The following is a 54925-nucleotide window of genomic DNA, read 5'->3' as shown; positions in this document are numbered from 1 at the left end:
GCCAATTTTCAGTCCACCTCACTGGCTGCTCATCTAGACCATATTTCATCAGCTTGTCTGTGAGGATGTTATGGAAGACAGTATTGAAAGGTATCCTCTCTCTGATAGAGCCTTTGAATTCTCTTGAGTATTCTGCCAGCCTGTACTTTCAACTTGAGGGATTTCCTGAGCCTGATGTGGTTTGTCTATTTAATAAACCTCTATCAGTCTCTTGTTCAGTGTTTGTTCAGTCTTCCATGGACTTCAGATAAACTCTTTGCATTCATAACATCTTTCCCAAGGAGATCTACGCATCTAACGCCCATTGCATGAAGGACCATCATTTTGTTTATTTATTTTGAATCTGGCTCCTACTAGCTATGTTTGGTAGCCTCTAGCTTTTGTACTTGAAGAGATGAACAATCAGTCTGTGCCTGCTCTCTCTGTGATTTTGTAGACTATCATTTCTCTCTTGAGAAATGATATTTCTCTTAACCAACTCAGAATTGCTTTGTGGTCTTTGTAATCACTGAGATGGTGCTTATGCTGTAGAATAACAATGTCCTGTGTTGAAATTAAGCATTTTTCCTTTCAGCTATATCAGATAAAGTAGGCGAAGAAGTACATCTTTAAAACAATTTAAAAATTCAATACTAGATACCATATCCTGGAGTGGGATCCAGTGCAGGGTCTGAAGAACTAGGCTGATAATGACCCCTTCAAACAGGAAGTCACCCAGAGATAACCAAGGGGAAATGATGGGGTTGGAAATGGGATTGAAAAATTGCTGCTTTGAGAGGTTTCTGCCCACAGAATGCACAGCCTGGAATCACCCCCTGAGAGCAAAAGTGAAAAAGATGATGAACAACACCCTCCCTCTTTTTAAGGCATAACTGCCTATATTTGTAGCTTTTATAAAACATAACTATCAGGGCTTGGAGTGCATCAACACACTGTGCAATCTTTTGCCCTACCAGGGGTCTGGCTGCCTGTATTCAAGGCCAGCTCTGACATGGTGCAGTTGTAGCCTGGGACTGGACTGCTGTGAAAAGAGCTGGAGGAGAAAGAGCTGTGAGAAGCTTCACTGGGGCCTCTCACCCTTGGTTCTTGCCTGAGCTACACTGTAGGTATGTCTGCACTCAGTCATGCACCTTACTGATCCTGACCCGGACCCTGACTCACGTACCAGGCTTCCTGACTTGACCTTAGATCTGCCTCATCCCTACAGATTTGTCTGGCAGTCACTTGACTGTCGCTGACCATGGCGACTGTCACCAGGCCTGTTCTGCTCTTCTTGTTGTGGTGCCATGGGACAGCACCCTTGTCAGTGAGATAATTGCTCCCACCTGCCTTGCTGTCACTCTCAGCTCCCAGTTCATCTTCACGTGCTGAGTAGCCCACTCTAGCTGCCCTCTGCCAATAACAACATAAAGCGTTCATGCAGGAGGCCAGAGGACAGTGTTTAGACACCTATCTTTCATCATCTGGGAGTGGGTCTTACCAGGAAGACCACTCAGCCAGGACATAGGACTATGACTCTCTGAACTAGTGATCAAGTACTTATCTGTGAATGGCGGCACTGGAGATTCTAATCTTTGTAGGAAGCCCTTTATTTATGGATTTTACATTGAATGGTCACTGGATGAAATATTCGTGGGATCAGAACTTAAGAACTGCACCCTGAACAGTTCACCTTAGCCATTATGGTGATGCCATGTACTCTCTGGTCCTGTGAACCTTGTAATCCCTTTTGCACAGTTCCAGCAAAAGTCGTTGAGTATATTCCTCCTTCCCTCAACTGCTTCTTTTGGTTAGAGGAATGCAGCTCCTTCACTTCCCCTGTGAGGGCTATGGCCAGTGGCTCCCAAGCTTTCTGAATGGCTGTCAGCCCTCTGTATCTTTTGCTGACTACCATGCACTGTCCTCACCAAGCTTTTCAATGAAGACATCCAGGTTATACTGACATCGTCTGTAAAGTCTGCAAGTCCGTAAAGGTTCTAAGCAAAACGCTTAGAGTAGCCCCTACCAAGTGGCCTGTGAGCGCTGAACTGCCTCTGGTGAACTAGTGCACTAGGAACTAGGATACTAGGACTGGTATCTTCACTATGCTAAAAGAAAGCAAGTTCATCTACATTTGGTGAGGAGTTTGAACCCATCTGAGTGTGTTAGGTGTGTTCCTGTGAAACCCTGCCCAGCAGAACCCATCAGGGCACTTACCTGGAGCCATGGTTGATCTCAATTCTGATACGAGCCAGGAGTGAAGGCAGGCGCTGCCCCCAGCTCAGCAGCTCACAGCCTGCGCCGCCCGGAAGAACTTCAAATCAGAGTATGTCTCAGACACGTCGGCACCTCAGTTAGGTGAGCAGCTGAGCAGAGCATGCATTTGGGACGTTGATGCTGTAATTCTCAGCCCTATTGTAGGCACCTGAAAGTCCTGTTATAGGGCTAATCTTTAGCCATAATATTAGTAAGAGTCAAACATTGCCCTTGGACTTAGCTTCATAGAGAAAAATAAAATAAAACTGGACACCTACCAGACTGTCTAATTCAATGCTCTTTCACTCCTTCTAGGCATGATATAGGGCATAAATGGGTACATTATGGGTACATAATGGGTACATATAGGTACATATACTTCACACAGTTCATTTTCCAAGTAACTCTGGACTATCCACAAAAAATGTATTTATCTAATATTTAATCTAGTCTGATTGTCATATTTAAGTCAAATATTTTGTATCTATAAAATGTTTTGGACACTGTTGAACAAGCTACCACATTTATGTGCCCAGACATTTTTCGAAACTGATGGCCTAAACTTTCTGTTTCAAAAATTTGTTTTATTTCCCAGGAATACTTTATTTTTTTTAAAAAAAGATAAATAATAACTCACCTGAATAGTAAGCCTATTCAAATATTTGTAGACCATATTTCAACAAACATCCTCCTTTCTTAGATGTTAGACAATAGCTTAGCCAGCACGTAATGAAATCATATTTATTTTTTATACTTCCTTTTGTTATTTTTGCCCCTACTTTCTTTTGTTGGTGTTTTTAGAAGTATCTCTAGTATATCTACCTTTTTTTGGTATGAGAAAACTCATTTCAAATGGTATATACCAAAAATATAGACAAAATGATGGCTGTCTCTCTCACATATATTCATCCGGTTGTTGTTTGGCTACAGATGCTATTAGCCACCCTTGTTACAGACAGTACATATACATAATTAAATATAATGGCCTAGATTATCAGCTAGTGTAAACTGCCATAGCTCTGCTGAAGTGAATTACGTAGGTGGGGATACACACTTCTATGTATAAGCACACAGCAATACATATATGATACAGCATCATTCTGTATAAGAATGTTTGGTAGATGATGCAGTGCTTTCTCAATACCATCTTACCTGCTTCACCTGCTAATACATTCTTTGGCATAACTGTTTTCAAGGTAGTTGTTTTCTGAAAACTGGTTGTATCCAGATTTAATCCCATTTTTTTTTACATACTTTTCCTTAGTCCAAAGACACTAAATTATTTTGATGTACTCGTTTGCGTTTGCAACTGCTCCACTGCAAAAATGCCACTTACAAAAACCTTGAACAGATTCTTATAGTACCTTTTTATTCAATATGCCATAGAATATGATAGCCTTTATTTACAGACTTGAATAATTTTTGAAAACCCCATGTCATTTTTCATATCCATGCTGTTTGAATGAACCTGAGGGTTTGTCTTTACATCCTATTGTCTTCACATTGGAACTGTTCAGAGACAAACTCCATGGACTCTGCTGCTGAGAATGTAGAAAAGATCTTTCTGAAAATTAGGACGAACAATCCCTCCCTGTTATCTAGATAAAACCATATCAAATGCAGTTTGCCGGGGTTAAAGGAATTTAGTTACCTAAAGAAAGCTAGGCCTTATCTAACTATGCACTTACCGCTCTGTAATATGACTACTGCACCTAATTATACCTCTGTTCAAATTATTATAAAGCACTATATAACATATGATTAACTGCAAATCAGTGGGACTTACTGTTATGGAAGGATTTGTTAGTGGGTACAGTTCACCCTGATCCAAAATGTTCTGAAACTATATTCTCTTCACTATCATAAGATAAAACAGAATTAATTCTTCGCTATATTATCATTTCAAAAAATGACTGTTGTCACTTCCTTTAAAATGGCTCATCTCACCTTCGCCATCCTCCCCTATTGCGCACGATTCCAAACTTAAAATAATTTTTCAGTTCCTTTATCTTTCTCCTCCTACCTTCTAACAAACACTTTTTTTCTCTTTCTGGAGCTCATTAAAAATCTTTTCTATCGGAGAAAGGGTTTCCACCTTCCAAAATTACTTCCAATGAATGCTCTACAATGTAGAGGGCTGAAGAGTAGACAGTATCTGTCGCTAGTCCTGGAAGTGTCATGCCAAAAAAGGATAAATACAATATAAAGAGCTTTTGAACCTTTATGTGAAAGATATGCTAGAGTTAGAAGTGTTCTTTGTCAATGCTGTAACAAGTGTGTGTTTGCCCAGATCAAGTTAATTTTGGACAGTGTTGTTTTGGGAGTTTCCTTTCATAGTCTGTTACCTGTCCACCTACAAGCACAAACACCTATGATTATCTATCAAACTTTACTACTGGCAAATTTGTCTGAAAGGAATACAAAAGGATATGCTTGTACATTGACAAGCTTAGGCTCCAGTTTTGTCAAGATTTCCTATATATTTCATTTTGAAATAACTGATTAGAATGAAGTTAAGTGCATGCGTGTATAAAACTGAAGGACTGGGACTTCCACGCTAACAAATATTAGCTAAATATTTGATTTTTTTCTTCTGTGAATACGTGCAACAGTTTACTAATAACAGCACTTTGCAGAATAATTCAGCATTCAAAACTGGTGCCACAGATGTTGATTTCAAGAATGTTTAGAAAGTGACTTTTGAATGTAAGGAGATATGGAAAAGGAACATCTTTGTGCAGAGAATGCAAATTGATAAATTCTGATTAAAGAAAAGCAAAGACATATTTCATAAAAATTATAGTAGAAAAAAACACATTGCTACATGGAAAAGTAACTTGTTTACAAATAAAGTGAAAATGTAATTTAATTTTAATTTTCCTTTTTCTTCTTTTTTCTTCGCAGGTCAATAACACGATCTTATTATCGCAATTCTGTGGGTGGCTTACTAGTGTTTGACATCACAAATCGGCGATCTTTTGAACATGTGAAAGACTGGCTAGAAGAAGCAAAAATGCATGTACAGCCCTTTCAGATCGTGTTTCTGTTAGTAGGACATAAATGCGACTTAGTATCACAGCGGGAAGTTACAAGAGAAGAAGCTGAAAAACTCTCATCTGACTGTGGTATGAAATACATAGAAACTTCAGCAAAAGATGCCACAAATGTTGAAGAGTCCTTTACAATTCTTACCCGAGACATCTATGAACTTGTAAAAAAAGGAGAAATCACAATCCAAGATGGATGGGAAGGTGTTAAGAGTGGCTTTGTTCCAAATGTTGTACATTCATCAGAGGAAGCTGTAAAGCCCAGAAGACAGTGCATCTGTTAAATCTGTAGCACGCCAAAGAGCACATCAGGTGTTCAGAAAATGATGCCAATCTAATTAACAGAAAAATAATTTTGAAACAATGTTAGATTGTGATGTAGCTGAATCATAGAATGGTAATTTGGTTTTTGTATCCTTCTGTCTAATTCACAACTTCATAAAAATTTAAGTGCTTTTTTTTTTTACAGAGTACAATAACTTTGTGTGGTCTTCAAGAAAAGAAATTATAAATTGCTGAAGAAGATAATCCTATAGCAAGATACTGAGAAAGTGCAATAATCATCATGACAACATCTTATACTGGGCTTTGTATTTGAGTACAGTTTAAAATCCAGCTTTGATAGGTGAGGATCAGATGAGCTCATTACTTTAGTTCATCCTGCCTTAGTTTTGGAGAAGAAAATACTTTACCTTATAGTTTTTTAATGAGATTCTTTACTCAAGTGCAGGTTTGCTAATGACCACTAAGGTTTAGAACACTGTAGAATTTCATAATAAAGATAACTGAAGAAAGCAAGCAGAAAGATTACTCCAAAACGTTTTTGATATGACTATGAATACAAGCCTTACTAAAGAAAAAGAATGTTTTAGAAAAGACAATTTATTTGTATATGAAAATGGGGAATAGAAGCAATGAAATTTATTATTAACTATTTTCTGAATTGCCAATGAAACTAACTGTAACATCACATATGATCCAGCTGTTATTTGACTTGTATACAAAACAGATTTCCGAAATGCTAGAGGTACATTCTGGAGGCCATATCCTCAGCTGGGTAACTGTCATAGCCACACTGATGCCTGAGGAATTATGTTAATTCACACAAACCAATTTCATATTAGCTTTAAAAAATAAATCTACTTCTAATTAGAAGTTAAAAAAGAATAAAAAGTGCTGCAACCCATGGGGTTGAATTTGAAGAGAACAAAGATCAGTTTATCCTAAGCCAGCAAATGTTAAACAGTTGTCGAAAAATGAAGGTTTTAAAACCAAACTGTTATGAACAGAGTGTTAGGAAAGGAGAGAATTTCTAAAATAATATTGGGCTACAGAAAAGCAAAGTTGGAGAACTCCTAAGAAAGCAACAAATAACAGCTTTTAAAAACAATAACAATAGGAGAAATTTGTGATCAGGTAGCATTTTACTGAGCTTGAGGTCATCTTCCTACACCTCTGAATATAACATACACTAGCTTTATGCAAAATATGTCCTATATGTCTAGCACTTAAATGCCAAATAACTCTCTCTCTATTTTATCTCAGTAGTATAACAAGATGGCTTGATCTCCAGAGTTGATAAGCATCTACAGTTTATCTGGACACACTCCTAACCTCCAAACATCAAGCTAGTTTTCTTCATGTAAAGATGTATTGTCATGTTACAGTTCTCCATGTTCAATACCAGGCAAACAGGTCTGTCTAATATAACTTTTTTCTTCAAGAAACATGACTGGTTTTCCTTTGGATTGTTTTTAGGTCCTTTTGCCATCCTTTTGTAAATAGCCCATGGTATAAAGACAAGTTGTTTGGTTCCAGTTATTTTATTGATTTAGGGCCACTGAAGTTATTGACTTCAAAGGGAACTGAAAGGTGAGTTCTTCAACAGCCTGAGTCTCATTTGCAGTGAGGCATAGTTATACTGTCATAGGATAGAGGCCTTAATATAAACAGGAATCCAGCCTTAATTTATTACGAGTTAAAACAGTTAGTTAATTCTAGTCTCAGCATGCCACAAACTAATTGTTCTGAGCCTGATTCTCTACTAAACTACACATTTTAGTCATTTACACCAATGCCATTTTGATTTGAGGGTATTTTAGGCCCTCTTTATGTAAATGTAAATTACTGCAGGCACCAAAAGGTAGCGCAGAATCAGGTTGTGTGCATTTGACACTGTACCCTGTGCACTAGGCCTATGTTGTGTGTCTCAAAAGATCTTCTCTTAGTTGTTTAAGAGGACAGAATGGACCAATGAATAAATCAGCAGCTGGGGAGTCAATAGACCCAAAGTCTACCACTGGTTCACTGTGTCTTTCTGCACAAGGTATTTAAGTTTTCTGTGCCTCACTTTCTGCATCTCCAAAATAGAGATGAGCATTGTTCCTCAAATTCCCAAAGATCTCTAAGACCCAATTTGATTGTATGATTTTTGGTCTGGACTCCTTTCTGAGTGTACTATTTGTTGCAGAGTGTTTAGCACAATGGGATGTGGATACTGGTTTCTTCCACTGTGCAAAAAAAAAAAGTTACAAAGATGGAAACAGCTTTATAAGTACCAGGTATTGCTATTACTCTAAGTCTACATTTCATTACACATTTCATTATTTTCAGGCTGCAATATTTTATTTTAAACTTTTCTTCCTGAATACTCTGGAGCCAATGAGCTTTTCACTCTGTATGAAAAAACTGGAGGGGATGGGAGGGAAGGGAAGGGAGTGGGAGAAGAGGGAGGGGAAGTATACACAGAGAAATAAACAATCATCAGAACAGAGCCTTAATGATCTCTGCTGTGAATGCTGTATCTGTAGTCTCACATTTATTACGATGGGAGTAGAGCTTTTAACCAGATTCAAATGTGTAAGGATCTGGTATTGTCAATGCAACTAGGAAAGAAATTCACTGCTTTTTTAAGTACTGTGCACATAGATGTCTTATTTGTAATTCCTAAAAATGTAGATTAACATGTGCATTCTAACATTGTCTATCTTGATGATATATTAAAACAATACCATACCTTCTCACTGCACACTTGCAGTTAATAGAAATGTCTGATAAATAGATGATTTGCTGAAATCTACCATTTTGCTTCTAGATGTTTTGCAGTACAGTATATAAGTAGCAGCTTGAGTAGGCTGTAGATTTGATGGCTTAATGCATCTATATTCTTTTTTTCTTTTCCCAAGGAAGGGCAAAACTTGTCGCTTACTATTGACACCAGAATAAAATCTCCAGAAATTAGAGAAATCTAATTTGAAAAAATTAAGAAGTAGAAGTGATTTTTTAAAACTTGCAAATTAACATTTGGTAAATCCCAGTTAGGAAAAGGAAAAACCTGTTAAAACCAGTAAACTGTTTGTATTTGGATTCATATGCCCAGTGAATGAATGGATATAAAATACTGTTTTGGGCGCCTCAAATGTTTCAACTGTCAATGCTTTTTTTAAGTTTGATAAAGAGGAAAAATATCTTGTTCTGCTCATTTAAATATTTTACACATTAATTCATCAGATATTTTGGCTCACTTATAATTGCATCTGTCCTATGTAAGGAGCAGAACATAGCTACACACACTAGGAGCCAATCAGAGAAAAAATCTTGAGGAAGCATACATTCACACTAGTCATTTATGTTTTCAGTATAGAATAGACTTACCAGCCTAACTTCAAGCTATATGACTCACATCTTGGTAACTGTCCCATGCTTACAGAGGGTTGACTGAGCACCCAAATACACTACAGTTCCTCTGTGCTGAGATTGCTTCTGGCACAGCTAAGTTATTACTGATCCCCCAAGTTGCATAACTTAAGCAAAGGTGGATAGATCCATAATACTCACAGATATTTCAGTCACAGTATTTCAGGTCCTTCATGGCGATCTACTTCCTAGATCTCTTTTTACATAATCAACATCATTTGGGAGAGTAATTTTCTCCTAGCTGTAGACCCAACCACAGGAGGCATCAGCTCCTCCAAGTCTCCAGCCTTGCCCTTCACCCAGAACTGGCAGAGCAATCGGAGCAGCTTCATCCAGCCTTGGAGACAAGGAAGGAGGCCTTAGGGGCCCATTCTCTACATGGGCATGGAAAGGCGTGACCAGCTACCGCAAACATCCTGAACTGTTTAAAAGACCATTAAAATATCAGAACACAATTGTCGATAGACAGGATTTGCATTGCTTGTTTCCCAGAGTCCAAACTTACTTTTAAGTAAGTTAATGGAATTATAATTCTAAAAGAGGCGTCTGTAAAATAGAAATCTCTCTCAAAAGCCTAACAGATATGACTGCACGACAAACTAAAAAGTTTATAAATATTCTAGAAAAAGTTCAACTATTTGTCTAACGGTCCTTTGTTACAGTACTTAACCCTATGCAGTAGCACTTAAGATATCTAGGTATCTTAAGGATAATAATAACAAGATCAAATGTATTCAAAAATAGAAGAATTTGGCTGAAAAATTCATCTGCCTGATCCTTAAAGAGAAAAAACTTCAAAACCACATCTCATAAGTGTATGTAGACTTATTTCCCAGTCTATTTCTAGTAACAATTCAAGGCCTAGGTTTAGTTTTAAGTTGTGTGAGACTTTTGCTGAAAACTGACTGGATACATATGGTGTCTTTTTAGTCAGCAATACTTCCTCAGCTGTGAAGCGAATGCAGCTATGGAAAAATCTGAATTTTACTTCTGAGCATGGCAAATGTATTTATCATGTTTCAGAGAGTGTGCAGATCTGCTGAAGGCGATGTGATTGAAGAAGTGCCAGCAGAGCATAGTATAAAGACTATGAAGTTGTACAAGTTCCTGAAGACAATTTGACTTGCATAAGACTTAATTAGTGGGAGTGTAGCATATGTGTGAAGAAAACTAGGTTGACGCTAAGAACCCAAAAATATTTTACTAAGCAGCACTTTCGATAGGGAACAGGCGGCTCTGTGAGCACAGAGAGACACAGGGCAGTTGTTTCCCTTGGCGTGTTTTGCCGCTCTCACAAGCAACTGGTGAAATACTGCATTGAAACAGCGAACACAAGACTAAGATGTGTCCCGGGAAAGGAGTTGCTAGCACAAATCCCAGACTATGATAATGCACCAAAACAAGTATAATACACTCGCTGTAGGCTTCTAGCCCCGAGGGAGACAGGGAAAGTGAACACCACTGTAGCAGCTGAATGGCCTCTCCTCCTGACGCTAGGCTAGGCAGAAATGGGGACTGGTAGGCTCTTTATGTAGGGGCAGGTAAACTTTAATTGAAACTCACAACTGAGGAACCTAAAATACAGATCGAGACTCAGAGCTGCTAAACTGGATCGCCATCTTTGAAAGTATTTCATTTATTTACTTTTCAGAGAAAGTCACATTTTAGCTACCTCTCAGTACCGAGACACTGCTGGTCTGTGGGAGAAGAGCTGCAATAGCAGCTGATACCAGGCCTTCAGCTGTGTCCTGGGGCTAGGGGAGATCGGACTGAGAATCAGCCTGATGACCCCCACAGGCTGCTAGGGGCTCACTTTGCAGCTGAAAACTTCCTACAGCAACTTAAAAATCAGAAGTAGCATGAAGAAAATGCATGCATAGCCAATAAAATCAATGCTTAAGTAAACAAGCTGAAGTTACAGCTATAGTTTAATTACTGTGTTTCCTAATTGCCGTGGCTTCCAGCCTGCTTGTGAAGATACTGATTTTTCCTGCTCCATGCCCATGTGAGCCCGTGGCAACTTCCCCAGCTGCACCGGAGGGACGGACACAGTTTCCCGTATCCACAAACCAGGCAGAAGAGACATCGGTAGGCTGGGAAAGGAGTGCACAAGTCACAGCTGGAAAGGAAGATGCAGACACCTCTGCTATCCCTGCAGAGCCCAGAGACAGAAATGAGAGGAAACGTTGGCAGAGCCCTCATGATGCTACCGAAACCTCCGTAGCTGCTGCGGGATTGGAGGACAAAGGGAAAGTGCCAAAGACCTGGAGTCGGCACAGAGACATGGGTTAACGACTCCACAGCTACGGTTGCTCCCTAAGGATCTGTTAATTCCGTGGGACAACGCCAGAGAGGAATAGTTGGGTATTTACATGGGCTTTGCAGACACCTCTTCCCCTTTTTCCTTCTCCCCATGCATGTTTTCTTTACAGGAAGGGACTGCCAGGAGCTTTATTTGGTTCTAAGGTGTCTAAGTCATCGAGGTGCTAGTTTAAAATACTGGCAGTTGTTGTAAAGTATTAAGATACTAAGAGTGAGGAGAGGAATTATGGAAAATATTTTAGTCATAATCTTAGTAATAAAAAGCTTGCAGAGCTGTCACTGCTCTGCAGCACTCCAGAACTCTCAGTTTTGGTTACAGTTTTCAATGCCAAGCAAATTGTTTAAATATTTAGTCATATTTTATATTAATTTGCTATTTAAAAATAATTATTGCTTATTATTAAGGGGGAAAAGGCATCCTCCATGCAGATCATTTTTCTCATTTCCCTGGTGCATAGCCAGGGCTGTATGCAATAAAGGAGCGTAGCTTGCTGCTAAGTTTAGAAGTTCCAGTTAGTCAAACCACTGAAATTCACAGTAACGTCGCTCATTTTATTGGGATTTTTTCTCTGCCCAGCACTCTGGGGCAAAACAGAGTCTGATTCTCCAAGAACTTTTAAAACAAGTAACATACAAAGCTGGCTGAGCATGAAAAATAGTTGCATATGTGAACAAGGTAACAGTGTCAGAAAAACAGCATATGAAATAATAATTTTTCATGTTATATCTTCTTTCACTCCACCATGCTTCACAAACACAGTATGATATAACCCCTTCAGTACACAGGGTGAGTGGAATAGTACATTTTTAGCTGTCCAAGAAAGTCTAGGAGAGGGAAAAGCAGAGCAGATTTAATTCCCTGCTGCAGTTCTCTGCAGCTCTGTGGCTGGGCACCAAACAAGGGCCACGGTTTGTGCCACGAAGGCTGTGTGCTCCTGAGCATCCCGGCGCACTGGAAATCCTCCCCCAGCTTCTGCCTGCGAATGCTCACCCTGCACCACTCCCCGACAGCCTCAGCACAACTCAGGGCAAGAAGTGCAAAATTTTCCACCAAGCGAATTGCGAGGGAATAGCGTTGTTGTCTAAAAATATATCAGAGAAGAGTAAATGTCAGGGAGAGAGAAGCGTTATTTAAACTAAAGGACAATGCTGGCATAAGAACAAACAGGTCACCCTGAGATGCACAGGATAGGTGGTTCTGGTGCTACAAAGACACCAAAATCTTTAGCAGTTGTAAGTGAAAGGAACAATAATCTCTAATCCCCCACACAGACATTTTTTCCAAAATGCTATTGTTATTAACTGGAAGGGTGACATGAAGTGCAGATAGTAAGCACCAGAAATAAAATTGTTTGCTTTCTTCTTAAAATAGAAACAAACATTCAGAAGAAGAAGTTTCATGTGAAAAGTTTGGTCATTAGAGCAGATGTCAGCCAGATAAGTGTGTGTATATCCTTGCCTTGTTAAAAGGATTATCTTCAGAGACTTTCATGGCATAGTTCATCTAGAGGGTGGTAACTATGCAGTGCAGTGATGAACCAGGCTTTCCCACTGAAGAAAAGAACGTAAAGATTTAGTGCCCCCACTGAATCTATCTAGCTTGATTGCAGAGGTGTCTAAGACTGACTAATCACCCACCAAATGTCTTTTTCCATCATGGACTAAGTAAAAATTAGAAGAAACTATACACATCTTATTCATAATATATGTGCCTTGGGGTGTTAGCTGAGAACATGACAGGGCATATTTATATCTGATGCAACTCACTCAAGGTCAACAGATTCGCCCCTGGAATCAATTCACTCCAAAAGATCTAGGATATATATATATATATGCACAGTATCCATTTCACTGATCATCTAAACCTTACTGAGATGGCATTTGCAAATCATTGTGAACCCATGGACAGCTCTGAGATTAAGTGTTTTTCACTTTGTCTTTTACAATCTATGAAAAACATATAAAACTGTAGTCCAGTGTAGCACCATATACTAATTAATTAATATTTTCATTAGTGTCAGAATTTAGTATTAATCCATTTGCAATAGAATTAAAGCAAATTATACAAAATTATGTAACTTTTTGTACTTTCAGTGTGCCCTGAAGTGGTGCTAAAATTCCACAAAACTTTGAGGCTCATAGATATCTTTACTTTCCAGGAAAAATAATGCACAGATCTTTAGAAGAATCCTATAGTTACTGTGTAAGCCATGCAAAATGAAATGCATGTTATTTTTAATATCAGTAAAATGGACTACTGTTTTCTTGTCTCGTGGCTTCCGAGCTGTTCAAATCCCCCGTATTCCTCAGCTGTCACTACTCACAGCTATTGCATCAGATCCTATCTAGAGAGGAGGCACGAATGCTTGTACTCAGGACTTTCCTGGCAGATTGTTTCAGGCCGACTGTGTAACTTACAGCAACGGTTACAGGATTTCTGAGGATACTTAGACTGGAAAGGACCATGGTGGGCACTCAGATCCTGCTGTGTCATGTGTTCTGCTACATTCTTGCGGTAGGTGTGCACAAAAAGTGCGGATACTTACAGAGAGCGATGCCTCAGTGAGGTGGATTAAAAGGGTAGTGGGGGAGGAAACTCTCCAGCCCGTGCCCAGGCCCATGGTCGAGCCCATGCCCATGCCAGCCCCAGGCCTGGGCCACATCACTGAGCGCTCATGCTGCAGTGGGAGTTTTCATCAAGGCAGGCAATCCAGTCTATCTAGATATCTTCCTAAGGTCAAACTTAGATGTGAAGTTTTCCTTAAAGAAACTTTCTTTTTTAAAAACTTTCTTCTTTTAAAAAATAAACAGGGCTGAAGGTCTAGAGAGGATACAGTGAAAGACATCTTCGCCTAGCTATCTCACAGATGGAACAAATGAGAACATGGAGCAATGTTATGGAATAAGTCATTTTAAAACATAGCAGTATATAATAGCCCAGCTTTATTTAGCTTAAATGCTGGCTATGCAAAATTTGCAAGAATTATAACATTTGAATGGTTTGCACCGTGGTTTTGTACTCTAAGCTTTACATCAAAGAGAACTGAGATGAAGTTCCTCTCTACAAATAGTTTATCTTCCAGGTAAATGATGTCTAGTGTCCCTTCTCAAAAGCTGTCTAAAAACACCACTAAATTGTGGCATTAACAGCAAGCATATATTAAAAAATTAATAGATGCAATAGAAATTGAAAGGAAAAAAATCTCAAATTGGGAATATTCTCATTTTAAAAAAAAAGTTTGGGGAAAAGAGGATAAATCAGTTTATGGAGTAGTGGCTCCCAGGAATGACAGTCCATAGAATATTTGCCTGCATCTTCATTTCTCCAGTTCACAGGCTTTACATACCCACAAATCAGTATCTGGCCTATGCAACAGAGTGGCTGATGCACACACATATATCCCATTGCACTCACCCTGCCAGGGGCTGGTAGCTGCAGCACTTTAAAGGCCTCATCTCTTTGCTCAGTGAATGTGAATCGAAGTGGCAAGGACAGCCCTCTTATACTGAGCGATGGGACAGGAGACCTGCAGGCACAGGGAATTCAACGGCTTTCCCAGCATAGGGTGAGATAACTCCACCAAGAGTTATCACAGATCCATACACATTTACCTGCCCAGAGCCTAGACAGCTGCCGGAGACGCTGGGATCCAGGAGACTTCTGCATAATGAAAGGGGCAACACACAGAAACTTTCAAAATATGATCAGAACCTTTAGAAGCTGAACTTGTGTGGAAAGAGTTCACACATGGCCATATCCCAAAGTCCTTGAGATTTTTCCCTGAATAAGAAATTCAGATATTTCATGCATGTTTGCTTTTGAGCGAGCCCTGCTAGCCAGGGGAGACTCAGCTGAGATGCTAGCACACTAAAACTAGTACAAAGTACAGCACAGCAGTGGCAATGCTTAGCTAAGACAACACTGTTATACTTGATATAAAGTTGATCTGGACTCCCAGCTCACTAGCTCACTGGGTTCTAGTAGTTTTTCACACCTTCTCTCAACTTCAGCCTCTTTTCCACCACAAAGAACGTGTTTTTCTGAGGCACTGTGGGAAGAGATTTGAGAGGTAGCCAGGGTTAGAGCTGAGTGAATGAGTTCACTGGGTCAAAAACAATTCATACAACAAATAACAAAACTGGACTCCTCCACAAGGAATCTTCGAGCCAAAAAATTAACCAGATTAAAAAGAGATTGGACAGTGATAAGAATAACTAGGATTCTTAGCAAATGTATTGATATTTAATTTGGTAAAGGATAGTGGATCTTGTGTCCAGGGTTTAAGCAACAAATATTAGGGACCAAAGAGAGACCTAAGTAGGTCCCAAATCTCTGAATTACAAGGTATGACATCTTCCTGCAGCCACCTGACACTGCGCCCCATTATAGAGAATTCCAGACAATATTGACCTTAGTTTGGGCTTCATCCAACATGACGTCGTTACCCAGTCATGACCCAAGAGCTGAACCCACCAGGAAAATGAGGAAGTGGGGGCTGATTAACGCAGGGGCGAGATTTGTTCGTTGAGCTTGGTCTCAAACCATTTGGTTATAGTAGATACCATTTGGTTATAGTGGATGCAGCATCAGCTTTGTCTGTTCTTAGGAAGATGTTCAGGCCAGCTTTCGGAGAAGAACATTTGTTACCCCATAGGCTACACGCTCAGTAGCACCTATGCATAGTTATTAGATATCATCCTGACCTAGGTTTCTTTGCTTGTTAAAAAAGAGAGGACTTTCATATGTGGAAGGTTCTTTTTTTATCTGATTTCAGCTGAATTTTTATGGAAAATGTTTTTTTTTGTAGAGTGAGATTATTAAATAGAAGGGAATGAGAACAGATATTTGTATGTTGATCCTAATACCTCTTCCTCTTTGGATACTGGTTACTGTTTTCATCAGCAACCAAGAACAGCCAGTTCTTCACTTAAAGGCTCAAAAAGAGCTAGCCATGGAGATCCAAGCTGTTTGCTGAGTAATTGTGAGTGTTTGGAAAGGATGAAGCAATGGTCATTCTTCTCAAGCATCATGTCAAAGCTGAGACATTCATGAGACATAATCTAAAAATATTATGGTGATGGAAGAGAAATTCTTCTCTCACCTCCCCCCCCCAAAATAACAATGTGGACGAAATAATGTTTTTAGATATATTTATGTGTTTCACTGTGTGAGAACTGAATAATAAAAGCTATGTTGGAAATGTAAATGTATATCAAACCCTATCATTTTCTATTTTTAAATTAGAGGGTTTAGAAAAAAATGGGCAAATTTGGACACAAGTAGAGGTGGTATGGTTTTAAAATTGCATGCGTATTTTACACTGTATTTAAACACTAAATCTTCATAGCTACAACGTGAGGACACTGAATCGCTAGTTATATTGTCTTCTATAAATCATCCATTTTCAATTGGCAGGAAAAAGACCTGAAAACTGATTTCTCTTTTCTCTAATTTGATGTATAAGGACTTAAAATCCTCCATATTGTAAAATATATACAGAAAGTATGGTATATGATACAATGCAATCTGCATTGTATAGTTATATACTATATATACAACCATGTAACTGTATGCATTATATATAAAATGAATATTGTGTAATTGTATATGATATACATATAGTATAGACTATATAATATATATGTAGCAACAAAGGAAAAATTTAAAGTTTACCCGAAGAATTCAAAAGCTGGAAAGTTTGTAAAAGTAGGTAACTAATCAATACCTCCTTAATACTTCTTGGTTAAGGGAAGACCTTAATAAGGTTAACAAGATATTAAGTTAATAAGGCTGCTGGCCCTATCTAGTCAACGATATCAAACTTTCCATGGAGTTCAGAATTTTGGAATATTTTCTCATAGCTTTTCTATTGAGCTAACACTTTAGGATCTCTGTTTTATAACATGAATTTCTCTTCAAATCATGCCCTTCGTCTTACGCCACAGAGAAGATTAAGAGAGCACTGTTGTCACCATTTGCAAATTAGGTGTTGACTCATTTAGCGATCAAAGCTGTAACTGTTAAAAGCTAAGAGAGAGGCTTAGGGCTTGATGTCTCTGGCCATATCTGAAACACCTTTTGTTCAGCATATACTTCTCATTAACCCCAGCCGCTGTGGTGAGTACTTAGTATTTTGTCAGAAATACCGCTGGCCCTCCAGATGGACAACCATGATCTGTGTTTTTCCTGATGGCTGAGAAAAAACGGTTTAAATGACTTGCCTTGAGAGTCTCAGACAGACCATGTCCCCAGAGTGGCATTCAGCTGAGGTCGGGCCAAGTCCGTCTCTTCCCATAGTTCCCTCTCTCATTCCCTGTGTCCCTTCCAACTTTAACAAATCAGGTAGAGAAGAGACAAAACCTCATTCTTACACAGAGATGATTAATTCCTTGCATACTGTGAATCTGTGCAAAGACTGTATTGGAAGTGCAATGGAAAATGGTGTGGTCAAACCAAGTAACATGCTGAAGAAGGGGCCAAATTAAAGTAGAATGGATGACACTAATTCTGAGGTTTCCTAACCTGTGAGAAAAGCTTGTTGGATTTTTTTCTGAGACACTTTTTAGATGAAAGCAAAATGTTTTAATAAAAAAATTAAATTCATTTTTGTGTAAATAAAAACTGAAAATGTGTCCCAATCTCCCTTCCAAAAGGTACCTGAAAACAAACATTTCTTACTAAATAGGGAACTTGTGTTTCAGTCACAGGAGTCAAAGGAGTGAACACTTACAGAGAGATTTAAACGTAGGGAAGTGGCACTGCTTTGTAAAATACGGGTTTGTGCCTGTGACTGTGCAGCGCTTTCGGCAGTAGCAACCCAAGGGCACGCGGGGGGACGACGATACATGGCTCAAGCCCTGTTTCCGCGGGACGGCGCGCACTGGTGCGAGCCCAGCCCGGGCCTTCGCCCATCGCAGCCCACGCTCCGCGGCCTCCTCGAGTAAGAGGTGTGTTTATTTTCCTGCATATAAGCCACATTCTTCAGCGCCTCTGTTTACAGAGCTCTAAAATCCCGGCGCTGTGCCAGGGAGGAAATAACAGGGCCCGTTTCCCTAGGAAGCAGGGGGGTGCGGAAAGGTCGGGATGCCCCCGAGGGGCCTGTGGGGTGCCGGCCGCAGGGCGAGGGCCCGGGCTGGGGGCGAGGGCCCGGGGCCGCGGCCCCCGCGGAGGACGGCGGGGCGAGCCAGGCGCGGGGGCGGCGGGGCGGCTCGCAGGCCGCGCTAGGCCGCGGCAGGCCGCGGCAGGCCGCGGCGGCGGCGGCTGGCGGCGGCGGGGCGCTAGGGGGCGCCGTCGCCGGAGCCGGCGGCCGGGCGTGCGCGCTTGGCGGCGGGCCGGCTCCTCGGCGCCGCATCATGTGGGCCGGCCCCTTCCATGGAGCCGGGGCCGCTGCCGAGCGTCTCCTGGGCGGACGCCGCCATGAGGCTCTGAGGGGCGGCTGCGCGCGGGGGAGCGAGCCGGCCGCGCGGCGCAGCGCCCCGAGCCTCGCGCCGCCTCGCCGCGGGCGGGGGAGCCCAGCGCTGCGGGCGGCGCCGCCGCTGCCGCCGCCGCGGGTCCGGCCGGGCGGGCGGCCCGGGGCCATGTAAAGCGGCAGCGGCGTGGGGGAGCCGAGCCGCCGCCGCCGGCCGCGAGGCCCCGCGGGGGGAACATGGCGACGTCTAATCTCCTAAAGGTGAGGGCGGGCCGCGGCCGCCGCTGCTGCCCGCGGGGGAAGGCGGCGGCGCGGGCCGGGCGCCCGGGGCTGCCCCGCTTCGCCGCCCGCGGGGCCTGCGGGGGCCGGGCGGCGCGGCCGGGCGGGACAGGCCGCGGCGGCCGGGGGCTCGGGACGGGGCCGCTCGCCGCGGCGACCCCGCGGCCTCTTGGCTCCCGCGAGGCCTCCCCCCCCGCCCCGGCCTTCCCAAACGCGCCGTCGGGAAGTGCCGTGCTGATCGGGCAGGACGCGGTGTTGCCCCTTTGGTTTAGGTCCTAAAGCCCTCCACGTAGAGAAAATTAGTTTTAAGTTGAGCCAAGAGTTGAAAAACGCCTTTACAGGGAGCAGGTGCTGTTACTTGGGTGCCTTTTCTCTTAACTGGGATTTTTCTGCAAAGAGAGGCTCCCCCAGGCCTTTCAGTCACGTTAAGCAGCTTGGCTGCTCGCTGAGGTGTTTCCAGGCGCTTGCCCCGCATTTGACAGATGTCCATCGTCCCAAGCTGCGGCAAATTTTAGGAGAAGTTTTCACTGTGGCAGTCTGGTGTTCCAGTTCAGGACTGTCTGTCCAAATTTCGGTGGCACGTGTGTGGATCGGGCTGTGTGCGGCCTTTGAGGCTGTGCCAGCACATGGAGAATGGGCCTGCTCTAAGCAGCTGTTACCAGTGCCTCCAGTGAGCCTTTCTAGATCCTGAGTGTAGTTACGGCGAAAGGCCTGTGAAAGGTTGCTACGTTTAACTTTATCAGCTAACAACTGAACACTATATATAATATATAGTCTGTGTTCAACACCGTGTATTTTATTCAAATATGATTCTGGAAAAGTGCTGCTTACATTTTAGCAAGCTGACCTATTTTGGGTGTGTTGGTTTGGCCTGAAGCTGCTGATTGTGTTACTCTGAGACGCTCAGTGTGTAGAAATGAGAAATAATTGATAGCCTTGTTTCTTCCTGGTATCCCGAAACAGGTTTTGGTATCAAAAAAAAAATCGTAAAAAAAAAAAAACTTGAAATATAATTGAAATGAGTTTTTATTCATCTCTCTATTTCTTTTTCTTCCTGTGAAAATGGGTGGCCAGATTTTTAAACCAGATAAGACCTTAATCCAAGTCTAACGTGGAAGAATCCAAGAATTCTGGTAAAAAATAATAATAATAATGCCCCACAGAGTTATTGAGACAAAATATGTTTGTGTGGGTTTTTTTTTCTTTTTGTGGAAGAGCATCGTTTTAGAGCAGGGCTCAGATAGTTTATCTACTCGATATTGTTTTAGTCCATCGCTTTGCAGTATGTCTAAGGATTTCTAGGAAGACTGACACACGCGTTGAGGAGACGTGTGACTGCGTAGCCCTTAGCAGCTAGAAGACGACCGGTGAGGTTTGTCAGCCTTCCACTTCAGCTGTTCTGAAAAATGTTAGGTGTACTGTAAGTGAAAATACAGTCAAAGATTTTGATTCTGTGAGAGGATTCTTACTGAACTGAAGCCTTTGTATGTGACAGCTTGACAACTGGCCTTTGAATCATTAATATTTTATATTGACAAAAAGATGCACAGTGTGTTTTAGGGCAAATGCTACGGAGATGCTTAGAGTAGGCCTTTCTGGTGACTTGGGAGTGTTTTTTAAACAATGTAACTTAGTAATTAGTGAGTTTCCTAAAGACAATACAGTATGAGCGCTACATTACAAAGAGGAATAATTAGACAGTGATTTTACTTTGTTTATAATGACACAATAAACCAGTGAGAGAGTTGGAACTAGATAAGGGCTTTTGTTCCACAATTCCAACACTCAATGCACTCTCAGAGAAGCAAACTGTTGATTGAAAGTCAGTGTTGTTGCCAGTGCCTCACACTGGGGGGGGGAGGGCAGGCATATCCCCTACACAGTAAAAATCCTTGGGGTGAGAAAGGAGAGGTGTTAAAATCTTGAGGTGGTTCTGTATTTTTCCAGATTAGCCTGCATAATCAAATATAAGCCAGGTTTAGGCAGGTTTTATTTTTGCTAGGATAAACAGGAACAAAGAGTTTTCTCTGGTTTTCACCCACCTTCTCTTGACCCTCTACATAGTTGAGAAAATGAAGTGAAATACCTACTACTAGAATAGGAAAGGAGTATTAATTGAATTGAAATCTGACTAACTGTCATCATTCTAGAGGGCAGCATTTAAACTCCACTAGTGCTTGATTTTTCTCAATTGTAAACTGTGTTTGATTTTTAGTGAGAAGCATGTTTTTAGAGTTCCTTCTTTAAATGCAAAATTAGTATGACCAGTCATATGTTGAATCTTAATAAGATGCAAGAAACTTCAGTGTGATCAAAATATTAAATTATGTAGGAGGAGTTTGTACCCTAGCTATAGCAGGACTGCTGTCCCATATTAAGGCTGTGACTTTTCTGTAGGTGGCTGAGGCTTTGCTAGATTAGTTCCCTAGTACTTTTTCTTTCAACATACCTGTGAGTTTGACTCTTTTAAAGTGGAGTGCTTTGTTTCAGGGGATGTGTTGGACTTGCAACCTGTTCACTTTGCAGTGACAAAACCAATCTAAACCAATTCACTCATGTGACATGAAGATACGTGAGTTTTCCTGCAGTTCCTGGAACAGCGAGCATCTGAGTTTACTGCAGCACGGAGAAAACCTGTAGCTGTATGTATGCTAGCACATCCTGGCATCTCTATGGAGCCTTACTGGAGGTGCTGGCAAATTCAAGAGTCGGCCTTTGCAATTGCAGGAGCGGAATTTGACCCTGGTGTTAGGAGGGGAGAAACAAAGCAAGCAGCAGATTTTCTGTAGGCTTAAGTGAAACGAGAACCACAATTTACCTTTCCATTTGTTTTAACTGTTTTTCTTGATCTCATGACCTTTGTCACTGACAACTGGACAGATGTCTGAAATTTTTGGATTCTTCAACCTAAAGTAAATATTTCCAGATCTGTGGTTTACATTTGTCTGTTTCTTCCTGGCTATTTCCAGTTAGGATATACTTAAGGTACTAGCAAGGATTGTGCTCTAGTTAGTTACATAGCAAAGCTTTCTCTGTGGCTACTTTTCTGTTTCGTGTCATAACTTCACTGCAATCATTACACTAATTTTTAGAGCTGCTAATAGCAGAGACAAATCTGATTTTCATGCTTATTTCAGTCTAGGGACCCATATTTCCTGCTTCCCCTCTGTGAGCTAACCTTAGGATGGTATCTGAAAATGGTGCAGTAGTAAAGTCAAAGATGTTATTGAAATGTGCTCTTATTGTAGAGGATGTCTCTTTTTTACAGTACTGTTTAGAGCACCTCTGACCAGGACTGCATTTATATGTGGCCCAGAATACAGACAGTACACAGTTTAAAAAAAACAAAAATGCCAAAAAGAAACAAAACAGTTCCTGCCCTAAAGAGCTTAATGTCCAAAGAGACGTTTTGGAGTACAGAGGGCCAGTTGCATGGAGGTTGCTAGGACTTGCCTGGGTCTGGGAATGGAACCCCAGTTCCAAATCGAGTGCCTTGCTTGCTATATTCTGCATTTTGTGCAGCAATTCTGCTTGCATTACTGTCCTAACTCTCCATAACACTCACCAATAGCATCCGGGAGGTTTCTTAAATGCTCTGTAAAATATAGCACTAAGGTGCTTATGTATGGGAGTGAGGAACAGAAAAAGTTTGAAGAGTAGTGTTGTAGTATATATTTCCATATAGTACATAAAATAGTATATATTTCAAGTGGAGTTAAGTGTTAAAATGGAACTTAGCATGTCTGTGAGCAAACTTAGTGTAGTGACTTTTGAGACCTAGAATATTTCACAGAGTTATTTTTCAAAGCATTAAATGTTTAACTCCTAGAATTGTTACTTAACTGGGGTGTTGCTGTTGATCCTAACACTGCTCAGAAGTCACTTAAGGGTGCGGATGGCCCAAGAAAGTGGGAAATGGGCTCTTGCTGTTCTCTAGGTCACTGGTGCATATGTAACTTTGGTAACAATTAAGAATTAGTGCTGTCTGACTTCTTGTTCTTCTGTAAATTTGGCTTTGCACTTTGAGCCTTTATTCTAGTGCACTAGTAGGGACAGAAGCACTGAATGTGAGTGATGCACAGTAAGTCGTATTAGGCACCTTTTCTTGTTCATAATTTCAGGAGGAACGGCTAAGATTAGTGGTCATGAAAGCCTGACGCTGTTTGTAGACTGTTGAATTGTTTATTGAAATTAAAGAATAAATTTAGTATAGTGGGATTTTTAATACAATAATTTTATTTCTGTTTAATTTGAGAATAAAGGAGAAAGTGTGAAAAGGCCTTACTTCTATTAAACTAGTGGAAACCGAATAACCTGTAGGAAGTAAAGTTAGAAACTTTCCTAATGGCATTTTTTGCCAGGGTTTATCAAAGGAATTCTTTTGAATTAGGTAGATGGTCATTGCAACTGAACATACTGTTTTTACAGCTGAAATAGTTTAATGTATGCTTAGAGTTTACTAGGTAATCATGATGTATATATCATATAAACAGCAGCATGTGCAAATACTGTTTTTTTCCCCCATGTTTTACAATAAAACTAGTCTTAGTCATAACGAGCATATTCAGTTTTTATCTTCAGCTATGCTCAGCAAAGGTCTGAATAAAATGAATGTTCTCTTTCGCTTTTCCAAAACTGTAGAACAGGCTTTTCACCTCTTCTAGAAAACTTATGGGACCTACTCTGAAGTCTCACCACAAAGGAAAACTTTTGAGGAAGTTAGTGTTACTTATTTTACAATGCCTTGCCTGGAACCTGCGTGCCAGTTCTTTCAAGTTCATTACCCTGCAGAAAGGGACTGGGAGCAGAAATACTTTTGAACCGAGATTAATTGTTTTCACAGGATTGGGAAAGATGAGAGCAAGTCATCAAAGTCTGAGGAGTAATCGTAAAGCCAGTCCTATTTGGGGGAAGCATGTAGTCAGTGATTTTCCGAGATGATGCATTCAAACTTTTTTTTTCCCCTCTCTCTCCCAGAGGAGGATAACAGGCAAAACTGTCCCTTCGAATTGCACGAACAATGAGAAGTATTTTCATAGATGTTGAAAGAATTCTAAGCTTCCTTGGACAGGGGCTGCTTCCTTGAGACCACTGTTCAGTACCTACCACAGAGGTCTGATAATGCTGTGAGGTCTCCAGATGCTATTGCAGTAAAAATAGGTATTGTGATGCCTGTTGCATCTTTATAATGTAAAGCTGAGACATCTTTGCGCTTAAGAGCAGCAGGGGATACTGTTCTCCAAACTGCACTTATTCTGAATATTGAATAACAGATTTAATTATAGATGTCCATGTATGACTTAATCCAGAAGAAGATGGTTTAGAGAATATGGCATGCTGCTAATACTTTCTTGTCTAAAGAGATGTTAGTGGCAGAAGAGTGCACTTGTCAGATTTCCAAGTACTGAGAATATATTATTTGCTATATTCAAAGAAGTAAATTTGGTCAAATTTAATATTAGCAGCCAAGACAATGATCTGTTTAAAAGTAAACAATGTGTTGTGGCAGCACACTGGAGAGAATTTACCCAATAGCCTTTCTGCCACAGATCTCCCAACCAACATATATTCTTTTTTTAATTTAAAGGCTTTTCTTTTTAAATTTGGAGCTGTAAGCAAATAGGATTACTGCATATGCAGTAAAACACTGTTACTTTTCTCTCTTTAAAGTTATTTTTTTATGGAAGTCTATATATACTACAAATAATCACAGTAATATCGGAGCACTGGATTCCATTAGCTTTCCTCTTAGTTTGTGTAGTGAATTTGAAAAAATATATTGTGCTGAAAGATCTAATCCATGGTGAATTTTTTTTTTTTTAAGCCGCTATTCTGATGGTAGTTTTGGGTGTCATACAGCCAATGGCCAATTAACCCACAGGAAGGGAGTCTGTTATATAACAGCTCCTATGTTTCTCCTATTCCTTCCTCCCTCTTTGCTGCTGAGGTCAAAGGCACAGTGGAGAGAAAAAAGGCATGTGGCAACATCCACAGGTATTATTCCTGATTCCTGTCTGCCATTTTGATCATGGTAATTTATTCAAGGCAGTTTTGCAGCTCTGCCTCTTGGCTTGTATTGTGCATGTGTTGGTTGGGGCAGTGTTGCTCTCTAAGTAGCCTTCATGATGTCCATGTATAACCCTAGAATGATGATGTTCATTAGTCGATGAAGAACTTGTTATGTTCCAAGTAGTGCAGTGAATTAGGGAAGAAACTGGCAATCTGCTTCTCTAAGAAACAAATACTGGTTCTGGCATTTTTAAAAATAGTACTTACTGTGAAATGTGTTGTTTAGCTTTGGTGTTGTAGTTCAAATGCCAGGTTATACAAGATACCTCTGCAAGGAAGATATTTTTCTTATCCATGAAAACTGTAATCGTTGAAGATAAGTTTAATAAGCTATTTTATTACCGATACATTCCATATTAAGTTTCATACTGGGTATGTATAAATTACTCTTTGTCAACAATCTTAAGAAATCCATTAGTTTAGAAAATGAACTTTTTCAGCTACCTAGTGAATTAGAGTCCCTCAAATCTTAAAATGAACTTAAGAGGGAAGTTTACAAATTGTATTAAGTATTTGGTCTTTTTGCCACTTAAGTGTTCTTTATGCTATTTTTTTTAGCTTGAATCAAAAGTAACTTTAGAAACAAAGTACTTCCAACAAATTAATTGATGTAAAGGTTAGATTTTGCTTGACTGTCATTTATTTTTTTGTTTTAGAATAAAGGTTCACTTCAGTTTGAAGACAAATGGGATTTCATGCGCCCTATTGTCCTGAAACTGCTACGTCAGGAGTCTGTCACAAAACAGCAATGGTTTGATCTGTTTTCGTAAGTAATTTTTTAGCCTCTTGCACCCTTCTGTGTAATAGGAATACAGTTATGGTACTGCTTCTGATACAGAAATCAGATGATGCAGACTATGCAGGAATACGCAACAAAAATTTTATTCTATTCAGTTTTATTAAGTGGTAATTGGGCATACATCTCTGTAAATGTGCAAAAGTAGTATTTTACTGAGATTCAGATCTTGCAACTAGGATGGAGACAGAATAGCAGAGTTTATGACTTCAGCTGATCATAGAAAGCAAATTTTGTACCTGCTCACAAAGTTGTTAGAATTCGAGAGAAAATGTTGTTTACTGCTTTAGTAGTAAGTTCGTGTAAAGGCAGTCTGCCAAATGTGTTATTGTGGTTTAAATGAGTTTTGTCTAAAATAACTAAAAATACCACCAAAGTAAATGGTAATGCAATTTCACTGGCTTTACATGAATGAGTTAATACCTGAAGAATAACCTATATAATATTTTCAGACATTATTTGCATTATTGCACTTCCAAAAGACCAGCACCATTTCCTGTCTGTTAGATGATGACTCCTTATCTTAATACACATCATGTGATCCTCTGTCAACAGAATATGGAAGTGAATTACAACATATGTATCTAAAGTATATCTAAAATAATCTGTGTCTCACATAAAGTTATTTTTCCCACAAATACAATTGCAGCTTAAATCTGCAGTTTCTCCCTCTGCTTTTTAAAACTTGTCATAAAAGTTGATTTTATTTGAAATGCAGTCTTCGTGCAGGCTACGTCTTTATTGCTCCGTTGCTGAGAACAGTGCAGTGATTCTCTTTCCAGCCGTCTTCCTGCACCTGTCTGACATGTGCCAGTCAAACAGAAAGGCAGTGTGTCACGTAGGGAGTTTTAATATCTTATGATGTCATCACTGTAGTAGTTGCCAGAAACAAGGTGTAGTTAAGGTACAAATTCAATATGAGTCATTGCTTTCATTTTCTAGTAACTAGGTAAATAATTCTGCTTTTGAGTTGCAATTTTCCATTTATTATTTTGCTAGCAGACAAGTTGTTGAATACAACTTAGGTAACTTTATGGCTAACTTAAGGATGTGAGGGAAAAGAGTCCCACTCTGCTAGGTTCCTATTTTTGAACTGTGCTCTTCGTTAAGCTTGGAAAGTGCCTTTTTTAAATAAAAGATCTAAAGCTGTAGGTGTCTGGTACCTCTCTCTGACTAGAATATAATCATCCAGTATTCCTTTTTGACTGATGTCAGAAAATGGTGTCATCGTGAATACACTAGCACCTTTTCTGCATGTGGAAGTTGCTCAAGTCTCACAAGTTAGCTAGACCTCTGTATGTCTTTGTTCGTGTAAAAGGAACTACTTTTTTATTAACCTTCTACGTTTTTGTCTTTTGAGTTAAACCAAAAAAGTTGCTCTTATACTGAAATAACTATATTGATTTAATAGGAACAAAGCCATACCTTTAGATCATATAGTTGCTTTCCCACAAAGGCATTGTCTTATTACTGAGAGAAGGAGAAGAAAAAAAGCAGCAGAAAGTAATGATTCAAAAAGAGGCTTGGCGGGACAACTTATATGTGATGATATAATTAAAAGTGTAACTTGCTTTATATATTCTTTAGTAAGGAAATAACATAGGAGTTAGACTTGCTGGTCTGCCAGCTAGGAAAAACAGGAATGTATTTGCATATTGATTAAAACTTATAAATAGACTTCTGCTTTGTGATGCTATTTGGTAGCTCTTCTGCAGTAGAGCTGCACTTCAAAAAGCTATCAATGTCATGAAATCTTAAAGTGATCTTATTAAACTAATTAAAGCTCCTTTTAAATTACCTGATACCCATGAGCTCAGATTTCTTACAAAGAAGGTCAGTTTCCTTTGTAGCACAAGGAATTTGTGCTTTGAGTAAAGGAAACTGAGTGAAGGCTGCATCTTAATGAGAGTATTTCAGAATAATATGGGCTGAGTAGCAATACTTCTGCTGGCAAGTGATTTCTGTCTTAGCCGAAGAAAAGCTTTAAGAATTGTCCTTAATGCAATAAGAATTATTGAATAGATATGAAAAGAAAATTGCCCGTAATCTGTTCTTAGATAGGTTGCCATTACTTGCTTCCCAGATTTTCTTACAGCTTCAGCCTTTTCTCCAAATAGTTTGCTTGCATGTGTCACTGAGGTCTAACCACATATTGTTTGACAGTGATAAATAAAATGTGCGTTATTTTCTTAGACTTACTTAAATTATGACTGTTCAAACTTCATACATAACTGCAGTAAACTTCACATAGTTCTTACTAAAAGGTAGATAAATTGTTTTCTAGAGATGTACATGCAGTTTGCTTGTGGGATGATAAAGGTCCAGCAAAGATCCATCAGGCTCTGAAAGAAGACATCCTTGATTTTATTAAGCAAGCACAAGCAGTAAGTCCTTAACCTTTCATAACTTCTGTTCATATCGGGGGGGGGGGGGACGACAAACAGTTTGAATTTTCTTTGCATCCAAATGCCTTGCTTTTTTTTGTTTGACATTTTGTGATGTTCTGGAGATCATGGTTACTCTGCAAACTTTTATTGGCAAGAAGACTTAGCCTTAGCATTTGCCTTGGCTCATTGTTTTCTCACAGTTCTTGAGACTGGAGTGGGCAATGATTGCTGTATTATATATATTTAAAAAATTACAGCGTTATTTTCGTTTATCCAACAGTAGTTATGGAATCATCTTTTGGTTGAAAACTCTTTCTTGTTTTTCTCTGTAAGAAATTGCTCTGAAAAATATCCTTTTTTAAGGAAGGAAACACTTTTATTATTTTGTATAGCGTCAGTGTTACACTGACGTGTTCATAGATGGCTTGAGAATAAGTCACATGTACAGCACACTGGAAGTATTATCTGGGCTATCAGCCTGGCAATCTTTGCAGGCCAGTTTTGTGGGCTCCTCCTAAATAACTGAATGCATCAGTAGGTTCAAAACTAAATTTCTCTGTTTTTAAAAGGTATGGCAAAAGGTGTTGTCTGGAAAAAGGGATTTAAAAGAGGGAACTGGTATGAGATAAAAAGATACCCATGACAAAGGTTTGGAAAGGAGAAAATAAAAGACTTCATTTGATAGTCTTTCTTTAGTGAAAAGATTTATCTCATTATGGATTTGTTCAAAGGAATATATTTTTTTATGTAGGCCTTGATATAACCAGGCACTCAAATGTTGATTTGATGTTCCAGCAGCTTGCTTCGATTCATGCATGCATAAAAGCATTGCTGAATTGGGGCCTCTGATGTGGTCTGTGTTGGCTGTTGTTCTGGAGACCTTTCTTAGGCATTATGATAGCTGTTGCACAATGTAGTAGCCTCCAGGCATTACTAAAATATAAATGTTAACTAATTATGTACATGTCTAATAGAAGGTTAGTAGATGCCACTGAATTAAACTTCCCACTGTATATAATAAAGCATAATCCTTACAGGGTTTTTTTGTAGATGTAGTTGTACCAGTACAGGCCTTTAAGACCAAAAGTTTTAATCCCGTTTGACTTGCAGATGGCTTTTAAAAAAAAAAAAAAAAATCCTTTGGAAAATTTCAGCCTACTGATGATTGATTTGCTGTTACGTTTTACTACCTGTTAGAAATAGTCCATGTGCCACAGGTTAATAACCACTGCTTTAAACTAAATTAAATGGCATTTAAATATGTAGACCTTCTTATTCTATCTATATATTTGCATCTTACATGGGAAAATATTTTTAGTAAGAGAAGTCAATCTGTATTTTGTGCTTTTTACAGAAACTTGTTTGTAAATGACCTCTTCTCTCCCCCTCCCACTTCCAGAGAGTGCTGAGTCATCAAGATGATACAGCTTTGCTAAAAGCATATATAGTGGAGTGGCGCAAGTTCTTCACGCAGTGTGATATTTTGCCTAAGCCATTTTGTCAATTAGAGATTACTTTAATGGGCAAGCAGGGCAGCAACAAGAAATCTAATGTAGAAGACAGTATTGTTCGAAAGGTAAGTGATAGGTATTGCAAGCTGTTCTGCTTACAGCAGTAGTACAGAAGGTAATCTGTAGCTGAAGATGAAATTGTGCCAGTTGCATGATACAATGTCTCGCTTTGCTTCAGTGTGAGGGTCAGAATTACAACCTTGCAACTTGATTATTCCTCTCCACAACAATTTCAGTCTGTTGCTTCTACAGTTTTGCTTTTTTTAGGTGATTAAAGCAGTTCTCTTTATGTAATGATAATAACAATAAAGTTATTAAAATAGTTGTGACAAATCCTAGTAGAATAGCAATTATAAATTTACCTGCTGTCTCTATACTTGTGACTAGCAGATTAGTATTTCTCCTCCTGATTCCTTAGGCCAAGATCTTGACTGGGGCATGTCTTTGAATTGTACTTAGAAACAACTCAGTACTGTTATCTTAGGTTAAATGTGGCTATTTATCTCCAAATTTCCCTTTTTTCCTCCAAACTCTGTCCGTTAGTTTAACATCTTTAATTATTCATTTTCATTGCAGAAATTATCTGTAGGGCAGTAAAAGTTCTTTAGCAATCTTCCATTTCGTATCAGAGATCATATTAACTATCTTCAGGATGGCCAGGAGGAGCAAAATAGCTGAAATGGCCAACTTCTGGTGGTTCGTTTTTCCTTCTTCCTCTGGTTTTGGAATCTTATCCTCCATGCCTTCTGAAGAAAAGGAAGAGAACAGCAGCAACAAGAGGAATCGCCACCTCAAGTTACCTTTTTTTTAATGTGTATTCATTTTTTTTCTTGGAGAAAGCACATGCTTTTATTAGGCTCTCTGAGTCCTGGTGAACTTGAACTCTTAACTCTGCTGTGTGCATTAGGTAGGAGACTGAAAAATTAAATAAAAAATAAGGTGGGGCTGAAAAAGTCATGAGGAGGAAGTAGGAGAAAGAACTGGCATCTGGCAGTTTAGATACTGTTCAAGACTGGAACTGATGAAGAAGCGTCCATCTTTCACATGTAGTCTGGTTAGGACATCTCACGATTGAGTCATGGAAGCTCTACCCTATTTTATAATTTTTTTTATTCACTGCTGAAGGTCATTTATTATTTCTGGTGTCATTCTTAGTAGCTTGTTAAAAAGCACCTTTTGAAAACTTTTCTTATATTTGAGAAGTTCTTTATATAAGCACCCAAAATCATCTCTATTTTCCTTCACATATCTCCATAAAATTCTTCTTTTCTCATAATGTCTAAAGACAGTTTGACCATGACAAAGCTGCTGATAGACCTACTGGATTGGCTGATATTATCTCACTGTTTTTTTTCTCCATTTGTTACCCATTTCAGCCCTTGTAAACTCATTCTGTAATTGTACAGCGCAACTGTAATGTGCATATTGATCATGTTAAATTAGGGAAAAAAGTAATTGAGGATACACAATTAAATAAAGCTATGCTTTATGAATGTTCCAATGTTTTGAACACTATTTTCCTTCCACATGTGGAAAGGAATTATAACATGACTCCAATGTCAGAAATGGAACTTAAGTGAAATTAAGATACGGTTATGGCAAAATTCAGAATAAAGGATGGTAAACTTTTTAACTCTCCCACATGGATATCTGACTTTTAGCAGGTGCTTGTTGTGTTAAAATCTACAATGTACAAAGCAAGAATGGAACAAAAACATATAATGTTTACAGTTGTTTGTCATACAACTGTGCCAAATCTTTCTAAGTATGTTTTTAGTAAGCTTATTCACAATAGTGAAATAAAGTTTGAATTTGTAAATTTAATGCTGGCAGTGGAAAGCAGGCCTGGAATCCTAGGTTGAAGATCGGCCTGCTTAACTTGCATTCGTAGCAGTTACTATGATGCTTGAAGCTACTGTAAAATTGAGCTATCTTAAAACACTGAAATGGCATGAGGTTGATAGAAAATTTTAAAACTCATCTTTTGAAATTTGTTGTAATTTCCTTTGGTATTCAGTGGTTTTAAGTGGGGGAAAGGTCTATTGTAACTTGAATTCAAAAGAGAATTAATACTTGAACAAACATGTAGTGTGCTTAGAGTATTTATTACTGAACAGCTGGTGGAGCTTAGGTGGGCCTAAGTTTGTCTTGCCAGCAAGCTTTTAGTGTTGCTCAGCTGCAGCACATTGGGTCTGATGATCAGGTGTAACACTTTTTGCAGAAATGTTAGTAGCAATCATTCAGAAATCACACAATGGAATATGAAATGCTCCCTTTAAAGTGCTTATTTTGTTAGAGGCCTCTGTCAGTGGTTTTAGAACTTTGCAATATTTAGGTCTGGAGTTCCTTTTCAATTATATTTGCTTTACTTGTGCATTAAACTTTCATATTACATTAATGCAATCCAAAAACATAGGTTTATTTCTTTACACAACTGTTTTGTGTTAATTGAGTTTTCATTTTATGTAAGACTGAGACCACTAAATGGTGAACTGTATTTGGATGTTTGGTTCCAAAGTGCTTACTGGTATTGCAACTTCTGACATATTCTGTTGCTGGAAATGTTACTTGACTCATTATCAAGAACTGTAGAAGTAATATAGAGTGATGGAAATAATATCTGAATCAAATAGTGAGTGCTTTCCCTAGCTGTCCAGTTACATGAAATAAGCTTAGAACATAAGCTGAATATTACTTCTGTTACAGGTCAGTTAGAACAAGATTAAATTCTAAGATAATTAAACTGTTGTATATAACTTGCAAATTATGTTATAAATTGCTTGATTTCTGTTTTCGATCTCTTGTATTTCATTTGCACAAACTTAGGTCTGCATATCCCTTTCTGACAGGATTTTTTTTTCTTCCTCTTACATAGCTCATGCTAGATACATGGAATGAATCCATATTTTCAAATATAAAAAATAGACTTCAGGACAGTGCAATGAAGTTAGTTCATGCTGAAAGACTAGGAGAAGCTTTCGACTCTCAACTTGTTATTGGAGTTCGAGAATCATATGGTATGTCTTGCAAAGACAGATCTCAGTTGCCTCCTCACTTGAGTAAATGAACTTTCATCATACAAGTTAACAATTGGGGTGGTAGGGTTGGAATGATTATCTCATCATTTTCGTATTGATTTTGTTGATGTGTGATATCAATTAAATTTAGTTGTAAAATATCTTTAACTTGGGAATGATTTTGCTCCACGTCAGTTTCTGCAAAATCAGTGTTTTCAAAGAGCAGATATCTTTTTGACCTTTTATGGTTGCAGAAGTAATCTTCTGTCTGTGCTCCTTATGGTACTGTCTCTGGTTCTTCAGACAGTTTGAAGGAGGAATGTTAAATAGCTGACATCTAAGACTTCAGGTCGTCTTCTTCTTTGCAAAAGATAGATCCATATATCTGGAACTTCTGTGGCACTTCACTGTTTTTCTGCCTTTATTTTTTTTATTATTTTTTTAAAACTCTGCAGCCTGTTAAATTAAATTTGTAGATGTGTTAAGTGGATTTACAGATGACTCGTTCTAAATGTTTTAAAGCATATTCCATTCTAGGGCTTATTTTATTGGTTTTCTGGGTTTTTTTTGTAACAGTCGAGAGCAAGGTGGAGACTTTTTTTCCTGAGGGTGCAAAGCGTTGCTGGGTGGCAAACACAATAAACTTACTGACTCCATGTGTAATCCTTGAAAAGGAAAAATCCCAAGTATAGAAAAAAATATCTAAAATGAAGATATTGGGATTCAAAAAACGTCTAAGAAAGTTGGATTGCTCAATGACATGGAGAAGCTTTTGCTTTCTTAGGCATTGTGCTCAGCTCTTTTTAAAACTTTCTGCTGTTGCAACTGTATTTGATTGTGTATTTTTAGTTACCGTGTTTGAACATCTAAAGCTCTGGAGATATCTGTGCATTTTTTTTCCAGGTCACTGTAGTAAATTTTAAAGTCTTTTAAATACAATCTTTTTAAATACAGTCTTTTAATACAAGACTCAATGAGAGACTTGCTTATTATTAGCCACATAAATTTCCAAGACTTGAAAGTAAGTTTGGACTTTCTTTTTGCAGTTAACCTTTGTTCTAATCCTGAAGATAAACTTCAAATTTATCGGGATAACTTTGAAAAGGCATATTTGGATTCAACAGAGAGATTTTATAGAACACAAGCTCCTTCTTATTTACAACAAAATGGTGTACAGAATTATATGAAATATGTAAGTAAAAATACTGTCAAAATTTTGTTCTGCAAGTGTTAGTACTTAAAGTGATTGCTGTTCTACTTTTGCACAGGCAGATGCTAAACTAAAAGAAGAGGAGAAAAGAGCACTACGTTATTTAGAAACAAGGCGTGAATGTAACTCTGTAGAAGCAGTAAGTATGATAGTGTAGAATAATGCCATGTATTTACATAGTTTTCTTGAATTGCAGTTTTGATCATTTTCTGTGTTACAGTATTATTTGATTGCAGTAAATCGATATGAAACTGTATTTATGTTTTTAAACCATCTACTACATTTTTTTCCACAAAATCTATATTACTTTCCAATCTGGCAACTTAAAATTTCTACAGATGTTTTAATTGTAAAAGCAGATTAAAAGTTCAGCTTTAAGGGCAGGTTTTTATTCAGATTGACTTTTATTCTTTCGTTTTGAGTCAGGTAGGATTTACAGACCAACCTAGTAGGTAAAGGGTTTCTTGCTGCTAATTTAGAATGTCTGAAAGTTATTGGTCATTGCAATCAGAAGGAGAAATGGAAATTTCATTAGAACTGTTCTGGATTTCCCCCTTTCCTAGACTGAAACATGGCCATTTAATACAGAAGATCTCGTCCTGCCCCCTCCCCCCCCCCCCCCCCCGCAATATTTTATACAGTTCAAACTGGAGGAAGATTTAACTTCAGTTAGTTCACAATTGTCTGTGTTGGAGTTAGTCCAGGATACCAGTTACTTTAAATAAATACCTCTAAATCTGAACTGACTGTAGTTGATTAGATTTTATTTTATGTCTTGTGTTAAGCTGTGAATTAGTCACTCTGCACAATCATAAATTGTAACCTGTGTAAAGGAGCTGACAAAACAGAGATGGTTCTGACCTGTACAAGCAGTTTCTGTGCTAGAGCTAACCTTAGTGTCTTGTTCAAGCCAACCAGCCTGGTCCAAATAGGGTATGCTGGAATGAGAACTATTCTTAGCTCTTGAATATGTACTTGGAAACTAAGTAGGGTAGTTAATGTTCCAAAAGTGATAGCTCCCTTGACAAAAAGAGGCTACAGAAATATTAAGCTGATTACTGGTTTGGAAGGGTTTACCACGTTTACTAACCTATGCATTTTAAAGAAATATAATGAGCTATATAGACTTTCTTCAAACTACAATTTTATGAATCAAGTATTGCCTTATTAGGATTAATTATTTTATACAGCACAGTTGATGAGAACAGGCTAGATCTTGTGTCACAGCAAAATTGAGACAGAACAAACTTTGGAGTTCAGATGGCTAAATGAGCTAATTCTGTGTTTAATACATTTCAGCTAATGGAGTGCTGCGTCAATGCCCTGGTGACATCTTTTAAAGAGACTATTTTAGCTGAATGCCAAGGCATGATCAAACGAAATGAAACAGAAAGTAAGTGAAGCTTCAATAACAGTGCAGGATGAACTCAGCATCAACAGCATAAAAATAGATTTGTTGGTAGATGTATCAAATTACTGTTCTTAATAGATGGTGGCAGTGTTTCACAGATTAAAATGTTACTGTATATGGGCCATTTTATCCCACAAAAATGACCATCATTGGTTAGTTGTTTTGGGTTTTTTTTAATATCACTTCTGAAATCTGTACCTATCGTACCCTAGTTGGAATGACTGGACAGCTCTCATCTTTCTTGAAAGAAAAGAATATTTTATGCTCTGTTTTCTTTCTTTTTCCCACAATTTGTTTTCCTAAGGTTGATGGTTGATAAATGCTGCATTTGTGTCACTTTTTACTTGTGTTGTTCAAATACAAACACGTCCCCCTTTTTTTCCTCCCACCTTCCCCCCTCCAAAAAAAGTGAAGCATCATTTTTCCAAGATATTTTTCTGAAAAGCAGAGAGACTTTTTTCTGTTCTGATTACTGGTGCAGCACCGATAGGTCAATGAATAAAATATCTCTGCAAGTTTTTTCATCTGTTTTTATAACCAGTGTTAGTATTGAAAATATTGCATGCCTTTTTAAGGTTTTCAAAAGGCTTTGTCACTTTGTTCCCAGAAATTGAGAGGTTAGTGTGGTTCAGAAGTCTTGTGTTGGTCCTGTACAATAAGCCAAGCTAGATAAGTCATTAAAATCTTGTAATTCTAGTGGGGAAAGGGGGGGAGGGGGAATAGTGTAATTATTTTTTGAAGGCTCAGTATCTTGCAGCCAATGATTTTTTTATTAATACTGTCTGTGTGAAGTTTTCATTTCTATACAAATGTGAAATTTGGAATTTATGGCTTTAAAACACCTAGAAAAGGTGCTCCTAAAGCTAGGATTTCAGAAAATATTTGACCTCAAAACTATGTCATACTCATCTGTTTGTCTAGAAGCACGATTTCTGGCAATAGTCCAGAGCTAAATCTAGAACGCCACCGAACTTCATATGAGTATACGTTTCAGCCTTCATAAGAGTACTGGAGGCTTATACAAATGCAGAGCTTTAGAAGGATTCATCTATAGCATCCAAACCATCCTTCTTCAGAAATTATGAAGTCTTCTCTTTTCTCGTGTTTGCCTCTGCCCCCGTGCTGTTGCTCGGTTTGAAATACTTCTGTTTATATTTGATCTATAAGAATGCGAGCATCGAATTCTTTTTTTCTATGCCTGTCTGTGCTGTTTAAAATCTTGCAGTGAAACATGCACGTGGGGAGTGGTTAAAGATTTACTTAAAGACTGCAACTATATGTAGTAGTGTATAAATCTGATAGTGTCCTCTGCTTGAAAGTATCCTCTGTTTTACCTCACTTGTGCATGAGCCTTCAACAGAAATCATTCCAAGGAATTTTACCATTTTTTTCTTTATCGTAAGTAACTGACCTAAGAGCTGTGGGTTTTTTTGACTGTGCTGGGTACTACTGTAAAATGTTCAGTTACAGAAAGTAATGCTTGTGTCCTACAGACGAAGCAAAACATTTTTTTTTTTTTTTACCTAAAAGCTATCAAAGATGTCATAACTTGCCAACACTCCTCAGAATTGGCTTAATGCCTTTTTGTTTGCCTACAGTATTGGGGATAGGAGGCCTAAATTTCATTCTCTAAATTCACAACAGAAATAAAAAGTAAACTTGCTTATAAGTTGACACTTGTTAAATTTCCCAAACATCCATGATATGGATTTCTTAACAGTTTCATAACATTTTCTGAGAGAAATTCAGTGAAACATTCTTTTTATGTTTTTAACTTGAAATCTGTCTTTGGAGGATCTGTTTTTTCAGATTCCTATAGTTTCAGGGAAACATCTGAAATGTTTATCTGCCCCAGTTTATTAGGAGAGGTCACTGGATTCCTTCCCCCCTGTCCCCCAGATTATTCATGCCATCAATAGCTAGCAGAAACAGATACAGTACCCTCTATGATATCTTCCCCCCCCCCCATTTTTTAAAAGCATTTCCACCCCACACTCTTTTTAAAGTACAGATGAAAAGATACAGTAAAGTTGAGGGAGCTTTTTGGACTTTCACTGTGTAAAACAGTGTTCCATCACTTACAGCATACCTAACGTGGCTGCATCGAGAAGTTGCTGGCGTGCTTCTGACCCCCAATTTTTTCTAGTTTCTGAAATCCTATTATTTAGCCCATTATGAATTGTCTCCAGTCGCACTGTAAGTTTTCCTTGAAGGTTGTTGGTAGTTTTCATTCGTTCATTTGCACTCTAACATTGTAAAAGGGTTTTGTCCTTCCTGTACATTGTTTTTTTCCATTTGGTCCTGCAGCAGTTGGGATACAGAACTTGCTAATGTAAACTTCATCTCCTGTGGTGACAGGATGTCGTAGATATTGGTGACAAAATTACTGCAGAGGAGAAAACTAATGAGATGGGACCTCTGGCTTTTGTCCCCTTTCACTGGAGGTCCAGCACTGAGAAACAAAGCAGATCAATCTTTTTTTTTTTTTTTTTCCTATCAAGAAAAAAAAAAGAACCAGAGTCCATGATCAGTTTGTTCTACTTCATTAAGAGAAGTTATTAGCTAAATTTAATCTGAATCTCTGTGGTGTCTGTAAAATAATCTGGTGGTCTTAATCCCTATGTTCCTGTATGACCAGCCTTGCAGAGATGAGTACTGATATTTCAACAGTTTTTTTTCTTTTTCTTGGTGTTGAAATACCTTCACAAAATGTAGACAAATAAACCGTATCAGTCTTTATGGTTGTTGAACTGGTAACTTTCAGGAGAATTAGACTCTGTGAAAACAAAGAAAAAAATGCCTTAATCAGTTGTGACAACATTAGAATTCGGTGTGCTTTTAATTAAAGCAAAATATTGTAGACAGTATTGTAAAATACACAGGAGGAAGTCTGTTCAGTTTTAGTCTTAAAAGAAAAATCTTGAATACATATGATTTCGCACATAATCTCCCATAGGCTTCCAACTGAAAGAAATCCATTTTTGCCAGGATTGTTGAGGCAGTTGTACTTAATCCATTTGCTTTGACTTGTTTTTTCAAGCTTGTAGTATTATATGCATAAGCAAGTAATGTCCTACAATAAGTATCTGTCTTCCTTTCAGAAGAATCTCCTTGTGTGACCAGAGTGAAGTCTTCAAAACATTTTTCTTATAAAGGGATAAATTGGTTTATTTGTTCCTCACACATTCTGTATCCCGCTTGAGAGATCCTTAGTGGAAATGTAGTGGGTTTTTTGGTTTTGTTTAGTTTTTGTTCTTACACAAATGTTTGAGCGCTGGCTTTATCAGTATTTGTATCTTTCAGAATTGCATTTAATGTTTTCATTGATGGATAAAGTTCCGAATGGAATAGAGCCCATGTTGAAAGACTTGGAAGAACATATTGTTAGTGCTGGACTTGCAGATATGGTAGCAGCTGCTGAAACTATTACTACTGTAAGTGTATTGCTTTAAAAAAAAAAAAAAAAAAAAAAAAGCTTTTCACAAATATTAGCTCTAGGGAACATATCACATGTGAACATAAATAATTTTTAAAAACTTAAACATAAAACTTTCCAGCTATCAAAATTTGAAAAGTCCAGAAAATTTTTTTCCCTTTTATTTTCAATTGTTTTGCTTCAAAAAGTGAACCCAGTTTGTAATAAAGAAAAGCTTATAAATTAAATGTATGAGATTATGGGAATCTCATAGTATTGTATTAGTATCTTAATTAAAAGGGCATAATTAATTTACTTGGTTTTAACTTCTTGATGAAATTTAAGCTTTGCTTTCAATCTAAGAATGATTGTTCAGTGTGGAAATTTATGAAAGGTTCTTTTCCTTTTCAGCTTTTTATCATCTTTCTCTCTGGGTCTACAAGGACTGAGTATCTGCACCAGTTAGGATGTGCCTTTTATTGGTCCTTGAAAACTTTTTTTATTTTGCAGTTAAACAATTTTTGAAAGCTCACATATGTGCTATTTTTTTTTTTTGATGTAGAAAACTTTCCTGAAAGTCTGTGTTGAGGCTTTGTGTTGTAAAGCTCTTCAGTACAGAGAGTAAAGTTAAAATGCTCATTCATAGTTATGCAGGTTTAGAACACTACTTTATTACGGAATTGAGATTGATATGTAAGCTTGCACTAACTGCTATGAAGCCTGCTTTTTATTACTGTTTTTTTTATTTATTTTTATTATTTATTATTATTTTTGCTTCTTTAGGATTCTGAGAAATATGTAGAGCAATTGCTTACATTATTTAATCGATTTAGCAAGTTGGTTAAAGAAGCTTTCCAAGATGATCCAAGATTTCTAACTGCAAGAGATAAGGTATGTTTATGCTGATCTTTTGTTTTTAGCTTTTTAAGAACTGGGGAAATTCATATTATGATGTCTTTGAAATCCTTGTGCGTGTTAGTTTTTAAGTCTGGAAACTGCTTAATAACTAAACTGGACTAAAACATCAATAAAACTTACTGCCAATTGATAGCCTTTTGTTTTAATTTGTATTGTATTAGTTTATAAAACTGCATTTGTTTTCAGATTTCTGATGTTGTGCAGCACCTCGGAAGACTATCTTTGTGTTGGCAGCTTAAGTTTTATTGTCTGATTCAACAATAGACTTATGTTTAGGATTTACTGTATATCTGGGTGTAATACCATGACTTCAGATATACAGTCTGTTCCATGCAAAGTTCTATGTTAATAGAAAAGATGGAAATGTAAAGCATCAGTTAATGGAAGATTGAGTCATAGGATTTGAACTCTTATGCTGAAAATCAAATCCATAAACTTTGGGCTAATAAGTGAAGTAGATGAAATTGTAATGCAGTATTATGTTACAGTCTTCCAGAAAAGGGAAATGAAACCTCTAATATCATGCTTTGAAGAGAGAAGTTGAATGAAGCACTAATAACTTGTAATTGTTTATCTTAGGCATACAAAGCAGTTGTGAATGATGCTACAATATTTAAACTTGAATTGCCTCTGAAGCAAAAGGGGTAAGCCATATAAACTTCAATGTGAATCAAGTTTTTTAAATTTTTAAAGATCAAGCTTCCATTTTTAAATGTCTGTTTAAAAAGTAACACAGTGTATATAAAGGTGCTTTGAATTCCTTGCATAATGCAATTTGTCATTGCTTATGAAACTCCGTTAAGACACCCTTCCCATGACAGGGGCTCAAAAATGTAGCCTACGTAAACTCGAATTTGTTTGTTGTAATTGGGATCCATTACTTTTCTAATGGAGTAGCGAGTCACTTTGGTAGCTGAACTAAATAATGCCTTCCAGAATTACTGTTTCTAAATAACTGAGCAGTGTAACTCTGCTGAAACGTCAGTAAAAGTTCTGGGGAAAATTGAGGCTGTGATCTCTGAACTGTGAGAGTGACCTTTGTGGGCATAACAATTTTGCTTCAATGCAGGATCAGCTGGGTTAGTTGAAACAGCTTTTAGTAGAAGATGGAGTTAACTGTGTGACTTTTCACTCCCCACCCCCCAAAAAAAAAGGCATGCTTACAGTAGCCACTTCGATAACTCAGACAAAAGGAAGTAGCAGTCAGTTAATTAAAACCGTTAATTTTAACGGTTAACAGTCAAGTAAATTTAACTTGAGTAGGAATGTGTACATGTTTATGTAGTTGGGATTGCTTATGTATAATTTGTGGTCTGACTTGCTACAGAAACAAAGCCTATGTAGTTGGGCTGTCAGCTTCCCCTTCCAAGAACTTCTAAACCAGTTTGTGAAATTATATTGCAATTGCACTGAAGGGTGCATGTCTTAAATTTCTACACTTTTCATGAACAAAGTAGGTGAGAGATGAAAAAATAGTAGACTGAAAGGAACAGTGTCTGCTTGGGAAAAGTCAGTCAGGCTTCTAGCTGCTGCACACTGGGTGCCTAACTGATGGATGCTTAGCTCTGGACAGGCCACAGCACATGTTGGTTTGTGCCCAATGTACCAGAGGCATAGAAGAAGGCTGAATTATTTCTGCATTTGTTCCCTGAATGCTCTTCCACACAGAAAATGTGTACAAGTACAAGTGATGTGTCGGTAGATCTTCAGCTAGCAGAACTAGTTGTTTTGTTTTGCTGTCTTTAATGAAAATGTCACTTAAATAATCGTGTGGAGAATCTACTGTTGAACATTGCATTAACAGTGAAATTCTTGCCACCCTGTAGTATAGATACAATGTAGTCGCCAGTCTGCTATTTTGAGGGGAAATTTTACCCATAATAGTGAACAAGTACTAAATGTTTTCAGTCCCCCAAGACAGGAAAACAAATACTACTTTCCACAAAAACATTTTTATTATATGATGAAAGAGGACAAAAGAGTTGTCATCTGTTGCTATGTGCCTAGATACTCTTTTATTTGTCTCACATTGATTCTGTGACAGAGTAACAAGACCCAACAAATAAGGTGAAGACAAAAGAATGGAATAATTTGAGGTGCAATATCTGTTGGGAATTTATTGTAGATACAGTAATCTAATAACAGATGTGATTTATGATCAGAACAAATCTCAGTAACAGGGCATCAGTTCCAAAGTATAATTGCTGTGAAAGTTGCAGCTGATGATAAGGCAGTTATTGTTAGGTCTAAAACAATCTCATGTTGGTTAGGGCATGAGTTATTGTGTGATAGAGTTGCTATGATTTTGTTCTTGTTCTCTATTTTATGGAATATCAACATAGTATGTACAACTCTGTGCAATCTGTGGTAAGCTAATCTAAGTTCTTCAAGAGCCTCAGATAAAATAGATATGTTTTCTTATAAGAGAGCTGAACGAATTAAAATGATTCTCTACACCATTTGTTGGTATGGGTAAAGGCTGTATTTTTCTTATTTCAACTTTATCACCTGGCTCTTTTCTGAGGATAGGTAATCATCATAACCTGAAAGTTCCTTATTTATACTCTTTTCTCTGGGGGAAGGCATGAAACTGTACCTGTGGGATTTTATTATTTAGCCTCCATGAGTTTGTGTGTGTTTGGGAAAGAAGGGGATATAAAAATCCGGTTAGCATTTTGGTTTTTATTCTATGTTTGGTTTTGGAATAATGGTAAGCCTTGCTGTCTTCATACTATTGGACGAACACCTTCACAAAGGTCTGTCCCTGATTTATGCTCTTTGTACGGTCATAGGCAAGGTAGAGAAGGTTATTTTAGGTCTTGGCTAATGTTTTAATTTCCTGTGGGAACATCCAAACCAATGCCTCGGTAAAACTGTGTTTCACTCCTTGGAAACTAAATCTGTCTAATGACGAATTTCAGGTTTTGGGGTTTTGCTTTTTGGTTTTTTGATCTTTTTTCCCCAAGCTGAATTTTCTAAGTTTCTTTCTTACCACGATGATGGTGGTAGTCTTCTGTTTATTCTTATTCTCAAGCTTCTTTGAATTATCTACTTGTGCAATCTGTTTTTAATTGAACTGAAACTTTATCCCATCTAATTTATGCCATTAAGTTTAGCTTAAGAATATGGAGCTTGGTAATTCTTGTGTGCTGTCAGGATCCTGAAGACACCTGTTCAGAAATATGAAAGAACACATTGCTTAAGTAAGAATTCTGTCTTGTAATTGCCAAGGCTATTGATCAGCTCTTACTTCAAATGGCCTTAAGGAAGGCAACAGACACCAGCCTATGAGCTACTTTATGAACTAGAAAGGATGAGTTATCTGAAGAGTTTTAGCACCATCTGTGCTAGCTGATGAGAGAGGGTGAGAGAATGAGCGTGAGCACTGGATCCCTGAGCACCCCCATGGCTTACCTGTTAGCTTGCATGCTGTCTCTGTTTTGGGCCCATTCGAATATATCTGTCCAAGAGAATCTGTTACAGAGAGGGCTGGTCCTAACAATTCAAGACAAGCAATCAAGTTGGTACTACCTGACTTTAGGGATAGGGATTGATCCCTGACACTAGTTCAGTCAACAGCCTAGACAGAGGTTCAGAATGCCACCTCGTGCTCTTTGCACATGTTTCAAAGGACTGCAGTATATCTACTGTAGCGTCTTCTTGTTCAGTTTTAATCTCTTTTTAATCTCCAAGCTGTCAGCCTGCTGTTTCCACCTACTGTAAAATAATTTGATCCCATTACTGCCCGATATATGTGTCTGGCTTTGCCATCTGTAAAATGCAGTGCATGAGGTTGCTTCTTGAGAGTTGTCAACAAGGGAGACTGACAAGATGAGCAAAACAGATTTCACTGCAGTATTTGATAGTTCTTTACTGGAATACTTATTGCTAGGCAATACTTAGTTGGGGTGTTTTGTGTCTCATTTCAAACTACAGTTTGAAAGTAATCCTACGTAGTTAAGAGTTCTAAAATTAAAAGCAATTGAAATGATCAAGCTGTAGAAGCTGTCTGAAAATGGTTGGTAGTATTTACTATTTGAAGAAGAAAAGAGAATTTTCCCTAACTTCTCATTAGTTTAACAAGGGTATGAATTCATTGCTAGGATTCTTGCCAAGTGGACGGGGAAAGGGTGGTCTGTCTTGTTAACAGTGTGACAATTCCAGTGTAGAAGGTTTCTCTTCAATTTGAAGATATGTTGTTGTTGTTTTATTTAGTGTTGGATTGAAAACACAGCCTGAATCCAAATGCCCTGAGCTTCTTGCTAATTACTGTGATATGTTGCTAAGAAAAACACCACTAAGCAAAAAACTAACCTCTGAAGAAATTGAAGCAAAGCTTAAAGAAGTGGTATGTTCTCGCTTTCTACTTCTTAATTGTTCTGAAGAATAAATTTGGTTGTCATATTTCTGGAGCAGTTTAATGCCTTGATCTTGAAAACAAGTTATGCAGGGTGTAATAATGGGGAAGAGAATTTGTTATATAATGAAGTGTGTGTGTATATGTTGTAAACCATGCAGTGTTTCATGTCTGTGTTGTCAGTTCACAAAATTAATATGCTAATTTATTGCCAATATCAAACTGTGTAGCTTATTACAGTAACTACACATCATGCATTCTAGTCTAGAAAATGATATAGGTGATTTTTGTATACCAGGGTTTAGTGCCCTCTGATTCAAAAGAGATTCCTCGATGGTTGACAAATGAAAAAATGGGAGATTTGATGTTATAAAAAATTCTTAGGCGTTACCTGTGATAGCATGACAGTTCCTTTTAAGGCAATCTCGGGTAGCCTTTTTCTACTTCATAGTCCATAGTGTTATTAGATCATCATGGAAAGATTTGTCTGATTAACAATTCAAACAAATATATTAAATTCTACTTCTTTTGACAGCTTTTGGTACTTAAATATGTACAGAATAAAGACGTTTTCATGCGGTATCACAAAGCTCACTTAACAAGACGCCTGATATTAGATATATCAGCTGATAGCGAAATTGAGGAGAACATGGTGGAATGGCTCAGAGTAAGTAGCCTGATGTTTTGCTTTATTTGCTCATTCCTGTTGCTTGCAGTATAAATTCTCATTCCTGAACTTAGATATCCTTCTTGCTTAGGTGAGTTCTATTTTAAATTAAAAGCCACTTAGGCCATCTTATGCTTCCTTATTATTGCAAAACTTTTTGAAAGTAAAACAGCTTAGGTCTTTTCTAAGAGAAATTTTGACCCTAATAGTGGTAGTTACAGATTTTAAGATATTTCACATATATTTGAAGCCTTCAGATAATTATGTGCAAATGACCACAATTGATTTGACTTGTTTTTTAGGTATGTAAATACATTTGAGACTTGTGATTGGACTAATTGAAATTTTATATAAATTAGAACATGATTTGCACACCATAAACGTTCCCTCAGATCTCAGAATTCATTGGTTCTGTAAAGCTTGCATATGTTCTTAAGCACCTGTATTTCTTTTAGAGAATCATCATATGTCCTTAAGGGTAACTTCTGGAAATCCATGCCAAAAAAAACCCCCCAAAAAACCAAAAAAAACCCCAACTTCGTATGGCATTGCAGTTTGTTATTATAAATTGATGATAACTATGTACTTTGCTGCTGTTGTTAATTTTTTGAATGTATTATTTTAAAACTAAAGCGTTTTGTTCTTAGATGTCTATGTTATAGTTCAATGTTCTTTTTATTTTTACAGGAAGTAGGCATGCCAGCAGACTATGTAAATAAGTTGGCTAGAATGTTCCAGGATATTAAAGTATCTGAAGACTTGAACCAGGCCTTCAAAGAAATGCACAAAAACAATAAACTTGCTCTACCAGGTATTGTTTTCAAATGGCTTGCTATTTCTCATTTCTCTTGATGGAAAATAATTTTGTTGAATCTTGAGTTAAAAATTATACTAGGTTGAACATAGTCTTCAGGGCTTTGTTACTCTTAGGTCTGAAGTGTCTGTACTCTGGGTAGATTCTGCTTCCTCTTACAATTGACACTTGAGCTGTATCACTTTAAGTTACTCAGGTTTTTTTTCCCTTCATGAGCAATCTTGTAGACATAAACTCTCTACTCTTGTAGTTAGATTCCAAGCTTGATTCTCAACCAGGTGAATGCCTTAACTACCCCTTTTCTATGCCCTCATCATTCTTCATGAGTGCTTCACGCTGTGCCCCTCCCTTACCTACCAGCAGGAAAGCTGGATACACACTATTAAGAGCTCAAATCATGTATCTGAGATTAAATTTCACTGATGAGAGAGACTGGGAAACAGCTAGATTTTTCCACTGCTGGAAACCCCTGGAACAGTGCGTACATGCAACAGCCATAAGGTAGCATCAGGGCTTAGGGAGCTCTGCAGAAGCCAGCAAAAAAAATGAGATTTCAGTCGATATTGCTGGCAGAAAGCCTGCAGTGCGTAAATAGAGTAGGCTGATGTCTAATTAGGTAGACACCCTGCTACTTTCTGAAGATTCAGTCCTCTTTAATTTTATTTAAACTAGAAGAGTGCATTTGTTTATCAGTTATACCTGGAGAGTCGTGTGATCCCATATTGTCTTACAGCTGACTCTGTGAATATTAAAATTTTAAACGCTGGTGCCTGGTCTCGAAGTTCTGAAAAAGTGTTTGTCTCACTGCCCACGGAATTAGAAGATCTCATCCCAGAAGTTGAGGAGTTTTATAAAAAGAATCACAGTGGTAGAAAGTTGCACTGGCATCACCTCATGTCTAACGGAATTGTAAGTGTATAGTTTTTAGTATGTCTGTTCTAATGTCTGTCTTTCCATGTCTTTATAATGGCAAGAAGCTGGTGTTCCAGAAAGGCTTATAAGCAAAATTTTGTCTTTCTATTCACAGATAACTTTTAAGAATGAGGTTGGCCAGTATGACTTGGAGGTAACAACATTTCAGCTAGCTGTGCTGTTCGCATGGAACCAAAGACCCAGAGAGAAGATCAGCTTTGAAAATCTTAAACTGGCAACTGAACTCCCTGACGCAGAACTTAGGAGGACTTTATGGGTATTTCCCTTTCCCTTGAAAAAGATTTCAGCTAGAGTGTGGGGGTTTTTTTGTTTTGTTTTGTTTTTTTTAAACTCTGAAGTACTGGATTCATATTTTTAAAGCGCTATCAGATAACTTTTTGAACTGAAGCATGAACACCTTTTCTACTAATTAATCAGTTGTAATGCCGGCTCCCTGCACTACTGTTGAGCACATGCAGCCTTTACATTAATGTGTTCTCTCTTCCCAGAATTACCTAACTTAGCTTTTGGAAACAGCAAGATCTTTCTGACCATATACTGCCTAAAGCACACAGTTATGATTGTGGTTTGTGTAGTGGGACTGGTCTAATTTTAGGAACTCAGTGGTACCTGCTAAATGTATGTTGCTTAAAAATAACTTGTTTGCTCTATCTTTTGATTATGTGCCTTGAGAATAATGAGACTAGTCAAGTAAAGCAGACTTAACACCAGAAGTTACCTCTTCAGGTGTGAGTTCATGCATTTTACTACTTCTGTATGATCTTATTTATGCTAACTCATTTCAAAAAGTGACATGGTAAACTGCGTCCCCTCTCTGATTTTACTGGTATCTTCATGTTGCCCTCTAGCAGCTCCAAACAAGACTATGTAGTTCCCCTGCTACAGTCCACACAGCAGGGAACTATGTTCTTAAACAGTTATTGCTTCCATTTAGAAAGTCTGGTGTTTTATTTTCATTCTTTTTTCCCCCCTTTTCTCTGTAGTCTCTTGTAGCATTTCCAAAGCTGAAACGTCAGGTTTTATTGTATGAACCTCAAGTCAATTCACCCAAAGACTTTACAGAAGGAACCCTCTTCTCGGTGAACCAGGAGTTCAGTTTAATGTAAGATGATGTTTGAAAATGAAAATAACATGTACTATTTTAGAATTAAAGGAATTTACTTTAAGTTAACCTTCATGTTTGGAAATTTTCAAAATTCAGCTAGACAGACCCTTGGCTGCCCTGATTCTCACTTGAGTTTTGGTTGTGTTGTGCTTCAGGTAGGTGGTTAGACTAGATGACGTCCAGGGGCCCCTTCAGATGAGTGTTTTTATGATTCTGATTTCTGTGGAGTTAAATTTCTTAAACATGTATGGATGAGGTGCAAAATATAAGGCTTTACTATCTTGCTGTTACTAATGAGCCTATGAGATTTCATATAGGAAGAACAGCATGTGAGCAGAACATTGGTACTGTATTGATATTTCCACGTCCCCAGCTATTTCAAAAACAGAGTAAGTTTAAACAGGAAGTGAAACTGCTTGTTATTATGGTGCCTCGTTGCTGTGATTTTTGACTAGAGAGGCACATCTTTATTTCAGTGAAAACTGCAATACTCTCTTCCTGGTGCTTTGAAATCCTTCAGAACGTAAGATAGTATATAGAGAGAACATCTAAATGGTATATACTGTTTAGTACATTTTTCTTTGATTTTGCCTCTCTTTATTGTGAATAACCATGATTAGAAGTGGCTCCTTGCTACTAATCTCAGATTCTGGGCCCCATTTTTACTAGCGCCTGGACATCTGGGTCTGTGGAGAAAGAGGTGCCAAATCTGCTGCTCCTGGTGCGCAGTTTCTTGCCCAGGGCTCCTGATGTTCTTTCTTCTTATCAGGATCATAAGCTTTGAGAAATGATGACAGGACATAACAGAAGAGACAGGTTGTACAGCAAATTTGTGGGTGAAGAATGCCATCAGCTTTTTGCTATGTTTATCTGATTTTTCTCCTGTTTTTATGATAGCCGTTTCTTTTGACTGAAAAATGAACTAGTCCCATTTCCTGAAATTACTTGTAAAAGTTCCTTTATAGAACCCTAGTTTTATACAATTAAACTGAGATATATTTCTCTAGAAGTTTATTCTTTAAAATACTACTGGTTACTTTTCAGTTTTGGCCAGTCAGTTTCAGCTGATGGATGTTTTAAAAGTTGGTATATTCCTTTGTTGTTGATGGGGAAAAATTGATGTTGTGTTTGGATTTACCAGCCAGCTACCTCACTGCTGTACTACTAATAGCCTATAAATACCTGATATAAGATGGTACTCAGTGCTGTTTTAATGCAAGTTTAATGAGAATTCCTTAACTGAAAATGTGTTTTTGGCTTATTTTTATACAATACAACTTTTTCAGAAAAAATGCTAAAGTTCAGAAAAGGGGCAAGATAAATTTGATTGGTCGATTGCAACTTACGACGGAGAGGATGCGAGAAGAGGAGAATGAAGGAATAGTCCAGCTAAGAATATTGCGAACCCAGGCAAGTAAAACTGACAGGGGAATATAAAATTACCTTAATTCCTTTCTTATATTATAGCTGTTACATACTGTCCACATTTGAAGGCTGATGTATGAAATAAATGCTTGTGATCCTCTGCAGATACCAGATTGTGTGTGTTCACACTTGTATATAGCAGCCTCCTGTTCTGATATAATAAATTATAATTTGTAAAGAGGAGGAAGCAGTTACTAAGCAAGTGAAGGCATGTCCGTTAGTGGGTGGCAGCAGATGGTTAAGTTGACTGACTTGGGACACCAAGATGAGCAAACAGTATTACTGATCTTGAGGTCTTTTTGACTGCTCTGTATGAAGACAGTAGAATATTCTGAGTTGCGGTCATACTTCAGTAAAAGTAGTATGACTTTTGACAGGCCTCCTCTTTATAGGGAAAGTTTGTAAGTACAACTTTGATGTAAAAACTGCAGCTTCCTGTTTTGTGATTAATGTCCTTCTTCGGTGAAAATGCCCATGTAAAAACTTTGAGCTGATGGTTCTGAACAACTCATTTGGACATCAGAGATTGTCACCTGCAGTGGAGTCTCAAACTCGCAGCTTCTCTTCAAATTGTAGCTCTTTAAACTATTCATTGAACATAATTACTTATGCTAAGAAACATAGGAACAGAATGTGACTTTGTACTAATGAACTGACACATTCAAAGCTATATTATATTACATGGATTTATAATTTCAAGAATGTTTTTAAGGTGGCCTAAATTAACCTTTGCTACACTCTTTTCCCTGGTTTGAGTTTTGCCAAGTTCTTGGCCACAGCTTGTGAGGTGATGAAATTCATGGTCTGACCTTGCATGTAAAAGGTGTTCTTACTGCATTTTTCCAATATTCCTGGCATTAGTTTTCTTTTGTGTGTGTGTGTGTGTGTGTGTGTGTGTGTGTGTGTGTGTTATGGAACTGGGAGATTAGAAACTCGCAAGTGATCTTTATCTTGTTTTATTCTGATGTTTAAATTTTAAGGTGATACCCTACATGGGCAACTGATTGTGATTGACGAAGGTGAAGCACCCTGTTTAGAGTGGGTTTGGGGTGTTACTCCCCACCAAGTGGGTTAAGATGACCCTCATTTTTAGAAATGTGTAAGCAAGAGTAGAAGTTGGCCCTGTCTTGTTTTAATTGCAGCCTGTCTTATGCACGGCATTTACTGTGTCATGTTGTGTTGAGAGTACCTGATGGCAAGCTAATTTTTCTGTTTGATTTTTTCAGGAAAAAATCAAATCTTTTGCTGTCTTGCCTTACAAGGAGCCCCCTGTGTTCACTTTGTCACTTCCATCGGATATTTCAAAAGTGTGTGTGTGTGCATGTATGTGTGTATGTAATTTTTTTTTCTTGTTCCCCACTAGGAGGCTATCATCCAAATAATGAAAATGAGGAAGAAAATTACTAATGCCCAGCTTCAGACTGAACTGGTAGAAATATTGAAAAACATGTTCTTGCCACAAAAGAAAATGATAAAAGAGCAAATTGAATGGCTTATAGAGCACAAATATATCAGAAGAGATGAGTCGGATATCAACACCTTCATATATATGGCATAATTTGAGGACTCTGTAAGATGCTGAGAACACAAATGGAAGGGTGCTTGAACAGATAGCTGCAACAGTTTATGCTGCAGAAGGACTTGCTTTGACTTTCGTTACATATTAAAATCCCTGCCTTACCTTAAAGAGGACTATATTTTGCCAATCTCATTCAGCTAGCATGATGGCATTCCCTTCATGTTGCACACTTTTAACAGCATGCTGTTTTGTGGGAAACTTGCATTCATGAAGAGCCCATTGTGAACTTTTTAAAGTAGATTTGATTTACACCCACCAGGAAGAATACAGGTTTGGGTTTTTAGATGACCAGTACTTGCACAAGGAAAAAAATACTCAAATATTCATGCACTGAGGAACTGCTATTAGTTTTGTTTTGTTTTTGTTTTTTTAAAATGCGATTAGGACTAGAAGTAGCACTTTCACTTTGTGTTTTGGATCAACAGAGTAATGTACTGTCCTCCTTTGATCCTTTTTACGTAATAACATTTGAGAGACACATACACATGCCTCACAACTGATATGTATTTGTTACAGTTAAAACCTGTTGGCTAGAGCAGTGCTTCAATCTAGTAACTGGATTTTAATAATTGACACACAAGTGACATGAAAGTAATTCCAACTTGTGGGTGATATTTTTCCTTAAGCAGGAGATCATTGTTTTTATATTGTTTGCTATAAACAAATGGATATACATTATTTGTTATCTTATTTGGACAGATGATTTGCTACAATCTTTTTGAAGAGATGAAGCATTCTTGAATGATACTTCACTCTAAAAACAGTTTTCATGGGTGGGTCTGTTATAGCGAACAGAAATATTAAGTGTATTTCGTTGTACATTTAATATTTGTATTCCAAATAGTTAAGTATGACTACATAAATCTGAATGCATTAAAGAGTAATTGATGCACAACTCTCCCAGAAAGAAAGTAATACTTGAAGATTTCTGTATTAATTCCTCATAGGTAATTTATATATACCTGTAAGGTTAATCAAATTTGACTGTTTTGTTGCCAGAAAGTCAACATCTTTATATGAAAAAACAAACCCTCTACTTTTTTTTTCTTTTTTTTTGAAACTGGCAGGAGGTGGGAAATACAGCTGTGAGAAAATGGTAAAAGTTAAGGGGAAATGTACCTTGTTTAGTGTATGCAGAGAGAGTGCCAAATACACATCAGGAATTTCAACATTTTTAATGTTACCTCTTCTTTTTTCAATCATCTTAAGTAGTCTTTTGGCAATGTCTGACTCTCTGCTACTCTGAAATGTCCCAGCGTGTACTGGACTGATAACATGAATCACTGGAGCAGAGTGCCTGTCTTGGGACAAAAGGTAAGTTGAGCTTTACTCAGTTCTGTATGAATACTCAATAAATGTCACAGGCAACTGTGCAATTTTTTTTTAATTTACCAGTTCAAGTACAACAACTAAAGGTCTCATCCCTTTTGATGATTGAAAGGGGGGAGAGGATGCAATTAACTTTGCTCAAAAAGTAAAACCTCTCAGTAAATAAAAGGAAGAGTTTTATTTTCACATGGTTGCTGTAAAGTGTAAAATGAGTAGTTTGAAAGCAGACACACTACAAGGATGGTTGTTTGTCCCCTTAAACAGGCTGCATGCTCTATTACTAATGTAAGTGCCAGTGTGATTGCCTGAGAACAATACGTACCTACAGGAATGAGGGTTTCATGAACAAGAGATGGAGAGAAATTGAGACCAGACAAATTAAAATTAATTGAGATCCCACAGCTTATCTTATATGCTTTTGTTGACACTCAAAAGTGGATGCTGTTTAAAAATACTGCATCTTTTATGTTAGCCCTATGGTGTTGCTATTCAGAATCAAAAGCTCTGTCTAGTTAACCAGTAAAAGCTATTTGAATATTATAAATTAGAAGACAAAATTCTAATAAAAACTTTGTACTACAAGATTTTCAGTATTTGTAACTTACATTATAAATAATAAACGCTCACTTGGGATAACTGGGGGAAAATTGAGAGTCCAAAACTCTAAAGAGTGTCTGAGCACCCTCTTTTGAGCATAAGAGTTTCTATCCCTTAATCAGAGAATAACAGATCTGAAATTGTCACATACAAGTGACCGAAAAGGTGGGAGTACTCACTTCAAAGCCATTGATTTAATTTAAGAGAGAAGTTTAAGAGATTGTATCTCAGATACGACTGTTTTAGAAGTCTGTGTGTATGCAGACAGCAATAGATTGCTAAAAGCTAAATAGCTGCATTTTCCCTTCAATTAATATATATAAAAACATAACCTAAATGTTATCTATATACATCTCAGTACATGGGATGCAGAAATATAAAGGGTAATGTGCCTATAACATGGTCATTTTTCTTTAAACATATACTGGAAATGGATGTGGGTAGCTGGGGTTTTGTTTCTTGGGGTTTTTTTTGTTTGTTTAATTAAATCTGAGAATCACACCAGCAAATTTGTTAAAGATGCAGAAACACATTTAGCATCCTTCATCAGGTCACTTTCACCAATATGCACTTAAAACCAGTATCATCTGGGGCACAGGGAGATACCTGGGGTAAACTGTTCTTTGGGGGAGGGTAGAGTTCAGATCTAAATAAAAATGAACTATTCTTCAATTGCAATATGGCAACAACGCACTTTTAAAGCTGCAATTTTTAGCTATGAATATATATGTCCAAAGACCTAGCTTAAAGAGGTGCTGCATCTGAAAAACATGTTGCCACACACACTGCCACGGTGAATAACTATGGAGTAAAATGTATTGTAGAAGAGGTGGGAAAATCACTCTTAATGGGTTTAATTAAGAAATACTGTTAAATCTTTCTCTGTCCCAACAACCTGATGAGGATCTCGGTTTCAATTCTGAAGTCTTCCATTTTCCTCTTTCCACAGTTGGTGTCCCTAGCTTCTATTTTTACTCATCTATCTTTCATTTGTTACGACTGTAATGCAATTGCATTTCCAAAACAAAAATGTGACTTTCTTGTTTTCACCTTTTTAAACTTAATATAAATGTTTTGAATGTTCACGTTACATTTATTTGCATTGGGATGCCATTGTCCTGTAAAGTGCAAATTTTAAAAACACAATTGGCAAAAGATTTGATAGTTTTACAGAAAGATTTGCTATCTTAAACTCAAACTGTTTTCTATTTTCATCTAAATGACTGGGATGCTATCTTTGTAATTCTTTGAGGTCATATTTGTGAAATAAACAATACATGAAAGCTTTCCTGTCATATACACTATATGTAGTCTGGAGTGTTGAGCAAACTTGAGTTCCTGAGTTGTAATATCTATCTACGTATGGTATTTACAATTTTGAATGTGTGCCACTACCAAGATAATAATGCTGTACAATTTTGAATGGTGGTAGTTTCTGTATGGCAGTCCAGCTGAACTATTTTGATGTACTGCTTAATTTTTGAATTTTATTTTTTAAGTTGTATAATTTATTTTCTTGCAAAATAAAAATGTAATATAAAAGACTACTCATTTTAACAAGGTATTTTGGTGTCTTCCCCTACAAAATTTTTAATTTGAATTCAGGTACTCATCTAGGTACTGTGTCCTGAAAAATACTATAATACGAAATTTGCCTGATTCCAAGTCTTGAAGTCTATTCTGATCAGGGTACCAAAAAAAAGAACGAAAAAAAGAAAAAAAAAAAGACTTGCCTTTCTTGTTATGATTTTCAAATACTTAAGGACATATGTAGAGCTATTCAGTCTACTAAATTGTCTTTAAAGGTGAGCTGTAATATTTCAAAATTTATCTGAGTCTGACCTGCCAAAAGTGATTGAGGGGTACCTAAAATTTTTGTTTATGACATTTTTAAAAATGGTTATGTCTCTATGGAATTTACTGGGACATACTTGTATTGCTGAATCTCATAATACATTTGTCTGTGTAATGAGTGCTACTGAAAACTACTGGCCTTGTCACCAGCTTATGCAAATTGTTGCGACCTTCAGGTAGCTGGTCCTGCAGTCAACAAATTATGGTAGGACTCATTGATTGCCCAAAGGAGAGCTGCTGCTGCAATGGCTTTTCTTTGACTGTCCTTGCTTTTTAATGTGAAAATTCTTACATTTCAACTTTTTTTTCTTTATGTGCACCAAGTAAACTCAAAGTGTTTTATGCTTTCTGGTGTATTTAAAGGTTAGAATTATTTCTATGGAATAAATATTATTTTTGAGTGACTCTTCAGTGTGCATGGCAGTTTTCAGACTGGCAGTCCTTATACACAGAATTTTCATAGCACACTGCTGTTACTTCTCCAACTTCTTTTCACTGTTAGGGCAAAGTGTAGTCCTTCACAGCAATGGTCTTCCATGTGAA

General features: G+C 37.8%; 2 protein-coding genes across 4 annotated transcripts in view; both read left to right on the top strand.

Annotated features, from left to right (window-relative positions):
* Window positions 1-8310, top strand: part of RAB39A (RAB39A, member RAS oncogene family) — a 13324-nt gene extending 5014 nt beyond the window's left edge. The window contains exons 2-3 of one of the 2 annotated variants that reach the window (XR_003259182.2): window positions 5140-5679; window positions 5752-8310. Coding sequence is in view for 1 of the 2 variants with exons in the window: in XM_026100207.2 (XP_025955992.2) it covers window positions 5140-5566 (427 nt within the window). In the remaining variant the exon portion in view is untranslated. Of the gene's footprint in view, window positions 1-5139 lie in introns of both variants that reach the window. The other variant, XM_026100207.2, reaches the window with a different exon arrangement.
* Window positions 8311-18608: 10298 nt separating this feature from the next.
* Window positions 18609-54075, top strand: CUL5 (cullin 5). 2 transcript variants are annotated; one of them, XM_064505059.1, is made up of 19 exons: window positions 18609-18970; window positions 25714-25823; window positions 28138-28237; window positions 29640-29816; window positions 32627-32768; window positions 33815-33960; window positions 34037-34117; window positions 35278-35371; window positions 38693-38823; window positions 39588-39695; window positions 40302-40366; window positions 43938-44070; window positions 44615-44746; window positions 45434-45557; window positions 46294-46469; window positions 46588-46749; window positions 47477-47595; window positions 48885-49008; window positions 50387-54075. In XM_064505059.1, exons 1-19 carry the CDS (start codon window positions 18947-18949, stop codon window positions 50579-50581), a joined length of 2343 nt encoding a protein of 780 aa, XP_064361129.1. In that variant the 5' UTR covers window positions 18609-18946; the 3' UTR covers window positions 50582-54075. The 2 variants fall into 2 exon arrangements, with proteins under 2 accessions (XP_064361129.1, XP_064361130.1); XM_064505060.1 differs by lacking the exon at window positions 18609-18970 and adding an exon at window positions 24950-24982.
* Window positions 54076-54925: the final 850 nt, after the last annotated feature.

Source organism: Dromaius novaehollandiae, chromosome 1 (assembly GCF_036370855.1).
Source record: "Dromaius novaehollandiae isolate bDroNov1 chromosome 1, bDroNov1.hap1, whole genome shotgun sequence".
Lineage (NCBI taxonomy): Eukaryota > Metazoa > Chordata > Aves > Casuariiformes > Dromaiidae > Dromaius > Dromaius novaehollandiae.
The sequence above is the reverse complement of the archived record's forward strand: the minus strand, read 5'-3'. Positions and strand labels throughout refer to the sequence as shown.

What these genes read in the sequence shown, in the direction of transcription:
- CUL5 (XM_064505059.1), top strand. Translation starts at nt 18,947, where the DNA reads ATGGCGACGTCTAATCTCCTAAAG. An exon ending in CTGCTGAAACTATTACTACT is followed by an intron (nt 38,824 to 39,587) that starts GTAAGTGTATTG and finishes TTGCTTCTTTAG; the next exon opens with GATTCTGAGAAATATGTAGA. An exon ending in CAATAAACTTGCTCTACCAG is followed by an intron (nt 45,558 to 46,293) that starts GTATTGTTTTCA and finishes ATTGTCTTACAG; the next exon opens with CTGACTCTGTGAATATTAAA.